Source organism: Mesocricetus auratus, unplaced genomic scaffold (genome assembly GCF_017639785.1).
Source record: "Mesocricetus auratus isolate SY011 unplaced genomic scaffold, BCM_Maur_2.0 contig_5326_pilon_obj, whole genome shotgun sequence".
NCBI lineage: Eukaryota > Metazoa > Chordata > Mammalia > Rodentia > Cricetidae > Mesocricetus > Mesocricetus auratus.
The window spans coordinates 1-72,089 of record NW_024433812.1 but is presented as its reverse complement, the minus strand read 5'-3'; the positions used below and the strand labels follow the sequence as shown (position 1 = coordinate 72,089).

Sequence of the window (72,089 nt, the reverse complement as noted above, 5' to 3'; positions counted from 1 at the left end):
AAATATAATCATTTCTTGTAATTTTTATTGACAGAGTATAAAATTGCTCTCCCTCCATTATGATCTGGGCCTTCTCTCAATTGGAAGATACAAGCAAAGATTAGCCTGTCACTTAATTGTTGATATGGGAACTGAGCAGAGGTTAGTCCTCTCTGAAACCTCCTTGAGGAGCTGTAAGACCTCTGAGTGACAGGGGATGCTGGCAGGAAGGAGAGGAATAAAAGGACCAGCTACAGCCATCTGCTTCCCAGTCACTCTGTGACACACACAGCTTTCAATAAGTTAGTTTCCCCTAATACAAGTGGTGTGATCAGTGGTTGGTGAGCACCTGCTAGGTGGGTATATTAGGTTCTTTTCCCGGTGCTGTGTTAAAATACTCTGAAAAAGGCCACTTAAGGTAGAAAGAGTTTATTAGGTTCCAATTCAAGTTTAGAGTTCACCATGACCAGGAAGTCACAGTCTCAGATGTCTGGGAGAACTGGTCACATAGCATGCACTCAGAAACAAAGAGAAATGAATTAATGCCTGCATGATACTGCTCAGCTTGTCCTGTCCCTTTTATACAGTCTTCACTCCCTAACCCTGCCCAGGAAATCATGACAATCCCTCAGACGATCCTAGAAGCTCTCTTTAATCTAGTCAACCCTTCACAGATGTGCTCTGAGTCTTGGCTCCTAGGTGTTGAGCTGACAATAGCAATTATTAGAGTTGGGCACTAAAATTTTTTAAAGGAGGTAGATTTCAAGTGCTATAATGAAAAGTCTCCAAATTGCTTTCATTCCAAACCTAGCTTTCATTGTGGCCAGATTAGCGAGAACCAGGGCTGGCTTTATGAGTGACGAATAAAGATTCATAAGCTGCTATCACACTGATCACACGCCAAAGACCAACCAATGGAAGGCTCAAAGCTGTCAAAAGTTTACGTTTACTCCATGACTACTGACTATAAAGGAAAATGACAAGCACAGCCATTTTCTTTCTTCTGTTCCAATGTTTTAGGCTGATTAGAGCAAGCACTACAAGGCTAAAATAAATGATATTGAGGTGAAACGTTTCCTCATTGGTTGTCCTGAAATGGTGGGGTGCTGCCCAAAGCTTGGGTCACTCTGGAAGAACAGCAGTTTTATCTTATTCACTAGAAGTTACAAGGAACAAAGGCCCTGGACAGTGAGTTCTGTTCCTTCCCTGGAGTGTCTCCTTATCTTCTAGGGTGAACTGTTTATCTCCTGCTCCACTTAAGGTGTTAGCTTTCTCTCACTTCCCTCCTTCCATCCCTCTCCTCCTGGAAGCAGTCAAGTGTTCTGGAACATCTTTCCGGGTTCCACAGCCACCTCGTCCAACATGAACACACAGACACTATATTAAATATGAAACTGTTGGCTGATGACTAGGTCTTCTTATTGGCTAGCTCTGTTCTAATTATTAACCCATTTCTATTAATCCATGTATTTCCACGTGGTCTTATCTTACTGGAGAATGTCTCACTCACGACTTCTCTTCCCTGGGATCACATGATGACTCCTCTCTGCCTACACTTCCCAGAATTCTCCTCATCTACTAGACCCACCCATCTTGCTGCCATATTGGCCGCAGTGTTTTATTCATCAACCAGTAAGAGAAACATATGTGCAGAAGACATCCCCATCAGTCAAGATGGCAGGCTTCCTTGACCTGGTCTCTCTGATTCCCAATGAATTGTCCATGAGTTCTCTTCTGAGTCTGTCTTCAAAATGAGTTCTCTTCTGAGTCTGTCTTCAAATTCTCTTTTAATAACAAAAAGAACGTGCAGAGAGGACTTTGTTTCCAAGTGATATAAAGAGAGTTATGGCTTACTGAAGTTCTTTAAACTTTCTAATGGGGGAATGTCCTTCTGTATGCTGTGAGTATACATTTCTCTTATTGGCTGATGAATAAGTCTGTTTTGGCCACTGGACAGACAGAATTTAGCCAAGTGGGAAATTGAAACAGGGATAGAGAAACGTAGTAGGTGTAGCCAGGCAGACACCATGTAGCTGCCGAGGAAGCAAGAGACCCGGGCATTGCAGGTCAGCCAAGATAATGTAGAGATACGTAGATTAATAGAAATGGGTTAATAATTAAGAGAGAGCTAGCCAATAAGAAGCCAGAGCTATATGCCCAACAGTTTATAATTAATATAAGCTTCTGTGTGTTTATTTGGGAGTAAACTGCTGCAGGACCAGGCAGGATAGAAAGTGCCATCTACATCTTTCTTTATAAATTCTACTCCCTAGACTTGGCTGCCTTCTGAGGAACTTGGGTAAAAAACTACATCCACAGGATGCTTCAGAGAGCCTACTAACATGGAGAGGCAGAATACAGAGGAAGCAGGCAGTTAGGAATATTGGCAGCTGCACGTCTGGCTTCCAGAGGATGTGTTTGTGGACTGTGCTAGCCCTTCCAGATTTGGTGGAAATAAGAACCCTGACAGGGCCCAGCATTATTGATGTCTGAAGTATCTATTTTACATTTAAGGTGATATAGAGACAGAACACTTATATGTGTATATAATATAATCTTCCATTTGCCTAATAAATGCCTCTTACCATGTATTTCATTTTATTGTACACAGGTAGCTTTAAAATTCTAAGCTTTGGAATGCTGTTTTGGGCTATTCTAGCTATTAGATATTTGCGAATGAACTTCTGGGATGCTATTCCTTGCACTAGAAATATGCTAGAAAGGGAACATACTGGTACGAGGAAGCCACCAATGAGGCAGGGACTGGGTGGCCAGAGAAAAGTTCCTGGTGGTGGAGACTCTGGAATAGAATTGTGAAGAACTAATCAGAATAACCATTGGAGCATGTTGGGTGAAAATAAGACAGCCTTGTAGGGAGAATTGCAAGCACCCAGAACAGGTTGAGCTGTACAAAGAGTAAAAATGTGTGTGTGGAAAAAAGAAGGCGGGAAAAGTCTACCTACCAAGGTGGCAAGAAAGGACAATGGGGAAGACGTAGAACGGAGTGAATTCAAACAAGAAAGTGCTTTGATTTTGTTCCTTTCCCCCTCTGCATTTCTAAGGTAAAGAGGTGGGAGAGGGATTGTGTGTGTACCTTTGCAAGTACTGGGGGATCAATGTAGAGTGAGGAGCAATGCATTTACTTCACACAGAAGCTTTTACTAATACCAAAATGAGGTGAGTGGACCCCTGTGGCTGCTTGAAGTCACAGTATCCTGCCTAGGCAATGCCTACACGTGCTCACACACACACACACACACACACACACACACACACACACACACACACAGGTACAGGCACACAAACGTACAAGCACACATACACCCACATTACAGCTGACCCAGAGTAGAGGTCTGTGCAACTCTTTTGGAATAAAATTTATTTTCAATCTTGTTTGTGTAAGGAGACAGAGAGAGAGGGAGAGAGGGAGAGAGGGAGAGAGGGAGAGAGGAGAGAGGGAGAGAGGGAGAGAGGGAGAGAGGGAGAGAGGGAGAGAGAGAGAGAGAGAGAGAGAGAGAGAGAGAGAGAGAGAGAGAGAGAGAGAGAGAGAGAGAGAGAGAGAGAGAGCAAGCACGGGAGCATGTGCACACAGGTATCAGTGGTGACCAGAAAGGCGTTAGATCCCCTCATGCTCAACTTAGGTTGTTGTGAGCCACCTGATGTTGGTGGTAGGAACTGAACTCAGGTCCTCTGCTAGAGCAGCATGTGCTCTAAACTGCTGAGCTCTCTCTCCAGCACTACTTTCAAATATTCTTCTCAGTTAAATGTCTGGTTTCATAGTGAAGAAATAATTCAGAAAAGTGATTTAATTTACACAGACTTTATTGACCATTTAGAGTATTACTCATATAAACCAACTGGAACATCTTCATATATATATATATATATATATATATATATATATATATATATGAAGGCATATTTAGGATATGGAATGATTGATGTTGTTGTGGGTCAAGCTGTGGAATGGACATATTTCCCATCCTATGAAGTAGAAAAAGAATCAAACCGTGTTTATAGTTGAGCCAATAATGTCAAGCAAATGCTATGGACTAGAAAGAGTGACTACAATAATAGAAGTAAATTATAATAGATGTAAACTAACACCTATGAACTAATGTGCCTTCTTAGATTACTTTTATGCCATATGCCAGAGGGCCCTCAATAGAAAATCCTAGGTAAAAGGTTACTCTCTCAATGTTCCTTCCCCTCCTAAGTGGACCCGAATACACTGAAGTCACTGGTATTTTTATCCTTGCCTCTGTTCCGTATTCTACAGAGATTAGCTTGCCTTCAGCCTGACCATCCAGTAGGCGCAGGAGGTCTTTGACTTCCCGTTTTTCCCACACTACTCCACTCTGCCAGAAGGAATTTGAATTTTGTATTTCACTGACATAGCGCTCGATTTCAGCCTTGTGGACAAGACTGTTAAGCCCTTTCTTCTGCCCCAGGTAGAACAGTGTGCTTGGCTGCTTGGACCTGCACATGTGCTTGTATTGTCTCCTGAACGATCGATTTAGAGACGAGACGTACTTTTCTATGTGTTTGGAGTCTTGATCTAGCTCTTTGTGTTCTGGCCAGAATAGAAGGCAGGCCAAAAAATAGGGATCAGGATATGGATGACCGAGGCCCACGAGCTGCAAGACTTCTCGGAGCTTTGTTTTCAGTGTGTTAAATGGCAGGATGTAACTTGAACTGGGCTTTAAACAACTGAGAATAATGTTGGCCAAAATGAAATTCTGTGTCTCCTTTATCAGCCCCTTTGCCACTTGTTTAGTTAGAGCATGCCGTAACAAGAAGGCATAGTCTTTCACTATGTTTTCCATGTTGTTAGCCTCTTTGTGGTTTGGATTAAGATATTCGAGGAGTCCTGAAAATGTATCTGCTCTCCATGCCACTATGCGTCTCCTACAATTCTCCTCTTGTAGTAAGATGTTCTCTTTGCCCTGTAACAAATTGGTATCCAATCGGCAGAAAAGCCCTGCGTATTTCTTGAAAGACCTGCTGACTTTCTTAATTAGTGAGAGTTCTGTCATTTCTTTTGGCGTGTTCCTTGGTTTCAGAAGACCCATATAATCCAAAAAAAAATCAAAGCATCGCTTCAAATCTGACTGTAAATTCTGTAGGTGGGACGCAAATTTGCTGAGAACAGCACAATACTCATCTTTTGGATCTGTAGGGATGGCCCCCTTTCCAGATAAAAACTGCACCATAGCGTCTATCAATGTTTCATTTTCTTTATGGAAAGGGGGTGTGAGCTGGAGAATCTGGATAGTGTCAAGACCTACTTCGATTTCACCAAAGAAGCCAGCTGTGTTGTATGTGTCATATCTTCTTTGGGACTTCTGTGGTGACCAGGCTTCCGTTTCATAGTCTTTACTATCAGTTTGCTGCTGAGACTCTTTGAATGCTTTGGCGGCCTTTTCAGCGATTTCTAGCAAATGTGTCAGATCATCCACACTAATAATTCTACAGTTCTCATTTTTGCCCAACCACTGTTTGATCTCACTTTTGTAAACTTGACCAAGTGTATCTGAAATGTAGGAATTCTTAGGAGCTTTTCTTTTGGCCAGATTTGCCCAGACCAGAGCAGTGCTAAAGTTCTTCTCTTTAATGTAGAAATGTCTTGCTAAAGCTTGACAAATGAATGCATTTTGTGGGAATCGAACACTTCCTGCAGTCAAGACGTTTACAGGGTCCTCATTGTGCAGTTCTTCAATTAACAGGGAAAACCGTGTATCTGTTTCTGCTCCATGTTCCTTGCGTTGTCTTATAAGCAGAAGAGTTTGCACGTCGTGCTTAAATTTGTCTTTTCCTATTCCAGAGTCATAGAATACATTCTCTTTTAGTATATTCAATGCGATTTGACACTTATCCATTCCGTAGCTCATTTCCAGTTCTTTTAAACAGTGGGTTGCAATTAGAGGGTGAATGATACGTATACCGTAATATCTCCCACATTCTAAAACTTCTGTTCTTATTACAAGTGTGGAATATGTTCCCATGTTGTCTTCTACACTTTCAGGTGTCTTCTTTTTACTTGTGTAAGTAAGTCCCAAAAATATTTCGCACTGTGAGACTGAAATGGTAGAATCTGTAACATAGGAGTTGAGCAAAGCCAGGTAGGAAATGAGCTGGGCTTTCCTGCTGTGAGTATCCAGGTCTTTCAGCGTATTTTTCACTACATTCTGTATGTAAGTTGGGTCAAAACTGCCTTTCAACATCATGAAGGAATAAAAATTTTCACAGTTCTTATGCTCCTTTTCAATTTCCTGTAGTTTGGCCTCAAAGGCTCTTTGTTCTTTGAGAGAAAGTTGGTATTTTAATGTAACACTATCTGCTAATTTTGCACTTGCATCTGGATTCTGAGACCTCATGCAGTTCAGGATTATTACTAATGTTTTCTCATATCTCAGACCCTGTTCTGTTATGAAGGAATTGATGTCATTCTTCAAAATTTGGGTGTTTTCTTGTTCTTCAAAATCATCCACAAGGAGAAGAACGGGGATGTAATCCTGGTGGCTGGTAGCCTTGTAGCTGATGAGCTTGCTTACTTGTTCTTTAATCTCTACAAAATCAGTTGCCTTGTTTTTCAATACAGCACATCGGAACTTCTTTTTTAGGTCCCAGAGAACATGCATAGCCAATGTAGTGCCTCCACAGCCTGGGTGATGGTACAGGTTGATGACTTTGGCAAATACTGGTTCAGGAGAGTCTGCACACTGTTGTATTAAAGTGGTAAGTTCTTCATAACCATCCCTTTTCACAAAAGCTGAAGAATAGTTCTCAGAAGAAAAGTAGAAGTTCCACCAGGATACTCTACCTCCTCGATAAAAGTGTTCTTCCCTCAATTTCTTAAATTTTAGGAATTCAGATTCATTTTTCTCTATGTCTGTGTCTTTACACTCATTTTCACAGAGGATTTCTAGTGCAGTCAGGGTATCTTCCTCCATTTTCTCCAGGATAACTGAGGAGGATCCACTGGAAGGCAAGAATCTTCTTGAAGACTGAATCACTGATTTCAGTTTAAGGATGGTATTGTTGACCTGTTGTATATTTAAAGTGGAAATGCTATGTTCTGCTAACTCCCCTTTGATTTCCAGTCTTACTTGTAGTATATCACTCCACCGCTGGTAGATTTGTGAGTTGACACAGATACACAGCATGTTGTCCATTCCATTGAAAACTTGATAGAAAGCACAGAAAGTCTCAATGAGTGGATCCTTTTGGTTTTCTACTGGAGAAAGTAAGAGAAACACCACCAAAACCTTTCCTTTTACCATGATATTTTTGTCTGTGAGAAATGAGATCAGTCCCCTAACCCCAGAAGCTCTATCTCTCTGCCATAAATGTGGCTCTAGAGGTTGACACGAGTCATTCTGCAAGTCTAATCTTCCATTGCAGAAGATCCAGCTAGGCTGCTCATAAAGTTTCAGAGTAGAAATTTTCTCTTCCATGGTAGTGTTTTCTTCATAGTGACTGGGTAGATGAAGGTTTGCTATTCGGCTTTCCCTGTAAGCTTTGGCCACTCCCTTGATCTGAGAGTAAGGATCAAAATCCAGCACAGCAAACAATTTAATTTCCTTTAGGAAATCTAAGTGCTCTGTTTGATTTGGTGCACAGTTATTTGTTACAAGAATGTACCAGTCATAGTAAGACTTATCCAGTGAGCTTTGGTGTCTGGTCAAAAGTTTAGCTAGCTTTAGTCCCTCACTCTCTTTCTTAGTTACCATCCTCTGTTCTTCAGCCTCTTTTCTAGATGCTATCCATGTCTTTAAGTTCTCTAGAAACTTTCTGAACTCTCTATCCCGTTGGTTGACATTGGCCAGGATATTCTTAGAGCTAGGCCCTTCTCTCACAAACAAAGAATTTTCTTGGCTTTTTTTCCATGTTTTATCTGTGTAACTTTGCATCATAACGTAGAAATACTTTTCTTTACATATAGAATGTTTGGGAATAACATCTACTTCGATGACAAATCTATCAGATTGTGTATTGTTCTGCAGTAGGACTTCCACAAACCGTGGTTCCCGAATACATGCCCTAGCTTCTTTGATGTCACTGTCTTCAAAATACTTTTTGATCATTTCATTGAAGTGGTTAATAAAGACATCTTTACTGGGTACTTTCACACCAACAATTTCTCCATGTGGTTTGTCCTTAATTCCAAAATGTATAGTGCCATTGGTGCGTGAGTTCATACAAGCCGATGCAAATCGGAAGGCCTCATTGCTAAATTTCATCTTAATGTCCTCTTCTGTGGCTGTTTTTGTGTTTGTGAGAGCTTTAAATTCATGTATTGGGTCTATAAGATTGAGTGGTCCTGTTTCAGCAACTTGTAGAATAGAATGTTCTATGTAACGTCTGTCATCATGGAAAGAATCAAAAAGATATGGCATGCAAGACATGTGTTGTGGTTTGGGTTTATTACCTTCCTTGTCTTTAGTTAATGCATCACTTAAGGCATTTTCTTTCAGAAGACTTGGTTCTTGTTCATTATTCTGTCCCATCTCTCTGAGATCATAACCATTGTTGGATGCAATTGATTTTTCTTCCTCATTTTGGGTCTTTTTTTGGTGTTCTTTTATCAAGAGTTTTTTATTTAATTGTCTGGAATCTTGATTGTCACCTTCAGGGGAATTATCCAACTTGTTATATGCACGTTTGATCAGAAGTGCTGGACCCCGTGGTAACCCCATTTCTCTAAGATCCTTTTCAGTTAATTCCTGAAGAACCATCCCTGTCACTTCTTCATTGAGTAGAATTTGAGCATACTTCTCATCAATGCTAAGATCTTCAGTGATCCATTTTTTTACATGTTCTTTGGTCCAGTCTTTGATCAATTTAGGTGGAGTTACTTGTTCATTCATGTCAAAGCTTCAAATTTGTTCCTTGAATAAAGTAATACAAGAATATTTTAGTATTATATTTTATTGTTGAAATCCCATAGCCAATTCCAACATTCTCCAAATTATTTATACATATATTATTATTTTTTAAGAATAGCTTAAAACTGCTTGGTAGTCATTTCTAATTATTGTGCAAGTCACAGGCCATTGCAACTTGAATCTGAAGTTAGCAGTACTGCTAGCTATGTAACATCCCTTTTTGTCTTTGTTCCCTTTCTGTTTTAGACTTATCTGTGTAGAATCTGAGATGTTGTAATTTAAAACTAGAGTCTACAGTAACAGAATCACTTTTCATAGAACATTTTAGTTAATATATAGATATATGAATAGTCACAAAAATATCAACTTCAAATTGATCAGCAAATGGGACAATGACCTGAATAGGTCAGGGTAACTTTAAACATAAAGAGCAATGTGGAGGTTTCATAGTGCCTGCTCTCAAATTATACTTCAGAGCCAAGTGACATAAGCAATATGGGCTTAGCATGAGAACAAATTCACAAACCTTTGGAATACACCAGAGGATCCATAAATAAGTCCTACAGCCACAGTAATCTAAATTTCCACACAATTGTCAAAAGGACTTGTTGGAAAAAGACAACCTCACCAATAAACGCCTCTGAGAAAACTGAATATTCACACAAAGAAGGTGAGTATTTCTAACTCACAATATGCAATGCAAAAAGAATCAAAAGCCTTAATGGAAGAACTGAAACTGACTGAGGAAAACATAGATAAGATATTGTAAGATTTAGGCATGTAGCAGATTTGACAGAAATGAAGGTGTTCTAAAGAGATACCCATGTCTCTCAATTTTACTATCAGACTATTGAAATACAGGACCCCAAAGAAATGGAGATTTCCCTTCAGGAATCTCATGCTGGGAGAAGGAAATGTCCTCAGCTTGAGAGACCTTGAAAGCAAGTTGCATAATTCAAAGAAATTGTCAGAGCACCTTACAGACTGAGACTCAAGCCCAGACAGTGATGGGTCAGTGGTGAGTGGGATCACACCTTGCCTGCTTACAGATGTAAATCCTTGGCCTTCTCTTGTAAATTTAACCTCACTTTAGGACCCTGATGCAAGATAATATGGCTACATTGAATGAATTTTATTTTTCTGCTTTTTACCTCTTTGTCTCTTCTAACTGGCTTATTAAGGACCTGACTTGGGGCACAGGCTGTGATACCCAAGTTTGATAAAGGGCATAAGCAAAAGTTTTCTCCGAAAGGACTCCAGTGGCACACAAAATAATCCTAATAATTTACAGATGGGATGATATGAAATTTAAAATCTCCTGCATAGTTAAGGAAACAAAAATCAGAGGAAAGGGACAGTTGTTAGCAACTATATATCAGACCTGGGATTGATATCCAGAATACATGAATACCTTTAAAAATACCAAAAGAAACAATCCAGTCAGTAAATGGGCCAATGAGCTGAATAGAGAATTTTCAAAAGAAGAAATTTGTGGCCAAAAAAAAAAAATGAAAAAGAATTGTCAACATCCTCAGGCACCAGGGGAATACAAATTGAAACTGCTTTGGTATTCAATCTCACCACATTTACACTGGCTATCACTGAGGAAACAAATGACTACAGATACTGGCCAGGGTGTGGGGAAAGAGGAACCCTTTTCTACTGCTGGGGGGGGGGGATGAAAACTGGTATAGCCAATGTGGAAATCAGTTTATGAAGAAAGTAAAGACAGTTTCCATTCTAGCCCCCTAGGTGATCAGAGGACTCATCACACAGGTATCTTCACATGTTGTTTATTGTTGCACTACGACAATGGCTAAGAAATGAGGCCAGCCTAGATATACGTCCATAGGTGAACAGATAAGAAATGCGGTGCACATCTACAAATGTATTTTATTTAGTGGTAAAGAAAAAAATCATTGCATTTACAGGAAAGTGGATGGAACTGTTAGTGATGTAACCTAGGCTCAGAAAGACAAATTCCACATTTTCTCTCATATGAGGAACTTAGATTTTAATTTCTATGAGGTGTGTCTGTGTGCATGAGATTGTGTGTGTATGTGTGTGTGTGTTTGTTTTTCTGTATATGTCTGTGAGTGTGCATTTGTATGAAACTGGAAAGGGGAAGATAAGAGGGAAATGAGAGGAGAGCTAGGTAGATAACAAAACAGGGATGTTATAGAATTCATGGGATATGAAAGTCTAGAGAGGGCTAGCAGGGGTGTTGGGGACTGCTAGAACCTTGAACAAAATGGAGTCTGTCAACCGTTTCTTGGCCTTCTGCCTACGTGACTACGAGCACACATGCCCTTGAGACAAAGGAAAAGGCTAACCATAAAAGTTAAATTTACACAGGGCAGCCCACCTGCCTAGCCAGGGGAAGTACCCTTACAGAGTAATTGTCTTTGTTAACAAAAGATTAAAGTGTTCTGTTGAATACTTCCTACCCCTCCCTATTTCCTGCACCTGACTTACGCTGACAAGCATTTGTGGAATGCGACTGATGACTGATGGAAAATTGCAACTTTGTCTTTACCCTATTTGGTGTATATTTGAGTTGAGACTTGATTGACATGCTTGTACCACCCCCTGAGGTCCTTCCTCTATAAGTTCCAGCGCGCCCCAAAAATAAAGGCTCTTGATCAGTGAACGTTGTCTTGAGCCTGATTACATTAACCTCTTGAAGTTCACTTTCCAGATCGGATCTGCTCGTGAAGGCCCACCAAATTAGTAGCGACCCTCATCACCTCACCCCCGCGGGTCGGGGGTCCCTTCCCGAGGGTTGCACAGGGGGTTGAAGAAGACTAGCAGCAGTGGGACAAGAATGGTCAGGGAGACTACTGGGGTGGGAAAATAAACAAAACAAAGAGTATGAAAAAAGCTAATTTAACAGAACTGATTTTAAAGATATTTAAGGAATGCCTGTTTAAATTATTAATGTATGAACTACTAGTTATAAAGACTAACAAAATATAAATTTAGACTAACTGTTTTTTGCATTTCTTGCAAAAGCTTTCTTGGAGCCTCTTCTCAAAGACTCACAGGGGAACTAGAGGAGAAAAACTGAGGCTTGAGAGTACAGGGCTGGATGGAACAAGGAAGGAAATACACTAATGATGGGCGGGACATTTATCAGAATGATGGCCATATGCCATAACCTTGCAGCTACCAGGGAGCTTCCACTGGCCTTGTTCAATTTTTCCTGATTGTCTTGATGTCTTTGAATGTTCTTATTTTCTTTTGGCTTCAATCTGAGGTCATGAACAGTCCCGAGCTAATCAAGGACTAAGAGTAATAGACACAATGAAACCTATAAATGTATTTAGATTATCAACTCTGTTATTTGGGAATGCAGTCAGGGGTGGTCTCAGAAGTTCTACCAAAAACAGTGTATGCGTTGTCCTCTGAGACCGGTGGTTGCCTCCTCTTATTTATCAAATATGAAATTGATGAGTATCTATTATGTATGAGGCATGATGTTCAAGAAAATTAGTGGTAACACAAACCAATGTGAAGTTCTTTCATGATACTCATACTCCATTTAATAAAATTAAAAATATTAATCACACAAGTTACCCAAGCACACTAAAAAATGTTTATGGCAATAGTTGTGATAGGTATGACACAGGAAGGGACATTGGACTCAGAAGTGTGAGGAGGGTGCACAATATTAGGAGACAAATGTGAGCCAGGCTTACATATAAGGTTAAAGGGACGGAGAATGGGAAAGATGTCTTGGCAGGAAAAGTATGAGAACCAGAAGGGAAGGAAGACACCAAAGAAACAATGAACCTCTTAACACAGCAGGACCGATGCACATACAAACTCACAGAAACTGTGGCTCAGATGAAAAATTATTTCTCTCTAATGAAGTCTCACTAAGTATACAAATCACTGTCAGTGGCAGGTCCCATGCCTATCAATAGATAGCAGCACAAAATGAACTCAATGGTGTCTTTGCCTCATAATATCTTGTCAGGGCATTATTACTTTTTTTTAACCTTAGAGGCTCTTTGTATCTATATATGCTTCTTATGCTTTTCCTTTGGCAAATTTCCTTCTCTTTGTTTGTTTCATCCTATTGCAGTTTGTTTTTGTATTATCTTATTTTATTATCTTTCTGTAGAAAGAGTGTGACTAGGATGGAGCTAATGAGTGGAGGATCTTGGAGCAGTTGTGGGAGGGGAAACAATAATCAGAATATAGCATATGAAAGAAAATTTCAATACAAGAAACTTTGAGAAAAAAAGAGATAAAGTGGGTCACAGCATGTTAATAAAAGGAACAATTCTTTGAGAGGATATAATATTGTAAACATTTATGCACTGAATATTGAGATTTATAATCACATGAGATAAATATTAAAATGTAAAAAAGTCTCTTAAATCCTGACACAGTTGTAGCAAGCAGCTGGTGTGCTCACAGCTACAGTGCTTCCATACTTCACAATGATCCGAGGCTAAGGGCTAAGGATGAAAATAAAGACAAAGACAGCAGCTCATTCTTACAAGGAGAATGGCATTTATTTTTTTTACAAGAGTGGAGCCTTATATACCAAAGGCAGGCATGGGAGAAAAACACCAAGGTCAGAAGCCAACCTTCCCAGGGCCCTCCAGCAAAGGGTGGGCCAAAAACAGGAATTAGCTTTTAGACAATAAACAGGAACTTGCATGCAGGCCTTACTGGGAGGAGGGGATGAGAAGTGTTTTGCTAAGAGCCCCTAGTAACAAGCAGTCAACAGACCCCCATGGGAGAATGGTGCAACACACAGTAATGATTAGGATGATAATTTGAATGTAATTGCCCTCATAAACTTACAGGGAGTGGCATTATTAGGTTTGTGACTTTGTTGGAGTAGGTATACCCTTGTTGGAGGAAGTATGTTACTGTGGGGGCAGGCTTTGAGATTTCCTATGCTCACAATGCCACTCAGTGTCTCAATCAACTTCCTGTTGCCTGCAAGATGTAAGACTCTCAGCTACTTCTCTAGCACCATGTCTGCCTATATGACACCACGCTCCACACCATGATAATAATGGACTGAAACTCTGAAACTGTAAGCTGCATCCTCAAATGTTTTTCTTTGTAAGAGTTTCCATGGTTATATTTTCTCTTCAAAGCAATAGAAAGTCTTATGAAGACAGAAGTTGGTACCAGGAATTGGGTATTGCTGTGATAGGTCTGGCCATGCTTTTGTTCGGGGGAATTTGGTCTTTGGTACTTTGGGTTAGGAAAGCAGTGGGATGCTTTAAGCACTCCTTAATGGGTCATTCTAGTAGGAGCATGGAAGGCAGAGGTGCTAAGAGTTATTTGAACTGTTGGAGGCTAACTCTAGAGGTTTCAGAGAAGAATTTTAGTGTGTTGGGGTACCCCGAATTGAGGAGGGGTCCCCAAGCTGGATTCGTCACCCCAAGAATCAAGAGTCCATGCGCCAATTGATGCAACACGCAAGAGGCTTTAATTAGGCATCTGCAGATGGGCCTCTCGGTCAGCTTTTAGACCGATTGGCCCCGAGGTTCAGTTACAATCAGCTTTTAAAGACAAAAACCACAAGCTTTTGGGAGGGGTCCCTATCTCGTGACGGGGGTAGGGGGTACGTAACTCCCGACCCAGGGAAGTAGATGTCTTCCTGACCTACATGTTGTAAATTCCTCAAACCTTGGCATGAGTTAATTATCTCTCCCTAAGTAAATAGTGTTATCTCCTTGTTTCCCACTAGTCTTGTTTGCCCATCTCTGACGCCCTGGTCAGTTCTTCACAGATGGTTGGCAGCCCGGAATTGGCCTTTTGTGGATTTACAGCCCTTCTGCAATTAAGGTTGCTAAACCATACATTCCATTCTGTGGTATGGCCGGTTCCTGGGATGGGGTCCTTTGTTCACTTCCCAAGTTCTCTAGTGGGGTGCCCTCCCTGTTTAAGCTTATATTTTATTTCTATAAATTCGGGGTCTTTCAAGTGTGTGGTCTGGAGATCATTCTTGTGATAGTTTGGTGAAGAAAAAAGCTGCCTTTTACCCTTTTCCAAAGAGTCTTCCTGAGGCTACAGTGAAGAGTTTTTAGATTAATTCCATGGACAGGGGAAATCTTAAAACAGCCTAGTATGACTTCATCTACTAGTTACTGGTATTCATGCTTTGTAGGAGGAAGTCTGTATGCCGCCATTAAACATGTGACTTACTAGAGGCGCATACAGATGAGGTAATAAAAGGGCGGTTTACCACACCGCTAACCACACCCACTTTAGGCAGGACTAAAGACGTATACGGCTGGACGTAAAGACGTATACGTACGTAGGCGGTGAACTACGTCACTAGCCAGGCCCACTTTTGGGCATGGCTAGGGGGCCTTACGGGGGAAGGCATAAAAGACAGCACACAGGAAGTCTCGGTCTCTTTTCCCGGAGTTCGGCTTCCGGTTCGGCAGCGAGAAATCTACTTGGCTCATCTGGGTTACTTGTTTGGTATCTTGTGAGTAATTTCTATAATAAATACTTAGTTTTACTTTCAGTAATTGTGTCGATTATCGTTACAGTGTCCTTTGGAGCCACAATGCTTATAAATATTTATAATGAAAAGTTGCAATATGAGCAGAGTAAAATACAAAGTGTAAGTTTAGAGGAGAAAAGGAGCACCAGAAAGTGGAATGGAGGCGAGCCCAGGGTTCAAGGAGATAAATACATTGAATAATGAAATATATGGAGTGGAGACCTCAGGGCAAGATCCCACCCAGCTAAATTTCCAACTTGTAAAAAGGAACTAAAGAAAAGTTTAGGGCTGGGTGCAGTGAGACACACCTTTCATTCCAGCACTGGGAAAGCAGAGGCTGACAGATCTATGAGTTTGAGGCCAGCCTGGTCTACAGAGCAAGTTTTTGGATAACCAAGCTTGGGCAGTGAAGGAAAGAAAGTTGGTGAAAATGTAATTGAATGAGGGACCATGTTTTAGCCTCAGTAAGCAGCAGAACTTGGCAGATTCAGTCACATGGTTATGGCTTTAGAGTAGGATAGAAGGCACAGGTTATGAATTTGCCTCTGTGCCTAAGTGAGTCACCAAGACCTGGCATATGTCAGGGTGTCCCTGAATGGAGGCCTAGTAGAGAGGCCACTGTGGGAAGCTGTGCAGTTGAAGCCTTGATTGCCTTGGAGAACCCAAGATGTCAGAGATGCCACAGCCATGGGATACCTTTGAAGGAGAGCTGCTGACAGGGAATAGAATAAACCCAAGAGAAAGAAATGTGTTTCAGTCAACAAAACTGAATTAAGTTGGAGATCTGAAGAGTTTTATGACATCAGATACAAAGATGCAGCTTTTGGAGTTTCTCCAGAGGGTTTTTGCTTTCAATGTTACTTATGCTCCCTTTCCTATGATTTGGAATGGTATTGTATATCCTGTGCCATTACATGTTGGAAGTATGTGATCTGCTTTTTGACTTTGATTTTTACAGGTGATTACAGTTTTGATTTAATTTTTATAGGTGATTACAGTTCAGAGACTACAGAATTCTCAGATGAGATTTCAAACTTTAAAAAATTATTGAGACTGTGATAGACTATGGGGACTTTTTAAGTTGGACTAAACGAATTTTGCATTAAGATACTATTACAAGCTTATGGGAACAGGGAGTGGAATGTGGTGGTTTGCAAATAATTGGTTGGGGAGTGGCAATGTTAAGGAGGTGTGTCTTTTTTGGAGTGGGTATGGCCTTGTTGGAGGAAGTGTATCACTGTGGGAGTGGGCTTTGAGGTTTGTTAAGCTCGGGATACCAATATCTCAGTCAACTTCCTGTTGCCTGAAAGAAGTAGACTAAGAGCTACTCCTCTAGTACTACATATGCATTCATGCCACCATGCTCCCTGCCATGATGATAATGGACTGAAGCTCTGAAACTGCAGGCCACCACCTCAACTAAAAGTTTTCCTTTATAAGAGTTGCTGTGGTCATGGTGTCTCTTCAGAGAAATAGAAACCCCAAGACAGTAAGTGCTGGTTAATTTTTTTTGTCAACTTGACACAAGTTAGGGTCATGCGAGAAGAAGGAACCGCAACTGAAAAACTGTTTCCATCAGACTGGCCTATAGGCAAGTGTGTCGGGTGTTTTTGTGATTAGTGATTGATGTGGGAAGGCCCAGCCCACTGTGGGTGGTACCACCCTTGGATGGATGGCCTAAGTTGTACAAAATAGGCTGCCTAAGTTGCGGGGAGTAAGCCGGAAAGCAATGCTCTTCCGTGGCGTTTGCATCACTTGATGGCTCCAGGTTCCTCTCTTGCTTAAGTTCCTGCCTTGGTGTCCCCAAATGATGGTCTGTGACTTTGATTCTAGGCTTCCCTCAGTGAGGGGTTATATGATTGGGATGTATAAGACAAAGAAGCCCATTCTTCCCCAATTTATTTTTGTCATGGTCTATTTTAGGAGAACAAAAAGCAAAACCAAACATGACCCATCGGCCCACTTTTACATTTAGATAGCTCTTCTAAAATGATAAACTTCAGAGCTAAATTACACTTTAGATCAACTGTGTTCAACTGGTGTCTACAGAAAGTTCTACCCACAGACAGAGAAAACACATTCTTCTCAGCAGTATATAAAACCTTCTCTACAACCATTTTGCACCCTCAGCTACAAACCATCCTTATTCTTTTCTTGATATGCTCCCATTCCTCTTTATGAGCTGGGAATATTTATTCTGTCCTATTGTATGTTGAAGAATATAACTCCCTGACCCTATTTGATAGCACTCACAGCTAAATTATTGCCTAGAGTCTTAGATCCTTTGAAATTTTTGGAAGTATAAAGTTCTGAGGACTTCTGAGATTTGCACACATTTGCATTATGAGATGACTATGAGCATATGGGGGTCAGGGATGGGATGTTATGATTTGAATCTGAAATGTCTCCTACAGTTCTATGTGTTTGCATATGAGCCCTAGCTTGTGGCACTGTTTTGGGAGGTTGTAGACTGTTCTGGGCATGGGGCCTAGCTGGCAGGTATATGGCCATAGTTGGGGAGCTAGAGGTTATAGACAGCCTCCCCAAGGTCCTCTTATCCTGGTCTGCTGACATGTGAGCGGGTCATACAGAAAATTCTCATCATCATGCTTTCTCTGCTATGAAACTGTGAACTAAGGTTAAATACCCTCCAACCCCTCCCTTGTCAGGTTGGTTGCAGTGGTGATAAAAGTAACCATGCAAACTGCAGACCTATGGGGAACAAGAAAACAAAACAAGACAAGGCTGTCTACTCTCCTCACTCTTATTCTGTTACGATAATGTCTTATTGATTCTTTGGGAATTTCACCCCATTGCCACTCATCTCCCAGTCCTTCCATGTCTGCCCTTTAGCCTCTTAGCATCCCCCGAAGGGATAACTTAAAAAGAAATAATAGAACCCAAACTAAAAAGCACAAATAAGATATTAATTAAGCAGACAAATTGTAAAAGAAAAACAAAAAACCCCAAACCAAACAAATTAAAAAAACAAAAATACAAACATGAGCAGCAAAAACCCCTTTGTTCCTTCTTCTTTCCTGACTTTCCATGGCCTCTTCATTCCTCACAGTGGCCTTGGAAGCTGCTGAATACCATGCAGTCTACACTTTTGTCCAAAAGGCTTCGCTGCAAATTTTCATTGTGTAATGTGTTATTGGTCTCATTAAAGGCTTCTGGTTTCTCATCCTGAGTGAGGTTACCCAGATCCAGAAAGACAAATATGATATGTACTCATTCATAAGTGATTATTAGACATAAAGCAAAGGACAACCATCCTACTGGTCACAACCTAGATAACAAAGAGGACCCTAAGGAAGACAGACATGGATCTGCCTAGGAAGGGGAATGAAAACAAGACCTCTTGAGTAAACTGGGAGTGTGGCTTGTTGGGGGTAGGGTGGAAAGAGAGAGAGGGGAGAAAGGAGGGCAGTGTGGAAAAATGTATAGCTCAATATAAAAACAAAAGTCTTCTGGCTTCTTGTACACCATCAATCCTAGACCTTCACTGAAGCTCCTTCCAGATAGCCTGCTGTTGCCCTGAGTCATTGAGTTTCTGTGCTATGGTTCTACAGGACCAGTGACTTCACAAGCTCTAGTGGGCCACAGATGGTATAGATATTGGGGAGTGCCAACTCAAAGCCCTGAATGTGTGCCTGGTTGGTAGCCAAACTGGTCAGTGCAGGCCTCTGGTACCACTCCTCTCATGTGAGGGCTGAGCCAGTTCTCCCACACCCATGGTCAGGAGTGGGATCAGCTCTCTACTGAGGGGGGGAGGCTCTCCCTGGGACAGTGAGGGGTGGGGCCAGCTCAGCATGGCCATTGTACCTCAACACAAGGTCTAACACATGGTTAGGGCCCTGTGGTAACATGGGCGGTGCACATCAAGACTGAGACCAGCTGCAACAGGACCACAGACAGACAGGGCTATCGATAGCTGATTGGCCTGGATGCTTCCCAGGTAGCAGCATCTTAGATCCTAAGCAGCCACTTGGTCTTCAATGGTAAGAGAAGCCACATACATCAGCACAGACCCTGCCTGCAGTCGGTCCAAGATGGGCTTTGGCAGTAACCCAGGCACAGTTTACAGTATGGTTTCAGGTGGCAGCACAGGCCACACAGATTGGCATAATCCTGGCAACAGCATGTCTTTTGGACCCAAACATGGCCACAGGTGGCAGTCTAAAACCCAGGCGTCCATGTGGCCTCTGGTGGCAGCACAGGGGTAATGTAGGCCATGAATATCTACACAGATTCTGGCTGTGGTAGGACCATGGGCCCCAACATTGCCCTTGGCAGCAGCCCAGACATGGATGTCACTATGGCCTTGGGTGGCACCACAGGCTACTCAGATTGGCATCACTGGTTAGTAGGGTGGCCCTCAGACACCAACATGGGCTCAGGTGGTGGCCCACACCCTTGGAATCTGTATTGCCTTTGGTGGTTAACAGGAGCCATGAACATCAACATGGGCTACAGATGGGGCAGGGCCATGGACCCAGACATGGCCCCGGGAAGCAGCACAGGTCCAGAAAGTCATCACCATGGCCCAGAGTGGCAAACTGGCTGCCCATATCCGCTTCTTCTTCATGATGACTTTCTCCTCTTCAGATCTGCTCTCTCCACAGGACTCTCTCTCTCTCTGTGTCTGTCTGTCTCTGTCTCTGTCTCTCTCTGTCTCCCTCTGTCTCTATCTTTCTCTCTCTGTCTCTGTATCTCCTTCTCTGTCTCTGTCTCTCTCTGTTTTTCCTCTGTCTCCCTCTGTCTGTCTCTCTGTCTCTCGCACTCCACTATATATTTTCTTACCATACTAGTGTCCAGCTACTCGGGTGCTGGGCAGACCCATGGTGTTTCCTGATCACCCAAGGCAGGTGGCCTCAGGAGGGTGCGTTCACTCTCCTCACTCCTATTCACTATAGAGGACCTATCTAAACGTGAAAACATTTGATTTAGATATTCTATGTCTGTCACATAATAAAGAAGAATGAATGGGACCAGGAGCTGTTCGTGATTCATGAAGTGGCTCTTTGGTGCCTATTCCCTATGATGGAATGCCTTGTTCAGTCTTGATGCAAGTATGGGTGGGTGGGGGATCTCTGTCCTTCCTCAGTTTGATGTGCTATGCTTTGTTGATTCCCATCTGACTGGATATGGAGGAGAAGTGGAGGAAAAGAGGGTAGGGAAATGGAAAAAGATGAGGGGAGGGAGGAGAAACTGTGGTTGGTATATAAAATAAATTTTGAAAATTTATGAAAAAAAATATAACAACAAAGTTGTGGTTTTTCCCCAATTTGTAAAGACTTGCATTTCTGAAAATTTTAATGTGTAATAAAACCATGGGGGAAATAAATAAATAAAAAGGATAAAAGTTAAATACACAATACACATTTCTATATACACACATTTTTTTTTGGTTTTACGAGACAGGGTTTCTCTGTATTGTTTTGGAGGCTGTCGGTCCAGCCTGGCCTCGAACTCACAGAGATCTGCCTGCCTCTGCCTCCCGAGTGCTGGGATTAAAGGCGTGCGCCACCACCGCCCGGCTTATATACACACATTTAATGTGGCAGTAATCATAACAGAAAGGTTAACAGATAAGCTGAGATATCCAATGTCTCACAAATGGATAAAAAATACTGTCTTAATAAGGGTGTCTTTTAATGTGAAGAGACCCATGACCATGGCAATTCTTATAAAGGAAAATATTCAGTTTTCCAATTCGGGGGTTTACTCCATTATTGCCATGGCATGACATGGTGGCATGCAGGCAGACACAGTGCTGGAGAAGGAGCTGAGGGTTCTTCATGTTCACCCACAGGCAACAGGAAGTGAACTAAAACACTGGATGTAGTTTGAGCATAAGAACCATCAAAGCCTGCCCCCAGAGAGACAGACACAGAGACACACTTCTTCCAACAAGGCCATACTTACCAATAATGCCACTTCCTATGAGCTTATGGAGGCCACATATTTTCAAACTACCACAAATATTTTATATATATATTGATATTATATATGATAGTAAAATATGCAGTCACAAGCAAAATTATGTCATTCTCAAAAATGAATGGAATTGGAGATGGTCAAGTTAAGCATAGTTGAGTCAGAAATACCAAGGAGGAAAGGCACAGTGGGGAAAAGCTGCTCACCTCACGTCAGCCAGGAAGCAGACAGGGAGAGGGAAGCAGAGGGGAGAGTCTGGTAGATTAAACAAACTCTTCAGGGTATGCCTCTACTAACAGTCTTCCTGTAACTAGGCCACTTCCTTTAGTTTCTACCACCTGCCAATAAAACTATCAAACCACAAATCTATCAGTGGATTAATCCATGTGTGAGGTAAGAGTCTGAATGATCCACTCCCTTTTCAATATGCAGCATTTCTGTACATTACCGGGACCAAGCACATGAGCCTTCAGGGGATATTTTACATCCAAACCACAACACACAACAACCATCATAAATCCCAAGAGAGTTTTGCTGAGGGAAAAAGCCAACTTCTAAATGTCACAATCTGTACACTTCTACTTACAGGTATTCTTGAAATGGCAAGGCCATAATAATGGACAGCAGATTAGGAGCTACTGGAGTTAGGGAGAGATGGAGTATGAGGAGTGAGCACAGCTAGAAAGACCCACAAGAGGGATGTCTGTGTGTCAGTGCTTGTGTTTTGAATGTACAAATGTCAATGCAATGTTGTACTGTACTGTTGAAAGACTTTACCAGTAGGAACCTTGATAAAAAAGTATATAGACTATATGACTATTTCTTAAAACTACATGCAGATAGATGCTGGTGATTGCAAATGAAGTTGAATTTAAAAACAATGTAAAATTAGAAAGGCATGCATTAGAGAGAAAACATTTATAATTAAACAGTAATGAAGATATTAAGTACATAAACTTGAAAGAAACAGTAGCAACAATGTCTGTGGAGTTACAAGCTTAAATGCTTTCATAAAAGTAAAAGAATCACTGATAACTTGGTGAGTTTAAAGTGCAACACAGTAAACTTAAACAGGGAAGAAGGAGGGGGGAGAAAATAGACTCAAAAGAATAAATTTAAAGAGAAAAGAGGAAAACACAATCACAATGGAGGTACCTAGCAAAGCCCCAAAGTGGTACTCAAGAATAAAAGGTGATAAAATTGACAGGCATGTGGAAAATTGAAGAACTCACCGGATACTACAACAAAAATTAAGTGACTCAGAGGATATTACAACCAACTTTATGTGGATAAACTTTGAAAAGTGAGATGAAATATGTAACTTACCAACACTGGAGAATCAGGGAAAGGAGTCCCACTGCCCAGTGTGGGTCCTAAATCACAGAGGTCACTGATGCTCCCACTGTAGAGACAAGAAACAAGACTAAAGAACTAAGAAAGTATAACACCATTTCTAACAGGTCTTAATAATAAAACCCCAGAGTCAGATATTAGGGAATGAAAGTGGAAAGATCAGAGAAGCAGAGCAGAGCAATCACTAGAGCTCTTACCTCTATGAAATCCTCAGATTGAAAAGAGAGCAAGCTCCTGTCTCCTCCTGCCTATAGTCCTCTCTCCGCCTAGTCATCTCCCTTCCTGTCTGTACAGACCTCCAGACCTCTATGGTTAACTCGTGGCTAGCTCTGCCCTCTGATCTTCAGGAAAGCTTTATTTGTTGTACAAACAAGATATCACCACAGGAAAGCGTATACTTTTGAAGTTATGTAGCCGATGACAGCTGGCATGACGGCAGCAAGCTAAAATTCTGGGAATAGAGAGGTGAACTAGGGAAATTTCCTGATTCTGGTTTGGAGTAGGACAAGATAGGACTAGTTGGAGGATGACTAACCAGTGGGCTTTTGACAGCTGCCTGAATGCAATAGATCAGAATATACAGCAGTTCTAAAATCTTAACCCTTTGCAGACATTCAAAATTAAATTGCATGGATGTAATAACACATGTCAAACAGAATAGCTGACATTAAAAACCCATAAGCCCAATTATTGGTGAAAGCTGAGAGTGAATGGAGCTTTTGAGAGGTGCTGGTGGGGATGCAAATTATTTCAGTTAGTCTGAAAAATGATTTGAATGCTTTTATCAACAGAGATAACTCTTACACATACCAGAGGGAGGCAACTAAGGCACTGACACAGAGAACACATTGTATGGATGCCTTTCCATGAAGTTCAAGGACAGACAGAGTTAATTTATGGCAGTCATTTCTGCTTAAGGGTGTGCTTCCTTAAATGGGAACAAGTACTCTGAATGTGGGGAGTTGCATAAATGAAGGTATAGAGAAACATCAGAACTGTGTCATGGAGAGAAGCTCTTGTCATATAAATCACACTGCAATTAAAAAGCCACCAATCCTCTAAAATACACAATGGAGTAAACAGATGACTAAAATAAAGTGAAGGCTGCAGAGAAACAAGACAGTCATGTGCTCTAAAATCGAGGATGATGACTAGTTCAAGTCTAGGTATTCAAGTCTTGAAATTATATCTAATGCTTTAGTATTTCTACATCAGCTTTCAGGACTAGCTTTGACATGCTATTCCACTCACAATTCATTCTGAGTATTGTTTTCCTTAACTTCTCTGAAACTTCATATCAACGTTATCTACTCTGTGGATGTAGCTCATTGGTAGACCTGGGGTTAGCGTTCTAGCACATGAAACAAACACCAACTGAAGAAAGGTGTCTACCCTCACCATTAATAAGACTCAGCAGACAAAAGTGCAAACACCTGCTTGGTGCCAGCTTCCAATCTGAATACTACATTTCATCCACGTTTGTGTGTTTTTTCAGACAGCAGACTTGCTTTTAGCATATTTTCTAAGCTATCTCACATGGTATGTTTGTTCTTTCTCTCCACCCTGTAGCGTGTGCGTGCCTGTGTGTGTGTGTGCGTGTGTGTGTTTTCTTTTCTCTCCTTTTTTTGGAAATTGGTATGATGCTTTCTCAGAAAATAGGTAATCCATCTACCTCATGACCAAGCTGTACCACCCTTGGGCATATACCCAAAGGATACACACTCATACCACAAAGACATTTGCTCAACCATGTTTGTAGCAGCATTATTTGTAATAGCTAAAACCTGGAAACAACCTAGATGCCCAGCAACTGAAGAAAGGGTAAAGAAAATGTGGTACATTTACATAATGGGTCCATTGAGTGTAAAAAACCACGACTTCTCGAAATTTGCAGGCAAAAGGATGGAACTAAATAAAATCACCTTGAGCGAGGAAACCCAGACACAGAAAGACAAACATGTCTCATACATGTGCTTTCTTTTGGGGATGGAAGTGAATAGAAAGATTAATGTCCCACTTGAAGACTTTGAAGTGGAATAAGCCTTCTAAATAATCAAACTGATTTCAGTGAAGATGACTCTTATGCCATGAATTTAAATTTCTAGTTTATAAATGGAGTCTACACCACCAGCATATAATTGTTTCACTAACAATTTTAGTCAGCTTAAAAAATAATGGATTTTTATTATGGCATTTAAATTTTTTTTACTTATTTGCTTTAAATTTGTGTGCGAGCATCCCTGTGTGTGTGTGTGTGTGTGTGTGTGTGTGTGTGTGTGTATGTGTGTGTGTATGCATGCACTTGTATGATTTAAGACAATGGGAGTCCTGTGTGGGAACACCAGACCTTGAGCAGAGACCCACTTCCCCTTCTGCCTGGGAGTAGGCAGCTGTAAGACAATGTTTACTAAAAACAATACAATGCCTGGGGGCATTAAGTTCCTGGAAAAGGCCTGCCCGCAGAAACCACCCTGAGCTCGACCTTGTCCAAAGACTAACCGCCTCTTCTGCCACGGCCAGATCAGTTTCTGGGGTCAGAGCAGAACCAGCCAGGGTAGAGGAGAGAGCAGAAGCTTCTCTGGTGGGAGCCTTTCTTGGGAAGTTTTCTTGAACCTTTTTGGGGCCTGCTTAAAGTTTCTTTACACTGTTGAACAAGTCTCTGTGTTGTCAATCCCCGACACCCTCCGCACGTTCTCGGACACAGGCCGCGCAGCAGACGCGACAATTGGAGGTCCCATCGAGATCATGAGAGCGAGGTAAGTGGACGGGGTCGTCCCTTTTGCCAGCCAGGGACAGATGGAGGAAAATAGGAAAAGAAACAATGGGAAATAGTCCCTGGAAGTTTAAATTACAGTATCAGGTAAAAAAGTTGCTTGAAGAACAGGGGACTACAACCATGGCAGGCTTTTTAAAATGGATTGAACGAGGGAGCCCATGGTTCATTACTGGGGAAGGCTTAAATGTCCCAGATTGGGAGGATGTTTGCTATGATATTCAGAGAGCCGGGTGTTGGTGGCATACGCCTTTAATCCCAACACTGGGAGGCAGAGATAGGAAGGAATGAGGCCATCCTGGTCTATAGAGCAAGTTCCAGGACAGCCTCCAAAAGGATAGAGAGAAACCCAGTCTGAAAAAAGAAAAAAAAAAAAGAAAAGAAAAAAAAAAAGAAAAAAAGAAATGAAAAAAAAAGGGTAAAATAAGAAATAAAATAAAAATTCTCCAGTCTTTCGCCTGATCCACTGAGGTCAGGAAAGTAAAGGGGAACTGAGAGATCTAAAAGGCTAGCCAGTAAGGCTATGTGGATGTGTTAAAAAGGGGTACCAAGCTAGGGGTACCGGATTAAATCTCCAGGCCTTCGCCTGACAAAGGTCAGGAAAGTAAGGGGACCCTGAGAGATGGCCCTCAATTGGAGGGTGGATTGTGTAAATCTTAAGGCTTTTTGCATGAGGGAACATCCTGGGTTGAAAGTTGGATTGAAAATGGGTGAATAGCCGGGCGTTGGCAGCACACGCCTTTAATCCCAGTACTCGGGAGACACAGGCAGGCAGATCTCTTGAGTTCAAGGCCAGCCTGATTTACAGAGCAAGTTCCAAGACAGCCTCCAAATAATACAGAAAAAAAAATGGTAACAAGCTGGGCGGTGGTGGCACACGCCTTTAATCCCAGCACTTGGGAGGCAGAGGCAGGCAGATCTCTGTGAATTCGAGGCCAGGCTGGACTGATAGCCTCAAACAATACAGAGAAACCCTGACTTAAAAAAAAATGGGTGAAAAGAAAATTTTTAACAGTAAAGAGGTACTGGTATTAAGTAAAGAAAAAGACAAAGGTATATAGAATGGAAATTTTTGTTTACATTTAAGTTCTATTTTGTGAGTCATCTCTAAAAACTTTTGGCCAAAAGCTTGGCCTCTCCACCTTGCATCTACAGTTACAAGGAGTAGGTACGGCTGTACCCCATGACTGTAGCTCAAATGGAGGAATGATAAAGAACATACAAGACTTTTTAACCCTTTTAGTTCAAGGATTGGCTAGAGTTGTTCCTTTATATAGATTTCAATTAAGGAAGCTTCATTGCAACAGACTAATCATGACCTAGGGAAAAAGGATGACTGAAAGATGCATGTATGTTCTGAATGTATGGTGTGGCCACACCGGTATGTATGAAATGTGATTGTGAATGCGTGAGTGTGAACTGCTTATATGATTAAAAGGATACTTAAATCCCTTCAAAAATAGTTAAGAAGCTACCTAGATTGCTTTAAATATAGTCAAAAGGAACATCTAGCCAGTCTGTTAATGTTTTAACAGAAAAATTTAAGATGCAAACGAGGCCTTGTCAGCTAGTGAGAGCTCTACAGGTTAGATTGGGAAAGACTGCTCACAGACTTCAAATAATTTTCAAAAGTTATTTGGACACAGTATAGTTTACAATCTTTGAGTGATTTTCAGAAGTTTTTGGGAAATATTTAATGGATATGTCCTTTTTAATGGGCATCTACAAATAATCTAAGTAGTAATCCCAATTTACCTAGATAGTTAACCAAGGAGGGTAGACAAATCCTTCTACTGTTATGGTCCAGCTTCAACAGTTCAAAAAAGAAAATTTTTTTTAGAAAATAAAAAAGGGGGAATAATGTCCCCAGCCCCCACATGACTCATCAAATAATACACTCCTCATTTAAAAATTTTATAATGTGAATGCCAGTGAGCTTCAGACAGATTCTGGCATGATGAAACTTGAACAACCATTGCTCAGGTCAAATGGAGACATCCATGCACTAAACAGTGGAGAAGACCCTAATTTGGGGTCGAGGGCATGTTTGTGTTCTCTTGTAGGAAAAGAATAAAAGCTTCGGCATGGAGCAGAGAAAAACTGGACCTGAGACCATGGGAGTCTACTTAAGCCAGTTTGAGTGAGATCTCCTAAATCAGTGTTCCTGACCCTTGCTGTCATCGAATCTAGAGCCCAAGAAAGAAAGAAAACAGTCGGTTCGAGATTTCCAGTTTCTCAACAGACCTGCTGCATCAACCTTCCAGACCCATGAGTTTTCATTGTGAAGCCAACAGAAAAAAAAGGACCCATTTAAAACACTTGGACATTGGTATGGACTGTGATGAGGGGCAAAAGCCTCTTTTAAGTAATTGAACAGGACATGGTCACTTGAAATATCAGACTTGATGGTTCCTGTTTCTGGAATCACGACTAGGCCAGTGTATTTTTCTAGAGAGATGCAACTTGTCCTAATGCGACAAAAAGGAGACTTTGACTCAAGTCGCATAATCAGCTGACGTTAAATCAACAAACTGCATCACCACAGGAACAAATTGGTGCTCTGTGGATAGTGCAACAAGCCTATTGTTCATATTTTTCATAATGCTACATGTGTAACATCAATGATTGTACCTAATGTATCTGTGCAAGTGCACTTTCTAAATGCTTTCCTGAGCAGATCTTGGAACAATTGTAAACTTTATCAAATTGTAAATGTAAATCACATGCGGGTTACCCTTGTAACAGAATGTAAATCACGTGTGGGTTACCCTTGTAACAGACGAAGGCTGGTAGAATGTTATGGCCCAGATCTGGTGATGGGTACGGTGATGGAGAGGCGCTATGTCAATGGGGGTCCTGGAAATGGTGGCAGTGGCGGTAGGCATTCTGGCTTTATGCCGAGCTCAAACGTGCCTTGTTCCAGAGGCAAGAGATCTGTAACCAAGTATTGCTTAGCCTAGCCCATGGCAATCCCGATAGCCATGAAGGTTGGTTACAGATGATTTAAAGTTGGGGTGCTCTGATGACGGGCCACCTGTGGGGAAGACCCCTCCCGCCTAAGACAGGGGTTCAAGGTCCCCCAAGGACGGGAAAGGGAGGGTGACCCTACTTGACCTAAGCCAGGAGTGCCTCATTTAAAAATAAAAAGGGGTGAATTGTGGGAACACCAGACCTTGAGCAGAGACCCACTTCCCCTTCTGCCTGGGAGTAGGTAGCTGTAAGACAATATTTACTAAAAACAATACAATGCCTGGGGGCATTAAGTTCCTGGAAAAGGCCTGCCCGCAGAAACCACCCTGAGCTCGACCTTGTCCAAAGACTAACCGCCTCTTCTGCCATGGCCAGATCAGTTTCTGGGGTCAGAGCAGAACCAGCCAGGGTAGAGGAGAGAGCAGAAGCTTCTCTGGTGGGAGCCTTTCTTGGGAAGTTTTCTTGAACCTTTTTGGGGCCTGCTTAAAGTTTCTTTACACTGTTGAACAAGTCTCTGTGTTGTCAATCCCCGACACCCTCCGCACGTTCTCGGACACAGGCCGCGCAGCAGACGCGACAGTCCTGCTCTATTACAATCTACTTTTTCCCTCAAAGTGAGGTTTTCTTATTCAGACTTTCGCTAGAAACCTTCTACAACCAACAGTCTCCCGGTCTCCCCTCACGGCGTACTTGGGTTATAGGCAGGTGACTACTCCTGGACTTTTGAAAATCAAGTTTAGGATTCTGACTCAATTTCTCATACTTGCACACACAGCAAATGCTGTCCTTCCCTGCTGAGTCATATTAGGACACTTTTATGTATTCTGTTGCACTTTAAATTTCTAAAAACGGACAGAAAAATGTTGTATTTATGTCTTGTAGGCTTATTTAACCCATAGCTCTCTGGCTGCACAAAGACAGTTATAAATATCATCCAAACCATAGTTATAAACTTACTTAAAACATTATGCACATGCACGTGGGTGTATGCCTCGGTGTGTGTGTGTATGTGTGTGTGTGTGTGTGTGTGTGTGTGTGTGTGCTTTATTTTGTAGGTGGAGGGCATGGTTTTCAAATATGAACTTTGTGTATGGCAACCTGTCACAATTTCCAAAAGTTGGATTCTCCTGCATCATGCAAGGGACTGCAGCAAAAAACTTGCTGATACACCCCCAATAACATCTCAATGCTAGTGCACATCATCCATAAGAACAGCTCAGTAGCAAAGTTCCTAAAGTTATACTGCAAATGACCATGCTTTCTCTGCCAGAGGCCTGCTCAATGCCATCACCTTCCGTGTTAGAGGGCCTTGTAATAATGTATCACTTGACTGGCCTTGTTTTAAGGCAACATTCTTTCTGCCTTTTCTTTCCTGACAGACATGCACAATTCATTATGTATCCTGTTTCAAAGGTAAACTTCCTAAGTACAAATGAATCCAGTAAACGAATAGTACAACAGATAGGTACACTATTGTCTATTCCTTCATAACATTTCAGTACTAAAGGACACCAGGCATCGGATATACGACCCTCTCTGTGCACAGTAGCCCAACTTGGCCTGGTCTAACTTGCCAGCACTTGTACCATCATAGTTTTCTAATACTGCTCGATTAACAAATTATAAAGCAAAAAGATCTTAAGAGCATCAATTTCCACATCTTTTGTCTACATCATCGTGGATGACAATCTTCTGGACGCAATAGAAATGACCCAGGCGTGGTACAAGGGCTGTGTCAATGACAAAGAGCTGCCATCTCCAGTTTGTCACTGCTGCCTCCTGTCCAAGGGATCTGACTCGTGGACGCGGAGAAAGGGGCAGGAAATGACAGTGTGGTTACTGGTTTTGCAACTGTCTAACACCAGCTCTCACTGACCACTAGTTACTCCCATACATAAGCACAGCCTCATACACTCCCGTGTAACTGTCCAGCTCTGAGCCTTAGCTATTACCTGCTTTTGCTCCCCCGTCCAGCCCACCTCTGCTGCCTACTCACTACCGAGACACAGAGTGAGCACATGACGGTCATTCAGCTGCCTGGTATGCCAGGCTCCTCGGTACAAGTCCAGGGTTCTTGTGCCACATCTTATCAGGACAACTGGAGTCTCCCTAACTTTATCAGTGAAAACCTTCCACACACATGTGGTCCCCACCCCTCTGGGTGTAATAGTGTAAAAATACATGGGGGAGTCGTGAGTTAGGTGACTTATGTGCACCTGCCCTGCATGCCATAAACATATTAGAATATAAGGCTGAGCCCTCCTATCAGGGTTGGAGGTATGGAGAGCTGGGCTGAAGTATTCGGTTGAGGAAGTAAGCAGATAAATTGTAAAGGGCGAATTGTCAGTGTTCTCACTCCTAGTGTATGCAACTGAACACACTTCATTTTCTACAGTCCAGAGCAGTGGTTCTCCACCACGCTGATGCTATGATCCTTTAACACAGTTCCTCATGCTATGGTGACCCACAACCATAAAATTATTGTCATTGCCACTTCACAACTGTAATTGTTCTACTGTTATGAATAGTGATGTAAATATCTGTGTTTTCTGATGATCTTAGACAACCTCTGTGAAAAGGTCATTTGAGCCCTGCAAAGGGGTGAGAATGACCGTTCTAAATTCTACATAGAGTCTTGATAGTTCTTCCTTCAGTCAATCCTTTAAATCTGCTGAAGAGGCCCCTTGCAGAATGTACTGGAGGGGATAAAACTTTTCTGTACTTCACCGTTTTAATGATTTTTTTAGACTGTCCTGTGTTTCTAAAAGGATTGCAGGAACCCTTAAAGGTACTGCAGGATCACACATACATAAAATCCCTTAGGAAAAAAGAGCAGGAGGAAGGCTACTTTAGACGTTAAAAAATGATGTGTCTGTCCCCCAGGGTTGCTTCTGAGCCCACCCAATAAAATTAAGGAACAGAATTTATATGACTGAACATGCAAACACACTTATGAATTATAGGGCTGATTGTGTGTTTGTCAGCCTTTCTGAAGGAGGTCTTCACTCAGCAACACATTCCCCTTGAATGACATCATCAGTTACTTGGGGGAATCAGACCTGAGCCTCTGATTCTCAGTGGGAAAATAAACAGCCATGATTCCAAACTTACTAGAGGAAGCTCTAGCAGGCAGTCAGTCCCTTTCTGCCTCTCCCAGACGGACCTGACTTCCCATTAATATCCCAGAGGCTGTCAAGGACTCTGCTTCTAACCTGACTGTTCCTCAGAGTGATGGGTGGGCTGTGCCTTTGAATGGCGCAAACATTAAAATGTTTAGTTTTTACTTCCTGAAGATGCTGCTTTCCTTCAGGGGATATTAACAGAGGTGTCCCTACCTGTCAACTGCATCTTGAATAGGATGCTATGGCTAGTATAAAGCAGATCCTTTCACAACACCACAGAGTCCAGAAGACCTAGGCTCAGGATAGTATTGCTTTTGTGTTGAAGTATATTCAGACTTTCTAACCATAAAGTACATTTCTGCATGTTCAATAAATGGTTTCTATAGACACTAGCAATAACAACAATAATAGGAGAGATTTTGTACTCACCCAGCTTTCAAATTGCTTCCATGTTTGAAAAAAAAAGAAAAAACTATCCGTTTTTGTGAAAAAAAAATGTCTGGTATCTGTATTTTCTCCGTCCTGAGATGTCAGAGAAAAACAACTTCATTTAGTCTTGATGAAAGCTTAACTAGCCACTCCTGTACCTTGATACCAGCTCAAACCGACTGAGAAACACCAGGGTGTGTCTGATGCTGGCAGGGAATAAGGAAGTGAAAAAAAAAAACTGTCTCCATTGCACTTTCGATTCTCAGCTGTGAGAAGACTTTTTCCTGGAATGCCTTTTTTTTTTTTTTTTTTGTATTTGGCTTCTCTCTAGTGGCAACTGTGCCACCTTCTGGTTTATTTGGGTAAAGTCCGGAGACTTGAGATTTTTGAGGACTGGCAGAGAGCCCTGATGTCTACAGGCAAACTATGGGTGATTCTGTTCAACCGATTGCCTGGGAACATTAGCTTTGTTTATTCCTGATATTTAGTATTGTTTTATCATTTCTTCTGTTGCTGTAACTGAAAACAGCTGACTAGTGACGCATAAACTAAGGAATTGTATTCCTTATGGGTTTTGGAGGCTAGGAAGACCCAGGTGAAGGAGCTGCACCTGGGGAGAAACTTCTTGCTGCCTGGGATCCCTATGTCCCCAGGTAGACAGGACAGCACAGGCTGAGGTGGAGCAGGCTTGCTCACTTGGATCCTTCTTCCTCACCCAGTGAAGGGTTAAGTGCCCTCGTGATGACATATAATCCTAATTTAATTACCTCCAAAGTTTCCACTGCAATATACCATTAATGTAAGTCGTCAGGAATCAAGTTTAAACACAAGTGTTCAGAAGTTACAGATGGATTATAGCACTTAATGTGTGTTAATTTCAAGTAAACTATTTTTATAGCAATATCAATTCTTCACTAGATCACTTTGCTTTTGCCATTAGTGTTTATAAATCTTTATACTAAATAAGCTATTCAAAAAGCAGTGTACAAGAAAAGTTTGTGATATATGTATATGTGTGTTTATTGTGTATAGGCATATATACATATATATGATTGAAAGATGTTAAATGATTGTTTTGATATCTTGAATCATCTAAAAGTATCACTTGGAGAATTCAAAGGACCTTGTTAATGAAGAAATGTTTGTTATTTCTGAGAAAAGACAACATAAGCTCTGCACTGGCATACACAGAGTCTCTAGATCAGTTCCAGTTCCATTTTTTTATATTTATTTTTATTTAAATTTTTATACATGTTACTTTCAGTTCCCTGTCCCTCAAACTCCTCCCCCAACCCCTCATTCCTCCCAATCCCCCATCCCACTTCATCTCCCTTCTGCTCCCTAGGGAGGGTAAGGCCTTCCAAGAGGAATTTTCAGAGTCTGTCATATAATCCTTGGCAGGGCCTGGGTCCTCCCCCATGTGTCCAGGCTGAAAGAGCATCCCTCCATGTGGAATGGCCTCCCAGGGTCCATTTCTATGCCAGGAATGAATACTGATGTACTCTCCAAGGTCTCATAAATTGCCGAGGCCTCTTCTCTGACAATCAGGTTTTTTTGGGGGGGAGTGCGGTGTCTAGATCAGTCCCATGCTGGTCTCTCAGCCATCAGTCTGGGGTCCATGAGATCCCCCTTGTTTAGGTCAGCTACCTCTGTGGGTTTTGCCATCCTGGTCTTGATTCCTTTGCTCATCACTCCTCCTTGCAACTGGGTTCCATGAGTTCAGCTCCGCTTTTAGCTGTAGGTGTCTGTCCCTGCTTCTGTCAGTCACTGGATGAGGTTTCTAGGATGGCATATAAGGTAGTCATCAATCTCATTATCAGGGGAGGGCATTTAAAGTAGCCTTAATGCCAGTTGGTGACATTCTTGTAGATCTGCAATGATCTCAGTAGTTCCAGATCTCTCCTCCAACTTACAATGGCTCCCCGCGTTATAATCCTTCTCTCCACTAATCTTGCCTTGGCTCAGACTTCCTGCTCTCCCATGTCCTATGGTTCTATGACCTGTAGTGCTATTACTTTTATGACAGCAGTGTGTGCTGTATTCAACAGTAGGGTCTTAGCAAGCAGACTCCCATCTAGTTTCATCATGGGTCTCATGAGCAACCAGGATCCAAGGCAATAGCCTGGGTTGTGTTTGGGGCTTCTGAGACCTCTCTGACTCTAGAGGGGCGTCCCAGACCTCGCACTGGGATTTTCTATGGCTTCTGGGGTCAACGTTATCCACCCCCTGCAGGTTTCTCTACTCATACTCTTACCCCTCCATTATATTATTTTTATTATCTTATAAAGTGATGCGTTTCCATATGGCTTTTTCATCATCACTAGTTTTGAATAACCCTTCCTCTCAATTCTTTTTTTGTAATTTTTTTTTTACTTTTTAAATTTAAATTAGGAACAAGCTTGTTTTACATATCAATACCAGTTCAGTCTCCCTCCTTTCCTCCCCTGCCTCCAACCAACCCTCTATCCCATCCCCTTTCAGCTCCCCAGGGAGGGTGAGGCCTTCTATGGGAGATCTTCAAAGTCTGTTATATCATTTGCATTAGGGCCTAGGCCCTCCCCCTTGTATCTAGGCTGAGAGAGATTACCTCTATGTGGAATGGACTCCCAAGATCCATTCAACACTAGACATAAATACTGATCCACTGCCAGAGGTCCTGTAGATTGTTCAGGCCTCCCAGATGACACCCACGTTCAGGGGGTCTGGGTCGGTCCTGTGCTGGTTTCCCAGATAGCAGTCTGGGGTCTATGAGTGGGACCTTGTTCAGGTCAGCTGCCTCTATGGGTTTCTCCAGCCAGGTCTTGACCCCTTTGCTCATCACTCCTCCCTCTTCACAACTGGACTTCAGGAGTTCAGCTCAGTAACCAGCTGTGGATCTGTTTCTGCTTCTTTCAGTTATTGGATAAAGGCTCTAGGATGGCAAATAAGGCAGTCATTAATCTCATTATCAGAGTATGGCATTTAAGGCGGCCTCTCCACTATTGCTTAGATTGTTAGCTGGTGTCAGCCCAGCAGGAAGTTTGAGTCTTGGGAAGAATAGAGGAGAGCAAGAAAAGAGATACCATAATAGAGGGAGCTATTATATGTTTAGAGAGAAAACTGGCATTAAGGAAATTTCCTATCAACTCTTTTCTCTACCCCCTATCTCCCCAACTCCAACCCCAGTGTATCCTCATTTCAATCTTTATACTCCTGTATATTTTACCTGTCTACTTACATACAATATGCATTTACTAGCTCTTCCCCACACACTCTAAATCCTTCCATCTCCCTAAATGGTATGTTTCTTGATTGTATTTCTAGATAATCTAACTTAAACTCAGAAATCTAAATATTCAAAATTAGAATCTCATATGACAGAGAACATACAGTGTTTGTTTTTCTGTGTTTGAGTTACTTCATTCAATATAATATTTCCAATTCCACTAATTTTCCTGTAAGTTTCAGATTCTTTAAAGTTGAGTACAATTATATTGTGTATATGTACCACATTTTCATAGTTCATTACTGTGCTCTGGGAAATCTTATATTAAGATATTTGTTAAGAAGAAAAAAAGATTAATGGAAAAAGCCACCATGCTATGATGAGAAGATGCAATATGGAAATAATAAAACAATAATGATTTCCAAACCATATGTATGACCTAGGAGTTCCCTGTCCTGGCTAATTTGAGCAATGTATCCTTTCTTGCCAATCAAAGGGTCCCTTTCAGAGAAAAGCCTTGTTTCTTGAAATTCCATTTCCAATTACCTATTACATACCTGACATTCTAATATCTTCTACTTTATCTCATTCATTTTCATTTGTTTTCTTATTCTTTGCACTTGGTTTAGTTGTTTTGTATTAGCTTTTATTTTTTCTGAATATGTGTGGTCTTAACTGCCTTTCCTTTTTCAGCATTTACTCTATAACATTTTCTTTATAATGTCTCAGAATTCTAGCTCTTATACTTTCTCTTCTTACTGCATAGTTTTTAATACCCTTCTCTAAAAATACTATGTAGTATCTTCAGTCAGTACCCTAGAGTCGTTCTCTCTTACCCTTATTGGGGAAGCATCCACAGTGCCTTCTACTGTAAGCTAAACCCTGATCTCCATATTTTTTGAAGCAGTCTGCACATCCCTCTAGACAGTAATGAGTCACAAATGTCCAAGTGACAACTCACCAGTGAATGAAAATGAGGACATGATGGCTCCAAGGTTTGGCTGAGCAGAATGTTTTTATTGTATATACAAGGGAGGGTACAGCCAGAGATGTCTAGAGGAGTTCAGAGCAGTGAGAGAAAGCAGTAGACTGAACTAGGACATGAGAGGAAAGAAGAGAGTGGGTGGCTGAAATTGCTGTTTTATATGGGAATCACGAAGCAAAGCTCAGAGGCTGGAGGGGGTTAAGGAAGGTGGTGGGGATGAGAAAATCTGAGAACTTGTGATGCTGAGAGACCCAGGTGGCCAGAGTCTGCTTTGGTATGTTGACAGGTTACCTCAGTCATTTGTCCTGAGATTCTTTGGGACATAACTCTTAAGTCTCAAACTCAAAATGGCTAACTGAGGTGCCTATCTAATGTATCCAAATGGATTCTGGAAGCCAGTCTCCCTCAGTCCCTACTCACAAGTACCAGGTACAGAGTTATCCTGGCTGGCGTACCCCACCCTCTACCCTAAACCCCCAGTCTCAAACTCCCGACAAAAGGATTACTCTAACAACCAGAAAGACTTACAAAAAATAGTCTAGAAAAAGTAGAGAAGACATAAATATAAATGCTGGAAGACACATATATCTCAAAGATGTGCATAACATGATAAAGAAGCATAACACACACACACACACAGTAGGAAGATACACATTGTCATGATTCCTCCCTAATTTCACAGTTTCCTTATACTATAATCTAGAGATAATGAAATGCCAGAAAAATAACTAAAAATCCTATTTAAAAAGGATAAGTGATCAAATAGACAACTCAACTAAATAGATAAATGAATGATACCAATTTAGACTCTATAAGAAACTTATCAATGTGGATGAACCAATGGAAAGTTTAGAAGATATATTAAAATGCACGAGGGAAACATTTAGCAAGAGAGATGCCTCAGAGGTTAAGAACACTGGCTGCTCTTTGGGAGGTCCTGAGTTCAATTCCCAGAAACCACATGGTGGCTCACAACCATCTGTAATGAGATCTGGTGCCCTCTTCTGGCCTGCAGAAAATGCATGGAGGCAGAGTGCTGTATACATAATAAATAAATAAATAATTAAATAAATAATTAAATAAATAAAATCTTTAAAAAAAAGAAACTTATCAATGTGGATGAACCAATGGAAAGTTTAGAAGATATATTAAAACGCATGAGGGAAACATTTAGCAAGGAAATTGAGATGTTAAAGACAGCAACAACTAAAATGGTAAACAATGAAGAGTCAGGTAATCAAAGAAAACAAGCAAGGCACAACAACAAAACCAAACAGTGGAGCGCATCACCCACAGCTGAGAACAAAAGAAAAGAAACAAAAGGAAGATGGTCAGGGAATGAAGATAAAAATCAAGATACACATGTACAAAGAAAAGAAATGAATATGTCCAAAACTTTCAGTAACTATGGGACACATTCAGACATCAAACCTAAGAGTCTACAAGGCAAAGAAGTGAAAAGTTTCTGTACCCCCATAAGCCTCTCTGCTGATGCAGCAATCCAAATCAGACCAAATCAAACCGAATTAGGAAAAGCCAATGCTTAATGGAAACAACACTCCCGGATATCATTCCAGTCCCCCAGAGAGGAGATGGGAGAGAGAGACCTGGAAACCATGCATCTGCTTTCTGGGGGACAGTTTAAATACCTTATGGGAGTGGTCCTGAGCATCTCTGAGGGAGGGGTTATCATTTGGCAGGCTTTCTGAGATGTAGCAGGGTTTGGAGGAAGATAGGGTAAAGGGGATTGGTTGGAAATTCCATCATAACATTCCAGACTCGTTGGGTATATGGATGCCAGTGACTGGGATGAAGCTTTTACCATAACAATAAGGAGCTGAAATAAAGAATAATATCATATTATCATGAAATCATCACAGAACATTTGCCAAACCAACAAAGGAAACTACAGAAGACAACACCAGAGAAAACTTTTCTATGACATATCATACTCAAGTTTTCAAAAATACAAATAAATTAAACAACATTAATGATAGAAAGAAAATACCAATTCCCATACAAAGGCAGAAGTATCAGAATAAGTCGCATCTGTGATAATCAAGCCTAAAATGCAAGAAGGCATGGGATGTGTACTTCAAGATTGAAAAGAAAATAGTTAACCAAGTTGCTATTTCCAGCAAAGTTGTCTTTTAAAATGGATGAAAGAACAAGAATTTCAAGAAAAAACACGGATTAAAACAATTAATGACAACCAAGTCAGCACTGCAGGAAGTATTTAAAGGAATATTATACACAGAGGAATAATAAAACCAATACAATCCTTAATATGGCAGAAAAGAATGTATTTCACAAGAAGGTAAACGAACAAACCACTGACAATAACAGGGAAAGATAAAAATAACTAGTAATTCAACCAAATAGTAGGAAACCATGGGAAAGAACTAAGACCTCTCAACTATAATTTTAAATGAAAATGATGTAAACACAGCAATTAAAAGATGTAGACTAACTGAATGGATAAAAAACTAAACAAAAGAAAAAAACAACAATTGAGGAAAAGAAGACCAAATACTTCTTGTCTCTAAGAAATGCTGCAGAAACACCCAAAACGCGAGGGTCAAAGGACAGAAATGAACCTACCAAGCAGATGGAAGCTGTAAATATGCTGACATTTAGAGTCCTAAAAAACTAGAAATTGAAAGAGCGTGACTGTATACAATAAAACTATGTGCAGTAAACTTACAGCTGGTATTATACCTGATGTGCAAGTATTGAAAGTATTTCTTTTAAATCTGAAGCAGAAGATTGCTTACTTCCTCCACTTTTATTTGACATGATGCTTCCAATTTTAGTCAGATCAAGAAGACAAAAGAAATAGGAGGGAAGCCGGGCGGTGGTGGCGCACACCTTTAATCCTAGCACTAGGGAGGCAGAGGCAGGTGGATCTCTGTGAGTTCGAGGCCGGCCTGGACTGATAGCCTCCAAAACAATACAGAGAAACCCTGTCTCGTAAAAACAAAAAACAAAACAAAACAAAAAAAGAAATAGGAGGGATAGAGGTAGGAAAGGAAGAAGCAAATTTATCACTTTTAGTGTGGACCTATTTAACCATCCTAAAAATTCTCCCAGAATGTTCTTAGAGCTGATAAAATCTTTCAGCAAAGTAGAAAGGTACAAAGCCATACAAAACTCAATGACTTTATGAATAGTAGTTCAAATTTTCTAATTAAAAAAAAAAACACGTACCCAAAGACGTCTAAATAATGTACAGGAATAAACTTAATCAAGGAAATGAATGGTCTTTACAATGAATACTTTAAGAAGTCAAAGAAAGAAATTGAAATAGACACTAGATGATGGACAAACATCCTGTGTTTTGAATTGGCAGAATCAATATTGTAAAAATGTCTGTGTTATCACACACAGTCTTGCTGAGTTGACACAGGTTCCATCCATCTTCCAAGAGCTTCTTCACAGAAGTAGAAAAACAATCTTAAAACTCATATAGAAGCAAAAAATGTTCCAGAATAGGTGAAGGCAGGATTTGAACCTTATCTTCAGTTAAGCAGCCCTAATTTGAAAGAAGAGTATGGAAGCATCACAATTATACATTACAATACATCATCCTGAATTGTACTGCAGAGCTTTGGTGATGAAAACCAGCACACAAACAGGTGGTAGACCAAGATACAGAAGACCAGAAAATAAATCAAGATACAGACAAGTCAGTGTTGATCAAGATGTCAAAAAATACACACTGAACAAAAAAGTCTCTTCAACAAACACTTCTAGGTGAACTAGATATCCATACTTTGTAGGAGGAAACAGTCTCCTCCATTAACCATGTGACTTAGTAGAGGTGCATAAAGATGAGGTAATAAAAGGGCAGTTTACCGCATCGCTAACCACACCCACTTTAGGCATGACCAAAGACATATACGGACATAGGCGGTGAACTATGTCACTAGCCAGGCCCACTTTTGGGCATGGTTAGGGGTGTTACGGAGGAAGGTATAAAAGACTGAACAGCGGAAGTCTCGTTCTCTTTCCCGGCTTTCTGGCTTCCAGTTCAGCGATGGAAAACTAGTCAGCTTATCTGGGTTACTTGTTTGTTTCTTGTGGGTAATTTCTACAATAAATACTTACTTTTACTTTCAGTAAGTGTGTCGTTTATCATTGCAGCATCATTTTGGTGTCAGAAGTTCCAGAACCTGGATCCAGGCACCTAGAAAGCGGCTGCTCCTCGGCCCAACCACCGCCGGCCCCAGGCACACATGGGCTCTCCTTTCGCTAAGTTACCCACCACTTCGTTCAGCAAGGCACAATTCCCACCACCGGGAACCAGTACCTTCAACCTGCTGGTAAGGTTAAGTTGTATTCCGAGATTTCTCTTGCAGCCACTTGCTCTTTCACTGGTGGCCTGCTGACTTTGGCCTGAATAAAACTCCACTGGTAACAAACTTAACTGCTTTTACAATGTCAACTAACATTACGATGCAGGATGTTAAGAATTTTCTTGTTTTTTGTATGGATGGGATTTTTGAAAGGGTTGAGGACCTACCTGGAAGATACTTCCTACCCACGATGGTGATTATTAGTTTCATAATCCATATAATTTTGCTAAAGAAATGGTTCAAAAATAGGGCAAAATATGACAAACTTATACAGGTCATACAGTCATTGCAAGATGGTTATGAAATCCTAGAACAAAAAATTCAGGAAATGGAAAATTCCTTGCAGGATAGTAAGGAAGATTTGGTAGAAAATATTCAGGATATTAAAAATGATAATGTAGGTCTGACAAACAGGTTTAAAGAGACAGAACATACAATTGAATTTCTTTCAGGAAAAATGTGTTCCATACCTATCGATTCAACACACAGAATAGAAAAAGTGGAATATAATGTTGAAACATTTAACCAACAAAACTGTTCCATGTTTGATGATTTCACTAGCAAACTACAAAGACTGGAATATAAGATTGAAAAGCTAACAGAAAAGATTTGTTCCATGTCTGAGAGCAATGACAAACTAGCTGATAGAACGTTATTTTTGGAAGGCAGTTTACATGCCATTGAGATACTTTCTAAGGATGAGGAATATTTGGAATCACGTGTAAATGATGACTGCAAAAGAAAATGAACGATTCCATGACGTCCTTAGAAAATTATTTGACCCAAGAACTTCAAGAGATCAGAGAAACAATGATGAATAGATTGCAGGTCTTAGAAGACCTCCAATCTGATACTTCAGAATCAGACATACAGGCAGCAAAGTCAGGACAGGGGTTTCCCCACACCTCTCAATGCCGGAAAGATCTCCCTAAGGTTGCTATGCCTTCACCTATGGTTTACCCAGTATCTGTATTTGAAAAACCATTAACAAAAAAGCACCCAAATGGTCCCATTGTTTATCAGTGGGAACCTGTACAGATGAAGGACCTAAAGGGAATCAAGGAGGCCATTGTTTAGTATGGTCTTCATTCTCCCTATATCAGAGAGTTCCTAACCTCATGGGCCATTGCAAATACAGTAACCCCAAGAGACTGGGCCCAATTAGCCTCGGCAGTGCTTGAGAATTCATGTCAAATTCAATGGAGAGCTTTATGGAGGCAAGAGGCGAAAGCCCTAGAGATTCATGAATTAAAGAATGGCTATGAAGCACCCCAAGACAAGATTCATGGGGAGGGTGCTTACGCTGACCTGCAGGTTCAGTCTGCATATGATGAGCACATGTTTTCTTTATGCTGTAGAGCTGCTTTGAATGCTTTGGATAAGGTTTGTGAAACAGGAGACATAATGCAACCCTATACCAAGGTAGTACAGGGTCCAAGGGAAAGGTTCACTGAATTTTTAGAGAGATTGTCCAGAGCAATAGAAGTACAAGTAACAAATCCAGAATCTAGGTGACTCCTTATAGAATCTTTGGCATATGAGAACGCAAATCCACAATGCAAGCAGGTACTTTGGCCATTAAAAATAAGATCAGTGGCATTGGAGGAATTGGTCCTATATGCAGCTAACCTTGAATGTAAAAGTCAGGGTACGGGAGCTTGGGTAGGTGAAGCGATTTCTACAGGCTTGAGGAGACACCAGGATGCCAAATACCCTACCTGTGACGATATAGACGCCTGGGTAGGGGAGGCAATCTCCAAAAATTTTAACAGATATAAAGATGACACTTGCTTTAACTGTGGTAAAATAGGACATCTGAGTAGGAACTGTAGACAACGCATTTCTAGAAATAATGCTTCTATCAGGAATGATTCGGACAGAAGGCCTCAGCCTTCCGGTCTCTGCAGGAGGTGTGGAAAGGAAGAACATTGGACCAAGGAATGTTGGTCGACTACAGATAGACAAGGTAGACCTTTACAGCTGGGAAACATAAACAGGGGCCTCAGAAGGCCCCGAAAATAAAGATTATCTGGTCATTCCCAGTAACAGTGGAGGACAGCCTCTCCCAGGAAATTAAAAGATCCACTGCCCATTGTAAATAATACGGCACTGGATAATACATTAGCTCCAAAGGATGAATCAATTATATCAAGAGGAAACACAAAACGTATATTTTGGCAAACTTCTATACAATATCATAGACCCAAGTTACCAGTTAAAGTAAATAATATGGTGATAATAGGCACGTCCCTGAATGAAATGACAGACTCTGAAAATCCCTCATGGAAGGCCTTACCCTCCCTGGGGAGCAGAAGGGGGATGGATTGGGATGGGGGATTCAGATGAATGGAGGGCTGGGGGAAGAGGGGAGGGAAAGGGAACTGAGAGTGACATATATAAAAAGTTAAATAAAATATATATTAAAAAACCAAAAACTAACCATCTCAGCTGGAGATCTACTGCAGTCAAGAGAACTTGTTCCTGTCTTGGGGGGAATTCCTGCCTTCTTTGAGTGTCCCTACCCCTGATGTGTTCAGTCTTTTTGGCAAAGTGTTTTCCATAGGTTTGCTCTCAGAGGCCCACTCTTGATGGACACTCACTTGCCGATCTAGATGTCAGAGCTGTCACACATTCTGGTAACCTCTCGCCTGATATCCCTAGGCTTGAAGAAAGTGTAGAGTTGCAACAGTAACTGGCAATTGCTCTCAGTTGGGTTCCTCTCACTACTGAGAATTCAGAACCTCTATTTTCACGTGCAAGTTGTCACTCTTGTGTAAATAAAAATCCACCATCTGGGTCTGTATACTCCATTCTCCGAGGTGGTGAGATAGAAGCCCGACTGAAGGATCCGCTGCCTTGTTGACAACAACCAAAAAATATACTAACACACAGCCATCAGGAAAATACTTGTTTCCTAGAATCATAAAATAAAATACCTAAGTTGATGGAGAACTACATTCAGCTATATTTTTCAATCAATTTGGACATAAATAGTAAATCTAAAATAGTTATAGGCTTATTTTTGTTTCATTGTTAATTATTTGTTTATTTTGAGGATTATGGATGGCTATTTGCTTTTCAGGTGTTCATCATGGGGTAAACAAAAGCTACAAGTGTTATTAAACACTGGGTCTTCAATTTAGCCCATGGGATATCTTCTTTTCTGTTTCGTTTATGGATGCAGAATGGCGAGGAAACAAGAATATCCCTTTTCCTGCCATATGCATTAACACTGTAGGTTATTGTCTGTAATTTTTTTAAAAGACCTCATGCTCAATATTTCTGTTCCTATTTGTAGTCTGTTGTCTCTTGATATTTCCAGCTTGCCTCTCCATGTTTGTCACCTCTTTTTAAAAGAATGTTTTTAATTCAAAGAGAATTAATCACTTCCCCTCCCTTTCCTCCCTCTAGCTTCTCCTAGCTATCCTACATTGAACCCTTCACATGCACCTTACTTTCAAGTTGGTAGCTCCTTTTGTCTTTGATAGTTTGTTACATCCATGTGTGTGTGTATGCACACATCACACACACACACACACACACACACACACACACACACACACACACACACTCTCACATACACAACCAGACAGGCTGAGTCCATTTCTTGTTTGGGGGTACATGGATCCAAAGCTGACTAGTCTGTATTAGACAACCAAATCACAGATGAAATCTTTTCTCCCAGACTCATGGGGATGCAGAAGTGTGCAGCTTGTCCTCATTACATCCTTTTAAGTTCATGATGTTTTCTTCTTTTCTTTCTCCCCTCTCAGTATTAGGCTTTGCTTCATGCCACACAAGCTGAATTTCTTTCTAGTCCTCTTTTGTTAACCCTTTTCTTTCATGAAATTTATTCTTTCTAAACTGTCATTCAGACTTTTTTCCTTTCATAATTTTTCTTTTTAATAACTTTTTTTTGTTTTCAGTACATTCTAAATGCATTTTTCCAGTCTTTCCCAGTCCCTCCTCCCACTCCTCCCAATCACATTTCCCTCTCTCCCCCAGATCCATTCTTTCTCTGTTTCCCTTCAGAAAAGGGCAGGCCTCCCAGGGGATACCAACCACATGAGGTGTATCATGGTGCCATAAGACTAGGCATAAATCCTCATATCAAGGCTGGATGGGGCAACCCAGCAATGAGAAAAGGGTCCCAAGAGCAGGCAGGAGAGTCAGAGTCAACCCCACTCCCACTGTTGGAGGTCCCATAAAGAAACACCAATTGAAACAACAATAACGTATATTCACAGGAACTACCACAGATCCACACAGGCTCTGCGATTGCCACTTCAGTCTCTGTTAATCCCTATGAGGCCTGCTTAGTTAATATCTATGGCCCATATTTTCCTGGTATCCTTGACTCATCTGCCTCCTACAATTCTTCATCCCCCTATTTTGAGGGGTTCCCTGAGATCCAAGATGAGGGACCAGGTAGAGATGTCCAATATGCACTCTCTCTACCTAATGTTCTATTGTGAGTCTCTGCAGCTGCTCCTACAAGCTGCCTTTGGAAACCTCTCTGATGATGATTGGACTAGGCACTGATCTGTGAGCAGATAAGAATGTCATCACAAGGAATCCTCCCTAGGGTCACCCTGTGGAATTTGGATGTTCTTGCTACACTAGGTTTTCCCATCATTCCCACATATGTCCTCCAATCCCTGGCATCTCTCCCCATATACTCTCCCTCCATTCCTCTCCATCACCTGATCCCTCCTGTTCATAATCCCACACACTCAAGTTCTCTGTTTCTGTTCAGAAAGGGTCAGGCTTCCCATGGGTGTGAACAAAGCATGGCATAGCAAGTTGTAATGGGATTAAGCACTCCTTGTATTGAGGATGGGCAAGACAACCCAGTATGAGGAATAGCTTCCCCAAAGCTAGTCAAAGCATTAGGGACAGCCCTTGCTCCCTCTGTTAGGAGTCCCACAGGTAGACCAGCATACATAACTATCACATATCTGTGGAGGGCCTAGGTTAGTCTTATGCAGGCTCCCTGCTTGTCTGGTTAGAACCTGTGAGTTCCTATGAACCCAGAGTAGCTGATTCTGTAGGTTTCTTCCAATGTCCTTGACCTTTCTGGCTCTTAAAATCCTTTCTCGCTCTCTTCAGTGGGATTCCCTGAGATTGGTATAATGTTTGGCTGTGTGTCTCTGCATCTGTTTCTACCAGTTACTCATGAGGGTTCCCTGATGACAGTAGTGGCATTCATCAATCTACGAGTACAGCATAATATTGTAAGGCCATCATATTTATAGTTCCCCCTCCAGTTGTGTTTGGTTCTATCCTAGGTCTCTGGGCCATCCAGCCTCTGGGTCCTGGTCACTCCAGGCAGTGTCAAGGGTGGACTCACTCTTATGGTGTGAGTCTTAGACTGGACCACTCATTTGTTGGCCACTGCCATAATCTGTGTGGCACTGTTAACTCAGCACATCCCATAGGAAGGATAGACTGTGGGTCAAAGATCATATGTCTGGGTTGGTTTCCAATCACTTCACTGGAAGTCTTTCCTGGTCACAGGAGATGGCCAGTGCCAGTATCGCTAGGAGTCTTAGTTGGGGTCATCCTTGTAGATTCCTAGGAGTATCTTTTGCACCAGGTTTCCACCAGGCCCAGAAATGTCCCTGTTTCCAGTCACTTCTGTCATTAATCCCTTCACCCACAATCCCCAAACTGATACCTCATTTTCCTGCCCCCAGTTCTCTCACAGGATTTATTCTATTTACCAATCAAAGGGAGATCCATGTTTCCACCATTGACCCCTCTTTGTCACCTGTCCTCTCTGTGGACTGCAGCGTGGTCATTCTTTACTACTAATATCCACTTACAAGTAAGTACATACCATGTTTGTAGCTGTCTTTCTTGGTCTGGGTTGCCTCACTCAGGATGTTTTTTTTAGTTCTATCTATTTGCTTTCAAATTTCATGATGTTATTTTTTAACAGCTGTGTAATTAATATTCAATTGTGTAAATGCACTACGTTTTCTTTATCCATTCTTCAGTTGAGGGACATTCAGGTTGTTCCCAAGTTCTAGCTATTAAAAATAAAGCTGCCTTGAACATAGTTGAGCAAGTGTTTTTGTGGTACGACTGAGCATTCCTTAGTATATGCCCAAGAGTGGTATATGTGGGTCTTGAGGTATATTGATTTTCCACTTTCTGAAAAAGTACCATATTGATTTCCAAAGTGGCTGTAAAATTTACACTCCCACCAGCAATGGAGGAGTATTTTCCTTGCTCTATATCCTCTCCAGCATAAGCTGTCAATTGTGCTTTTGGTCTTAGCCTTTCAGACAGGTGTAAAATGGACTCTCAGACTGGTTTTGAATGCATTTCCCTGGTGGCTAGGTTGTTGAACATTTATTTGAGTGTTTCTTGGGTATTCGATATACCTCTGTTGAGTATTCTGTGTGTATATCTGTAACCCATTTTAAATTGGATTATTTGTTTTTTTCATGTCTAGTTTCTTGAGTTCTTTGTATATTTTGGAAATCAGCCCTCTGTCAGATATGGAGTTGGTGAAGATTTTTTTCCCATTTTATTGGCTGCCATTTTGTCCTGTTGACAGTATCCTTTGCCTTACAGAAACTTTTCAGTTTCATCAGGTCCTATTTATTATTGATCTTCCTGTCTGAGCTACTGGTGTTCTATTCAGGAAGTTGTATCCTGTACCAATGCATTCAAGGCTATTTCCTTGGATCAGCCTAACCAATTTATTCTGAGTTCGTTGATCTACTTGTCTTCTTCTGCATTCAGATATCTAGTTATGCCAGCACTATTTGTTGAAGATGTTTTTTTTCTTTCATTGTATCATTTTGGCTTCTTTATAAAAAAATCAGGTGTTTATAGGTATGGATTTATGTCTGGGTCTTTGATTTGATTCTATTGATCCACGTGTCTGATTTTATGGCAACACTGTGCTATTTTTATTACTATAGTAGAGCTTGAAATCAGGTATGGTGATACCTCTGCAAGTTCTTTTATTGTAGAGGATTGTTTCAGCTATTCTGCTTTTTTCCATATGAAGCTGAGTATTGTTCTTTCAAGCTAAAGAATTGTGCTGGAATTTTGATGGGTATTGCACCAAATCTGTGGATTGATTTGGTAGGATAACCATTTTTATTCTGTCAATCCTACGTATCAAAGAGTATGGGAGATGTTTTTGTCTTGTGATATCTTCTTCAATTTATTTCTTCAAAAACTTGAAGTTGTATCATACAAGTCTTTCATTTGCTTGGTTAGAGTCACCTCAATATATTTTATATTGTTTGTGGTAATTGTGAAGCAAAGCATGTAGTTTCCATGATTTCTTTCTCAGCCTGTTTATTTTTGTCTAGTAGAGGGCTACTGAATGTTTTGAGATAAACTTGTATCTTGCCACTTCACTAAAGGTGGTTATCAGCTGTAGAAATTCCTTGGTAGAATTTTGGGGGTCACTTTTGAATACTATCATATCATGTATAAGTAATAATGCTTTCATCTCCTCCTTTCCAGTTTGTGCCCCATTAGTCTCCTTCAGTTGTCTTATTGCTCTAGCTACAACATTAAGTACTGTTTTGAATAAACATAGAGAGAGTGTCCAGCCTCGTCTTGTTCCTGGTTTTAGTGGTATTGTGTTGAGTTTTTCTCCATTCCATTGGTTATTGGCTGTGGGCTTGCTCTATGTTGCTTTTATTATGGCTAGATATGTTCCTTGTATCCCTGCTTTGATTATCATGTGTTTAGGGAACTTTTTTATGGTCCAGTTTATTTGGTATTCTACATGCTTCTTGTACATTTATAGGCATCTTCTCTTTAGGAAAATTTTCTTCTATGATTTTGTTGAAAATATTTTCTGGGCCTTTAAGCAAGAATACATTTCTGTCTTCTATTTCTATTTTTCTTATACGTTTGGTCTACTCATAGTGTTTCAGATTTCATGACTGTTTTGTATCAGAATTTTCTTAGATTTAAATTTTTCTTTGAGCTATTAACCTATTTCTTCTATCATGTCTTCAGCACCTGATATTGTCTCTTCCATCTCTATTATTCTGTTGGTGGTGGTTTTGTCTGTAGACCCTGTTCATTTACTTAGATTTTTATGGTCAGAATTTCCTCAATGTGTGTTTTTATTATTTCTATTTCCTTTCCAGGTCTTTGACAGTTTATTAATTTCTTATAGCTGTTTGGATTTTTCTTCATTTTCTTTAAGGGATTCATTAATTCTCTCCAATTTTCTTCCTTTTTTTAGATTTTTAAAAATTTAAGTTAGAACCAATCTTGTTTCACAGGTCAATCCTAGCTCCCTCTCCCTCCCCTACTCCCCCTCCCTCCCCAGCAGGTCCCCCAGTCCCCCACCCTATTTCTAGTCTGATCCCCAAGGAGGGTGAGGCACTCCATGGTGGATATCCAGTAACTGTCATTTCAACTAGGTCAGGGCCTAGGTCCTCCCTCCAAGAGTTCTGGCTGAGAAAGCCTCCCATATTGTGGCATGGGCACTCAACTTCTATTTGTACTCCAGGAATAAATACTACCCAAGGCCTCATAGATTACCTAGGCCTCCTAACTGACACCCACATTCAGGGGGTCTGGGTCAGCCCCATGCTTTCCACACAGCCATCAATCTGGAGTTCAAGAGCTCCCCTTGTTCAGGTCAGCTGTGTCTGTGGGCTAAACCAGCCCACTCTTAACTCCTTTGTCCATCAGTTCTCTTTCTGACACTGCATTCCAGGAGTTCAGTTCAGTGTTTGTCTGTGGGTATCTGCCTACGCTTTTATCAGTCGCTGTATGAAGCTTCTGTTTCAGAGACTCTCTGGCAGTGGGATTGTATGCTGGCACTCCCCTGATTCATGTCTAAAATCCATAAATGAGTGAGTACATACCACATTTTTCTTTTTGTGACTGGGTTACCTCACTCAGTATGGTTTCTTCTAGTGCTTTCAATTTGCCTGCAAATTTCAAGATTCCATTGTTTATTCCCGCTGAATAGTACTCCATTGTGTAAATTTACCACATTTTCTCTATTCACTCTTCAGTTGAGGGACATCTAGGTTGCTTCCAGGTTCTGGCTATGAACGTAGTGGAATAGACATCCTTGTTGTATGAATGTGCATCTTTTGGGTATATGCCTAAGAGTGGAATTGTTGGTAGACTGATTCCCATTTTCCTGAGGAATTTCCATACTGATTTCCAAAGTGGCAGTACAAGTCAGCACTCCCACCACCAGTGTAGGAGTGTTCCCCTTTCTCCATATCCTCTCTAGCATAAACTGTCATTGGAGGTTTTGATTTTAGCCATTCTGACAGGAGTAAGATGGTATCTCAGAGTTGTTTTGATTTGCATTTCCTGGGTGGCTAAGGATGTTGAGCACTTTCTCACATGTCTCTCAGCCATTTTAGACTCCCCTTATGAGAATTCTCGATTTAGTTCTGTACCCCGTTTTTTGATTGGATCCTTTGGTGTTTTGGAGACGTGCTTCTTGAGTTCTTTGTAAATTTTGGAGATCAGCCTTCTGTCAGATGTGGGGCTAGTGAATATCTTTTCCCATTCTGTGGGCTGCCTTTTTGTCTTGCTGACTGTGTCCTTTGCTTTACAGAAGCTTCTCAGTTTCAGGAGGTCCCATGTATTAATTGTCGATCTTAGCGTCTATATTACTGGAGTTATGTTCAGGAAGTGGTCTCCTGTACCAATTCTTTAAGGGATTCATTAATTCTCTCCAATTTTCTGTCTTCTTTTTCCTCAATTTCTTTTAGAAATTTATTTATTTCCTCTTTGAGGGTCACTATCACCTTCTAAGGTCTTTTTCTTGTATTTCAGATGCACTTGAATATTCAGAGCTTGTTTTAGTAGGATAGCTGGGCTCTGGTAGTAATGACATATTATCCTGGATGTTGTAGATTATATTCTCATGCTGGCCTCTGGGAATTTGGCTTTGGGGTCTAAGTGCCATCTTTTGAGCTTGTCTTAGTTAGATGGAGGTTTTCCCCCTTGGTTTCTGTTTCCTTTCTGGTTTTCTGACCAGAGTGTCCTCTGATTGAGCAAGAGGCCTCCATTTGAGTTGGGGGCTGGACTTCTTGTGTTCAGGCAGGGGTCTCCACTTATCTTGGGAGCTGGGATATGGTGACACAGAGAGGGTTGCGATTGAGAGTTAGGTGGGGAGGTCACTGAGAGAGCAGGGAAGTTCTACTGCTTGGTGGCCTAGCTAGACTACTGTTGGCTGGAGTGGTCTCTGGTAGAGCATGGTGTCAATTAATAGTTTATTGTTTCAAAACTTTAGGGAGTTACTGTGTTTTATTTAAAATCATGTAACATATCTACATGTGAGATTGAGTATACAAAAAGAATAAACCAAACAGTGTGTGAAAATATAGTATTTGTGAATACATGTCCTTAGACAATGTCTGAAAGGAGTGACGAAGGCTTCATGTCAGGATAAACATCAGTCTTACTCAGTTGTGAACCACACAAGCTACAATAATGACTGGCCTATATAGACATGCACACTCGGAGGAACAACCACTTTTGATTGGGTGTAAGTGCTGCTCCATAAGGTGAAACCCAATTCTGGTACCATTATTAGGCTAAAAACCTGTGGCTAGACACATCATAGGCTCTAGGTAAGACCTACTGCTAAATGGACATAGTATTAAATGCATTATCAATGACTTATCTTTATACCTATAGATTAAACAATATCTCAACTATTATTGGAAGAGCATCTATTTGCAGTATCTGGTGATTAACACAGATATCCGCAGTTGGTCAGCCTGCAGAGACTATAGTAAGACTGTGGAAGATTCAACCCTAAATGGGACATCCATGTGTAAAAGGGAACTAGTTTCTCATGCTCACAGATAGCACTAGAGAAATCAGTAATGTCATACTTTTCTCTTCGGTGGATGGTATTTAGATCTGTTTTTTACCCAGAAGGCTGGGAGTGGATATTATTAATAGTCTAGTGATCCTTTGCTGTAAGGACAGGCTTCACTGAATCCCCAGACTACTGTGTGTATCCCAGACTCCTGAGTATTGTTTATCCGTCAATAGAACAGTTCTTATAGAAGAGGTCCCATGTATCTTGCAAAAAGTCTATTCTTCAGCTTTTTACAGACCCTTTCTCCCCAGACCATTATCCTGAGCATTGCTCCTTGGTCAACAGAACCCACTCTTAAGGAAGAGGTCAGAGGTTCTCGGAAAAGGACATCTGCATTGCAACCGAGTTTCTATGTAGTCATGTTTTCAGCTTTGTTGTGATAGAAGTCACGAGGAAACTTTTCCCAAAGTTGTACTGTGCTTAACTATGTGAAAAATAAACTGCCCAGTATCAGACTCTTGGAGTAAGCTGTGTTAACTCAGCTTTCTTCTGGTCTCACATGGGTCATTCCTCTGCAGGAAAGCCCACGTCTGTGTCACACTTCTTCTCTGAGAGGCTCAGGATCAGTGTGGAAGAGAAGGAAGAAAGAGTGTAAGAACTAGAGGTGTTGGATAGCTACAAACAAACACGGTCTTCTGGACATGGGAGGGCAGTGGTTATGACGGAATTCACGAGAGCTGTGCAAGCTTCAGCCAGGTCAGATCCTAGGGTGGAGAGGAGGTGTGGACACCAAGCTCCACCTTTAGCCAAAGAGCTGCTGGCAATTGATAGCTGCTGGGACAGGAGAATCTGTTTTCTTTAAGAGTATAGCCCCGTTTGGTCAAACATACTCCACTGGAAGGTTATATATCCAAGAGTATATGGGATTTGATAGGGTAAAAATGAAAGCGACCACAAAGTTAAGTGAGTTGGGAAAGGGGCTTGTATCTGGGAGGAATTAGAAGAGGGGGTGAATAGGAGCAAAACATACTGTAAAAATTTCACAGAACTAGTCAAAATGTACATGCATGGAGTGAAAAAGTTTGCCATATAAAAAGGAAGAAAATGCTGGTGTGTGTGGTATAAGAGACTGAAACACATAGGGGCTGTGGGATAATGCTCGTGTATACTGTAAAGATGTGTCACTCATATTGATTTAATAAAATGCTGATTGCCGGTAGCCAGACAGGAAGTATAGGTAGAGCAACCAGACTAGGAAAATTCTGGGAAGAGGAAAGGAGAGATACAGTCACCAGCTAGACACAGAGAATGCCTTACTGAGAAAACCTACCAAGCCATTTGGCTAAACATAGGCAAGAATTATGAGTTAATACAAGTTATAAGAGCTAGATAGTAATAAGCCTGAGTAACAGACCAAACAGTTTATAATTAATATAAGTCTCTGTGTGATTATTTGGGACTAAATAGCTGTGGGACCAGGTAGGACAGAAGCTTCTGTCTACAAATGGTGCCCAGTGTTGGGCAACTACATCCGCATAAATCCAGAGAGAGCTTGGGAAGGGATTCTAAACATTAAGAAATAGAGGAAAGCATGGCTTCTTGGTAGCAGCATTTTTTCAGGTGGGCTCTGTTTGCTAGAGTCAAGCAAAGGCACAGCTCCTTTAAGAGATGGTTACTGACTCAGTATTAGTAGCCAAAACTGCACAACTCTTTTAAGAGGTCCTGCTACCAAACACTTAAATGGAGTTTATGAGCATCTTGTGCATATTTCTTGGTGGTGTCATGCACGAGAAACTCTGCAGAGTTGGGACAATAAAGATGGTTCCTTCCAGTACTTCTACCATGAAGCTAGACTCCCAGGAAGCCAAGGAATGGGGCAGTGCCAGCCTCCAAAGCTGCAGTGTTAATCCTAGCCATGCAGCTTAGCAGAATAAAGACTCGTGTGGTCACAAAATGATAGAGGTATACATAAAGAAAGATTAAGATTAAAGAAAAAAACAAAAAGAAAAAGAAAAAATCAACAGCAGCAAGAAAACCACTCTAAAATGTTTACAGTGTGTCTGAAAATACAAGTAGGCTTGGGATAGAAAAGAAAAAGGAGAGACAACATCCTTAGAAAACAAATAGAGTAGCTGCCCATGGTGGCATAAGCCTCTATTCCCAGCACTCAGGAGGCAGAGGCAGGCAGATCTCTGTGATTTGAAAGCCAGTCTGGGCAACAGAGTGAGTTCTGGGACAACCAAAGATACACAGAGAAACCCTGTGTACCTTAAAAAATAAAAATTAAAATAAGAGAAATAAAATAATAAAAAATGTTACGTAAAGATGGAAAATACACAGATAGTCTAGATACTGTATGTTGTTGTGTTTCTTTAAATTGTTTGACTGCTGAGAAAGGAGAAACAGCTGCTAAAAGATATTTGATTATAAATGCTGCTGGATTAATCTAACCTATATGTTTTGAAAATGCCTTGACTTTAAAATTTAAGTCAAAGGTATTTTACTTTGGATAAGATGTTTTGCTTTTGTTTCCACAGGAAATAAGATACTGTGGATTCATTCTGTGTTAAGAAAATTAAAGTTTTATTGAGGAAGACTCCTTGAAATATCTCCAAAGGGAACAGATGACCCAGATGGTCCAACATTTCAGAGTACCTCTGTTTCAGTTTCTCCTGAATTCTGCATCCAAAACAACTTCAAGGCTGCTGGTTGAGATGATCCAGCCTCACAGAATACTTCCCAGTTAATACTTGGCCATAATCCTAAATTTTCTTTGGCTCCCCAAAGGATTACCCGCACCCTCAATTTGCAGAATGTAACCTAGAAAACTACACCCACATTCCCAAAAATGGATTATGGATATTTGTCTTTGTTTATTGTGTTTGTTACAAGTTGTTATAGATAATGGTCAGGAACAAAAGCTAAACAAAGGAGATTAGATCTGGGGTTCATGTTTTGAAAAGAAAGAAAAATAATGCTCTTTTTCACTGTAAAGATTTGTCACCTGTATATATTTAATAAATCACTGATTGTCCATCACCCAGGCAGGAAGCATAAGTGGGGGCAACCAGACTAGGAGAATTCTGGGAAGAGGAAAGGAGAGACAAGCCACCCTGCTAGACACAGAGGAAGTAAGATGAGAATTCCTTACTGAGAAAAGTTACCAAGCTTGTGGCTAAACATACATAAGTATGGGTTAAAATGATTTGTAAGAGCCAGATAATAATAAACTTGAGCAATAGACCAAACAGTTCATAATTATTATAAACATCTGTGTGATTATTTGGGACTAAAAGGCTGCAGGACCAGGTGGGATAGAAACTGTACTACATTTCCTGTGAAAACAAACTCAGAAGCCAGATATACTGGCACACCCCTTTAATCTCAGCTGTTGGGAGACTGAGGTAGACAGAAATCTGCATGGGCTGCATTGTATCTGACCAATCAGGGTACATGACAAGACCCTGTCTCGCTAAACCAACCACAACAACTAAAGCCAATTCAATACCCAACATTACAAAGTCAGCGAATGACTGGCAGAGTGAATCTCCTACTGCAAACCTGTCTCATTTTTCCTTGCTGACTTTAGTCACTAGCTGTCTTGGTTGACTTCGTTTCCAGATGGTAGGACATGTTGGGGGTTGTGCTGTTAAATTGTTTTAAGCTGCCACTTGCTTGGAGAGCACTGAGTCCATAAGAAGATCATGTTGAAAAAAGGAGAAATTAGGATTAACAAGTAGAATCACAAAGTGGAAAATACTTACTCTAATAATTTATTTCTTTCATGTATCCCTATTGACACAGCATGAAATAGAATAGGCTGGAATTTAAGCCTACTTGTAAGTATATAGGTGGAACCTGAATTTGCCTTCCAAGCAAGAGTCTGCATTTGTTTTAGAAAAAACGTTTAATGAGATGCCAGATGTTATAGACAAAAGCAAAGAGTTCTGTAAAAGGAGATGGTGAACTTCCCCGTAATATATCATTAAACTTCCTTCTTATTGGTGTGGAGTGATATATCTGCTTACTTCTTTCAGGGAAAAAATATAATCATTTCTTGTAATTTTTATTGACAGAGTATAAAATTGCTCTCCCTCCATTATGATCTGGGCCTTCTCTCAATTGGAAGATACAAGCAAAGATTAGCCTGTCACTTAATTGTTGATATGGGAACTGAGCAGAGGTTAGTCCTCTCTGAAACCTCCTTGAGGAGCTGTAAGACCTCTGAGTGACAGGGGATGCTGGCAGGAAGGAGAGGAATAAAAGGACCAGCTACAGCCATCTGCTTCCCAGTCACTCTGTGACACACACAGCTTTCAATAAGTTAGTTTCCCCTAATACAAGTGGTGTGATCAGTGGTTGGTGAGCACCTGCTAGGTGGGTATATTAGGTTCTTTTCCCGGTGCTGTGTTAAAATACTCTGAAAAAGGCCACTTAAGGTAGAAAGAGTTTATTAGGTTCCAATTCAAGTTTAGAGTTCACCATGACCAGGAAGTCACAGTCTCAGATGTCTGGGAGAACTGGTCACATAGCATGCACTCAGAAACAAAGAGAAATGAATTAATGCCTGCATGATACTGCTCAGCTTGTCCTGTCCCTTTTATACAGTCTTCACTCCCTAACCCTGCCCAGGAAATCATGACAATCCCTCAGACGATCCTAGAAGCTCTCTTTAATCTAGTCAACCCTTCACAGATGTGCTCTGAGTCTTGGCTCCTAGGTGTTGAGCTGACAATAGCAATTATTAGAGTTGGGCACTAAAATTTTTTAAAGGAGGTAGATTTCAAGTGCTATAATGAAAAGTCTCCAAATTGCTTTCATTCCAAACCTAGCTTTCATTGTGGCCAGATTAGCGAGAACCAGGGCTGGCTTTATGAGTGACGAATAAAGATTCATAAGCTGCTATCACACTGATCACACGCCAAAGACCAACCAATGGAAGGCTCAAAGCTGTCAAAAGTTTACGTTTACTCCATGACTACTGACTATAAAGGAAAATGACAAGCACAGCCATTTTCTTTCTTCTGTTCCAATGTTTTAGGCTGATTAGAGCAAGCACTACAAGGCTAAAATAAATGATATTGAGGTGAAACGTTTCCTCATTGGTTGTCCTGAAATGGTGGGGTGCTGCCCAAAGCTTGGGTCACTCTGGAAGAACAGCAGTTTTATCTTATTCACTAGAAGTTACAAGGAACAAAGGCCCTGGACAGTGAGTTCTGTTCCTTCCCTGGAGTGTCTCCTTATCTTCTAGGGTGAACTGTTTATCTCCTGCTCCACTTAAGGTGTTAGCTTTCTCTCACTTCCCTCCTTCCATCCCTCTCCTCCTGGAAGCAGTCAAGTGTTCTGGAACATCTTTCCGGGTTCCACAGCCACCTCGTCCAACATGAACACACAGACACTATATTAAATATGAAACTGTTGGCTGATGACTAGGTCTTCTTATTGGCTAGCTCTGTTCTAATTATTAACCCATTTCTATTAATCCATGTATTTCCACGTGGTCTTATCTTACTGGAGAATGTCTCACTCACGACTTCTCTTCCCTGGGATCACATGATGACTCCTCTCTGCCTACACTTCCCAGAATTCTCCTCATCTACTAGACCCACCCATCTTGCTGCCATATTGGCCGCAGTGTTTTATTCATCAACCAGTAAGAGAAACATATGTGCAGAAGACATCCCCATCAGTCAAGATGGCAGGCTTCCTTGACCTGGTCTCTCTGATTCCCAATGAATTGTCCATGAGTTCTCTTCTGAGTCTGTCTTCAAAATGAGTTCTCTTCTGAGTCTGTCTTCAAATTCTCTTTTAATAACAAAAAGAACGTGCAGAGAGGACTTTGTTTCCAAGTGATATAAAGAGAGTTATGGCTTACTGAAGTTCTTTAAACTTTCTAATGGGGGAATGTCCTTCTGTATGCTGTGAGTATACATTTCTCTTATTGGCTGATGAATAAGTCTGTTTTGGCCACTGGACAGACAGAATTTAGCCAAGTGGGAAATTGAAACAGGGATAGAGAAACGTAGTAGGTGTAGCCAGGCAGACACCATGTAGCTGCCGAGGAAGCAAGAGACCCGGGCATTGCAGGTCAGCCAAGATAATGTAGAGATACGTAGATTAATAGAAATGGGTTAATAATTAAGAGAGAGCTAGCCAATAAGAAGCCAGAGCTATATGCCCAACAGTTTATAATTAATATAAGCTTCTGTGTGTTTATTTGGGAGTAAACTGCTGCAGGACCAGGCAGGATAGAAAGTGCCATCTACATCTTTCTTTATAAATTCTACTCCCTAGACTTGGCTGCCTTCTGAGGAACTTGGGTAAAAAACTACATCCACAGGATGCTTCAGAGAGCCTACTAACATGGAGAGGCAGAATACAGAGGAAGCAGGCAGTTAGGAATATTGGCAGCTGCACATCTGGCTTCCAGAGGATGTGTTTGTGGACTGTGCTAGCCCTTCCAGATTTGGTGGAAATAAGAACCCTGACAGGGCCCAGCATTATTGATGTCTGAAGTATCTATTTTACATTTAAGGTGATATAGAGACAGAACACTTATATGTGTATATAATATAATCTTCCATTTGCCTAATAAATGCCTCTTACCATGTATTTCATTTTATTGTACACAGGTAGCTTTAAAATTCTAAGCTTTGGAATGCTGTTTTGGGCTATTCTAGCTATTAGATATTTGCGAATGAACTTCTGGGATGCTATTCCTTGCACTAGAAATATGCTAGAAAGGGAACATACTGGTACGAGGAAGCCACCAATGAGGCAGGGACTGGGTGGCCAGAGAAAAGTTCCTGGTGGTGGAGACTCTGGAATAGAATTGTGAAGAACTAATCAGAATAACCATTGGAGCATGTTGGGTGAAAATAAGACAGCCTTGTAGGGAGAATTGCAAGCACCCAGAACAGGTTGAGCTGTACAAAGAGTAAAAATGTGTGTGTGGAAAAAAGAAGGCGGGAAAAGTCTACCTACCAAGGTGGCAAGAAAGGACAATGGGGAAGACGTAGAACGGAGTGAATTCAAACAAGAAAGTGCTTTGATTTTGTTCCTTTCCCCCTCTGCATTTCTAAGGTAAAGAGGTGGGAGAGGGATTGTGTGTGTACCTTTGCAAGTACTGGGGGATCAATGTAGAGTGAGGAGCAATGCATTTACTTCACACAGAAGCTTTTACTAATACCAAAATGAGGTGAGTGGACCCCTGTGGCTGCTTGAAGTCACAGTATCCTGCCTAGGCAATGCCTACACGTGCTCACACACACACACACACACACACACACACACACACACACACACACAGGTACAGGCACACAAACGTACAAGCACACATACACCCACATTACAGCTGACCCAGAGTAGAGGTCTGTGCAACTCTTTTGGAATAAAATTTATTTTCAATCTTGTTTGTGTAAGGAGACAGAGAGAGAGGGGGAGAGGGAGAGAGGGAGAGGAGAGAGGGAGAGAGGGAGAGAGGGAGAGAGGGAGAGAGGGAGAGAGGGAGAGAGGGAGAGAGAGGAGAGAGAGAGAGAGAGAGAGAGAGAGAGAGAGAGAGAGAGAGAGAGAGAGAGAGAGAGCAAGCACGGGAGCATGTGCACACAGGTATCAGTGGTGACCAGAAAGGCGTTAGATCCCCTCATGCTCAACTTAGGTTGTTGTGAGCCACCTGATGTTGGTGGTAGGAACTGAACTCAGGTCCTCTGCTAGAGCAGCATGTGCTCTAAACTGCTGAGCTCTCTCTCCAGCACTACTTTCAAATATTCTTCTCAGTTAAATGTCTGGTTTCATAGTGAAGAAATAATTCAGAAAAGTGATTTAATTTACACAGACTTTATTGACCATTTAGAGTATTACTCATATAAACCAACTGGAACATCTTCATATATATATATATATATATATATATATATATATATATATATGAAGGCATATTTAGGATATGGAATGATTGATGTTGTTGTGGGTCAAGCTGTGGAATGGACATATTTCCCATCCTATGAAGTAGAAAAAGAATCAAACCGTGTTTATAGTTGAGCCAATAATGTCAAGCAAATGCTATGGACTAGAAAGAGTGACTACAATAATAGAAGTAAATTATAATAGATGTAAACTAACACCTATGAACTAATGTGCCTTCTTAGATTACTTTTATGCCATATGCCAGAGGGCCCTCAATAGAAAATCCTAGGTAAAAGGTTACTCTCTCAATGTTCCTTCCCCTCCTAAGTGGACCCGAATACACTGAAGTCACTGGTATTTTTATCCTTGCCTCTGTTCCGTATTCTACAGAGATTAGCTTGCCTTCAGCCTGACCATCCAGTAGGCGCAGGAGGTCTTTGACTTCCCGTTTTTCCCACACTACTCCACTCTGCCAGAAGGAATTTGAATTTTGTATTTCACTGACATAGCGCTCGATTTCAGCCTTGTGGACAAGACTGTTAAGCCCTTTCTTCTGCCCCAGGTAGAACAGTGTGCTTGGCTGCTTGGACCTGCACATGTGCTTGTATTGTCTCCTGAACGATCGATTTAGAGACGAGACGTACTTTTCTATGTGTTTGGAGTCTTGATCTAGCTCTTTGTGTTCTGGCCAGAATAGAAGGCAGGCCAAAAAATAGGGATCAGGATATGGATGACCGAGGCCCACGAGCTGCAAGACTTCTCGGAGCTTTGTTTTCAGTGTGTTAAATGGCAGGATGTAACTTGAACTGGGCTTTAAACAACTGAGAATAATGTTGGCCAAAATGAAATTCTGTGTCTCCTTTATCAGCCCCTTTGCCACTTGTTTAGTTAGAGCATGCCGTAACAAGAAGGCATAGTCTTTCACTATGTTTTCCATGTTGTTAGCCTCTTTGTGGTTTGGATTAAGATATTCGAGGAGTCCTGAAAATGTATCTGCTCTCCATGCCACTATGCGTCTCCTACAATTCTCCTCTTGTAGTAAGATGTTCTCTTTGCCCTGTAACAAATTGGTATCCAATCGGCAGAAAAGCCCTGCGTATTTCTTGAAAGACCTGCTGACTTTCTTAATTAGTGAGAGTTCTGTCATTTCTTTTGGCGTGTTCCTTGGTTTCAGAAGACCCATATAATCCAAAAAAAAATCAAAGCATCGCTTCAAATCTGACTGTAAATTCTGTAGGTGGGACGCAAATTTGCTGAGAACAGCACAATACTCATCTTTTGGATCTGTAGGGATGGCCCCCTTTCCAGATAAAAACTGCACCATAGCGTCTATCAATGTTTCATTTTCTTTATGGAAAGGGGTGTGAGCTGGAGAATCTGGATAGTGTCAAGACCTACTTCGATTTCACCAAAGAAGCCAGCTGTGTTGTATGTGTCATATCTTCTTTGGGACTTCTGTGGTGACCAGGCTTCCGTTTCATAGTCTTTACTATCAGTTTGCTGCTGAGACTCTTTGAATGCTTTGGCGGCCTTTTCAGCGATTTCTAGCAAATGTGTCAGATCATCCACACTAATAATTCTACAGTTCTCATTTTTGCCCAACCACTGTTTGATCTCACTTTTGTAAACTTGACCAAGTGTATCTGAAATGTAGGAATTCTTAGGAGCTTTTCTTTTGGCCAGATTTGCCCAGACCAGAGCAGTGCTAAAGTTCTTCTCTTTAATGTAGAAATGTCTTGCTAAAGCTTGACAAATGAATGCATTTTGTGGGAATCGAACACTTCCTGCAGTCAAGACGTTTACAGGGTCCTCATTGTGCAGTTCTTCAATTAACAGGGAAAACCGTGTATCTGTTTCTGCTCCATGTTCCTTGCGTTGTCTTATAAGCAGAAGAGTTTGCACGTCGTGCTTAAATTTGTCTTTTCCTATTCCAGAGTCATAGAATACATTCTCTTTTAGTATATTCAATGCGATTTGACACTTATCCATTCCGTAGCTCATTTCCAGTTCTTTTAAACAGTGGGTTGCAATTAGAGGGTGAATGATACGTATACCGTAATATCTCCCACATTCTAAAACTTCTGTTCTTATTACAAGTGTGGAATATGTTCCCATGTTGTCTTCTACACTTTCAGGTGTCTTCTTTTTACTTGTGTAAGTAAGTCCCAAAAATATTTCGCACTGTGAGACTGAAATGGTAGAATCTGTAACATAGGAGTTGAGCAAAGCCAGGTAGGAAATGAGCTGGGCTTTCCTGCTGTGAGTATCCAGGTCTTTCAGCGTATTTTTCACTACATTCTGTATGTAAGTTGGGTCAAAACTGCCTTTCAACATCATGAAGGAATAAAAATTTTCACAGTTCTTATGCTCCTTTTCAATTTCCTGTAGTTTGGCCTCAAAGGCTCTTTGTTCTTTGAGAGAAAGTTGGTATTTTAATGTAACACTATCTGCTAATTTTGCACTTGCATCTGGATTCTGAGACCTCATGCAGTTCAGGATTATTACTAATGTTTTCTCATATCTCAGACCCTGTTCTGTTATGAAGGAATTGATGTCATTCTTCAAAATTTGGGTGTTTTCTTGTTCTTCAAAATCATCCACAAGGAGAAGAACGGGGATGTAATCCTGGTGGCTGGTAGCCTTGTAGCTGATGAGCTTGCTTACTTGTTCTTTAATCTCTACAAAATCAGTTGCCTTGTTTTTCAATACAGCACATCGGAACTTCTTTTTTAGGTCCCAGAGAACATGCATAGCCAATGTAGTGCCTCCACAGCCTGGGTGATGGTACAGGTTGATGACTTTGGCAAATACTGGTTCAGGAGAGTCTGCACACTGTTGTATTAAAGTGGTAAGTTCTTCATAACCATCCCTTTTCACAAAAGCTGAAGAATAGTTCTCAGAAGAAAAGTAGAAGTTCCACCAGGATACTCTACCTCCTCGATAAAAGTGTTCTTCCCTCAATTTCTTAAATTTTAGGAATTCAGATTCATTTTTCTCTATGTCTGTGTCTTTACACTCATTTTCACAGAGGATTTCTAGTGCAGTCAGGGTATCTTCCTCCATTTTCTCCAGGATAACTGAGGAGGATCCACTGGAAGGCAAGAATCTTCTTGAAGACTGAATCACTGATTTCAGTTTAAGGATGGTATTGTTGACCTGTTGTATATTTAAAGTGGAAATGCTATGTTCTGCTAACTCCCCTTTGATTTCCAGTCTTACTTGTAGTATATCACTCCACCGCTGGTAGATTTGTGAGTTGACACAGATACACAGCATGTTGTCCATTCCATTGAAAACTTGATAGAAAGCACAGAAAGTCTCAATGAGTGGATCCTTTTGGTTTTCTACTGGAGAAAGTAAGAGAAACACCACCAAAACCTTTCCTTTTACCATGATATTTTTGTCTGTGAGAAATGAGATCAGTCCCCTAACCCCAGAAGCTCTATCTCTCTGCCATAAATGTGGCTCTAGAGGTTGACACGAGTCATTCTGCAAGTCTAATCTTCCATTGCAGAAGATCCAGCTAGGCTGCTCATAAAGTTTCAGAGTAGAAATTTTCTCTTCCATGGTAGTGTTTTCTTCATAGTGACTGGGTAGATGAAGGTTTGCTATTCGGCTTTCCCTGTAAGCTTTGGCCACTCCCTTGATCTGAGAGTAAGGATCAAAATCCAGCACAGCAAACAATTTAATTTCCTTTAGGAAATCTAAGTGCTCTGTTTGATTTGGTGCACAGTTATTTGTTACAAGAATGTACCAGTCATAGTAAGACTTATCCAGTGAGCTTTGGTGTCTGGTCAAAAGTTTAGCTAGCTTTAGTCCCTCACTCTCTTTCTTAGTTACCATCCTCTGTTCTTCAGCCTCTTTTCTAGATGCTATCCATGTCTTTAAGTTCTCTAGAAACTTTCTGAACTCTCTATCCCGTTGGTTGACATTGGCCAGGATATTCTTAGAGCTAGGCCCTTCTCTCACAAACAAAGAATTTTCTTGGCTTTTTTTCCATGTTTTATCTGTGTAACTTTGCATCATAACGTAGAAATACTTTTCTTTACATATAGAATGTTTGGGAATAACATCTACTTCGATGACAAATCTATCAGATTGTGTATTGTTCTGCAGTAGGACTTCCACAAACCGTGGTTCCCGAATACATGCCCTAGCTTCTTTGATGTCACTGTCTTCAAAATACTTTTTGATCATTTCATTGAAGTGGTTAATAAAGACATCTTTACTGGGTACTTTCACACCAACAATTTCTCCATGTGGTTTGTCCTTAATTCCAAAATGTATAGTGCCATTGGTGCGTGAGTTCATACAAGCCGATGCAAATCGGAAGGCCTCATTGCTAAATTTCATCTTAATGTCCTCTTCTGTGGCTGTTTTTGTGTTTGTGAGAGCTTTAAATTCATGTATTGGGTCTATAAGATTGAGTGGTCCTGTTTCAGCAACTTGTAGAATAGAATGTTCTATGTAACGTCTGTCATCATGGAAAGAATCAAAAAGATATGGCATGCAAGACATGTGTTGTGGTTTGGGTTTATTACCTTCCTTGTCTTTAGTTAATGCATCACTTAAGGCATTTTCTTTCAGAAGACTTGGTTCTTGTTCATTATTCTGTCCCATCTCTCTGAGATCATAACCATTGTTGGATGCAATTGATTTTTCTTCCTCATTTTGGGTCTTTTTTTGGTGTTCTTTTATCAAGAGTTTTTTATTTAATTGTCTGGAATCTTGATTGTCACCTTCAGGGGAATTATCCAACTTGTTATATGCATGTTTGATCAGAAGTGCTGGACCCCGTGGTAACCCCATTTCTCTAAGATCCTTTTCAGTTAATTCCTGAAGAACCATCCCTGTCACTTCTTCATTGAGTAGAATTTGAGCATACTTCTCATCAATGCTAAGATCTTCAGTGATCCATTTTTTTACATGTTCTTTGGTCCAGTCTTTGATCAATTTAGGTGGAGTTACTTGTTCATTCATGTCAAAGCTTCAAATTTGTTCCTTGAATAAAGTAATACAAGAATATTTTAGTATTATATTTTATTGTTGAAATCCCATAGCCAATTCCAACATTCTCCAAATTATTTATACATATATTATTATTTTTTTAAGAATAGCTTAAAACTGCTTGGTAGTCATTTCTAATTATTGTGCAAGTCACAGGCCATTGCAACTTGAATCTGAAGTTAGCAGTACTGCTAGCTATGTAACATCCCTTTTTGTCTTTGTTCCCTTTCTGTTTTAGACTTATCTGTGTAGAATCTGAGATGTTGTAATTTAAAACTAGAGTCTACAGTAACAGAATCACTTTTCATAGAACATTTTAGTTAATATATAGATATATGAATAGTCACAAAAATATCAACTTCAAATTGATCAGCAAATGGGACAATGACCTGAATAGGTCAGGGTAACTTTAAACATAAAGAGCAATGTGGAGGTTTCATAGTGCCTGCTCTCAAATTATACTTCAGAGCCAAGTGACATAAGCAATATGGGCTTAGCATGAGAACAAATTCACAAACCTTTGGAATACACCAGAGGATCCATAAATAAGTCCTACAGCCACAGTAATCTAAATTTCCACACAATTGTCAAAAGGACTTGTTGGAAAAAGACAACCTCACCAATAAACGCCTCTGAGAAAACTGAATATTCACACAAAGAAGGTGAGTATTTCTAACTCACAATATGCAATGCAAAAAGAATCAAAAACCTTAATGGAAGAACTGAAACTGACTGAGGAAAACATAGATAAGATATTGTAAGATTTAGGCATGTAGCAGATTTGACAGAAATGAAGGTGTTCTAAAGAGATACCCATGTCTCTCAATTTTACTATCAGACTATTGAAATACAGGACCCCAAAGAAATGGAGATTTCCCTTCAGGAATCTCATGCTGGGAGAAGGAAATGTCCTCAGCTTGAGAGACCTTGAAAGCAAGTTGCATAATTCAAAGAAATTGTCAGAGCACCTTACAGACTGAGACTCAAGCCCAGACAGTGATGGGTCAGTGGTGAGTGGGATCACACCTTGCCTGCTTACAGATGTAAATCCTTGGCCTTCTCTTGTAAATTTAACCTCACTTTAGGACCCTGATGCAAGATAATATGGCTACATTGAATGAATTTTATTTTTCTGCTTTTTACCTCTTTGTCTCTTCTAACTGGCTTATTAAGGACCTGACTTGGGGCACAGGCTGTGATACCCAAGTTTGATAAAGGGCATAAGCAAAAGTTTTCTCCGAAAGGACTCCAGTGGCACACAAAATAATCCTAATAATTTACAGATGGGATGATATGAAATTTAAAATCTCCTGCATAGTTAAGGAAACAAAAATCAGAGGAAAGGGACAGTTGTTAGCAACTATATATCAGACCTGGGATTGATATCCAGAATACATGAATACCTTTAAAAATACCAAAAGAAACAATCCAGTCAGTAAATGGGCCAATGAGCTGAATAGAGAATTTTCAAAAGAAGAAATTTGTGGCCAAAAAAAAAAAATGAAAAAGAATTGTCAACATCCTCAGGCACCAGGGGAATACAAATTGAAACTGCTTTGGTATTCAATCTCAACACATTTACACTGGCTATCACTGAGGAAACAAATGACTACAGATACTGGCCAGGGTGTGGGGAAAGAGGAACCCTTTTCTACTGCTGGGGGGGGGGATGAAAACTGGTATAGCCAATGTGGAAATCAGTTTATGAAGAAAGTAAAGACAGTTTCCATTCTAGCCCCCTAGGTGATCAGAGGACTCATCACACAGGTATCTTCACATGTTGTTTATTGTTGCACTATGACAATGGCTAAGAAATGAGGCCAGCCTAGATATACGTCCATAGGTGAACAGATAAGAAATGCGGTGCACATCTACAAATGTATTTTATTTAGTGGTAAAGAAAAAAATCATTGCATTTACAGGAAAGTGGATGGAACTGTTAGTGATGTAACCTAGGCTCAGAAAGACAAATTCCACATTTTCTCTCATATGAGGAACTTAGATTTTAATTTCTATGAGGTGTGTCTGTGTGCATGAGATTGTGTGTGTATGTGTGTGTGTGTTTGTTTTTCTGTATATGTCTGTGAGTGTGCATTTGTATGAAACTGGAAAGGGGAAGATAAGAGGGAAATGAGAGGAGAGCTAGGTAGATAACAAAACAGGGATGTTATAGAATTCATGGGATATGAAAGTCTAGAGAGGGCTAGCAGGGGTGTTGGGGACTGCTAGAACCTTGAACAAAATGGAGTCTGTCAACCGTTTCTTGGCCTTCTGCCTACGTGACTACGAGCACACATGCCCTTGAGACAAAGGAAAAGGCTAACCATAAAAGTTAAATTTACACAGGGCAGCCCACCTGCCTAGCCAGGGGATAGTACCCTTACAGAGTAATTGTCTTTGTTAACAAAAGATTAAAGTGTTCTGTTGAATACTTCCTACCCCTCCCTAATTCCTGCACCTGACTTACGCTGACAAGCATTTGTGGAATGCGACTGATGACTGATGGAAAATTGCAACTTTGTCTTTACCGTATTTGGTGTATATTTGAGTTGAGACTTGATTGACATGCTTGTACCACCCCCTGAGGTCCTTCCTCTATAAGTTCCAGCGCGCCCCAAAAAATAAAGGCTCTTGATCAGTGAACGTTGTCTTGAGCCTGATTACATTAACCTCTTGAAGTTCACTTTCCAGATCGGATCTGCTCGTGAAGGCCCACCAAATTAGTAGCGACCCTCATCACCTCACCCCCGCGGGTCGGGGGTCTGTCGCGTCTGCTGCGCGGCCTGTGTCCGAGAACGTGCGGAGGGTGTATAGAACAGCTGTATAGAACAAGCCCACCTTCGGCGTATAGATTATGGGCAGCCCCTTGTTCTGGTTGTACTTTCATCTAGCTTTTCGCCCACTGCCGTGTTTTGGCAGACTGGTCCTATTTATTGGGTACATTTGTCAGCCTCCCCTAAGAAGGTAGTGACCCCTTACTATGATCTCATTTTACAATTGTTGTGGAAGGCGCACAAGTTTAGCATTCAAATCTTTGGAAAGAGTCCTGATAAAATTATCCTTCCTTATGGTAAGGAGGAGGTGGAACATCTACAGATCTTCCATGATGGGTGGACCCTGTTTATTACATCTACAGGCGCTCAGTTTGATAACCAATATCCCAACAGCCCCTTGATGTCTTTTTTCAAAAAACACCCTGTGATCTTTCCCAAGATTTTAAAGGAGAACCCTCTAGTTGGAGCTCGCTCAGTCTTTACAGACGGCTCCTCCAAGGGTTTCGCGGTGGTGGTTTCTTCTCAAGTGCAGAAGAGGGTACCCATAGGGCAGATGTCAGCACAAGCCGCCGAGTTGTTTGCTTGCTTGATGGCTTTCCAAATGTTTGAGGGAGAGCCCTTTAATTTATATACTGATAGTGTTTATGTTGCCAACATTGTTAGACCTTTAGAAACTTCTCCATATGTTCTTCCAACCTCCCAGGTTCGTTCCTTATTAGTTCAGCTCCAACATCTTATTTGGCAGCGCATCCACCCTGCTTATGTGGGATTTATTCGTGCACATACTAACCTTCCAGGGCCCCTTGCCCAGGGCAATCAAATTGCTGACTCCTTGACCCGCCCTAGGGTCTTATTTACTCAGGAGCAGCTTGCCCACCAGCTCCATGAGCGGTATCATCTAAATGCCCGCTCCATTAAATTTCACACTGGATGCCCCTTATCCATAGCGACACAGATTACCTCTCAGTGCCCTGATTGTGCTCCTTATCATAATTCTCCCAATGAGGGGGTAAATCCCCGGGGCCTCAGGGCCAACCATCTCTGGCAAATGGATGTCACTCACCTGCCGCAGGCAGGGAAATTAAAATACATGCATGTTTCGGTGGATACATATTCTAAACTGATTTTTGCCTCTCTCCACTCAGGAGAGAAAATTAAAGATGTTATTTCTCATTGCCTGCAGGCCTTTGCCTACATGGGCGTACCCGATGCCCTAAAAACGGACAATGGCCCTGCCTATGCCAGCAATCGCTTTGCTGCCTTTTGCAGGGAACATCACATTGTCCATTCTTTTGGTATTCCTCACAACCCCACGGGACAGGCTATTGTGGAGCGCACCCATGCCACTCTCAAACAGTATTTTAAGAAAATAAAAAAGGGGGAGTATGTTACCTCCCCCAATATTCAGTTATCCACCATACTTTACATTTTAAATTTTTTGACCATAGACCATAATAATTTGTCTGCTATGGAGAGACATTGGAACAAACCCTCCCAGTCCTTGGGATGGGTCAGATGGAAGGACTTAATTACAGGAAAATGGCAGCCACCCACCCCCCTATTAGCTAGGGTCCGAGGGGCTGTTTGTGTTTTCCCTCCAGGAAGTGAGAAGCCTATTTGGGTCCCCGAACGGTGCATCAGGCATGTCGACCCCAATACTACTCCGGATACTAGGAATGCTCACCATGATAAAGATGATCCAACCATTGTTGAACACTCAGGTAAGGGAAATATGGGCGTTGGTGAGGATTCCCCCCATGTTGATGCCAGTTAGTCATTCCAGCTCCCTGTTCATCAAATTTTATAACACCAATAATACATTGGGAGCGGCTGCCGCCAATGAGATTAAAAAGTCAGAAACTAGACATTCTGAGTTTCCCCTCCTAAGCCTGATACCAGGGTCAGAAAGTAGGGGAATCCAAGAGATTGCCAGCGGCATACGCCTTTAATACCAGCGGCATACGCCTTTAATCCCAACACGCCTTTATGAGGGAACATCCTGGGTTGAAAGTTGGATTGAAAATGGGTGAATAGCCGGGCGTTGGCAGCACACGCCTTTAATCCCAGTACTCGGGAGACACAGGCAGGCAGATCTCTTGAGTTCAAGGCCAGCCTGGTTTATAGAGCAAGTTCCAAGACAGCCTCCAAATAATACAGAAAAAAAAATTGGTAACAAGCTGGGCGGTGGTGGCACACGCCTTTAATCCCAGCACTTGGGGAGGCAGAGGCAGGCGTATCTCTGTGAGTTCGAGGCCAGGCTGGACTGACAGCCTCAAACAATACAGAGAAACCCTGATTTAAAAAAAAATGGGTGAAACAAAAAATTTGTAACAGTAAAAAGGTACTGGTATTAAGTAAAGAAAAAGAAAAAGACAAAGGTATATAGAATGGAAAATTTTGTTTACATTTAAGTTCTATTTTGTGAGTCATCTCTAAAAACTTTTGGCCAAAAGCTTGGCCTCTCTACCTTGCATCTACAGTTACAAGGAGTAGGTACAGCTGTACCCCATGACTGTAGCTCAAATGGAGGAATGATAAAGAACATACAGGACTTTTTAACCTTTTAGTTCAAGGATTGGCTGGAGTTGTTCTTTTACATAGATTTCAATTAAGGTAGCTTCATTGCAACAGACTAATCATGACCTAGGGAAAAAGGATGACTGAAAGATGCATGTATGTTCTGAATGTATGGTGTGGCCACACCGGTATGTATGAAATGTGATTGTGAATGCGTGAGTGTGAACTGCTTATATGATTAAAAGGATACTTAAATCCCTTCAAAAATAGTTAAGAAGCTACCTAGATTGCTTGAAATATAGACAAAAGGAACATCCAGCCAGTCTGTTAATGTTTTAACAGAAAAATTTAAGATACAAATAAGGCCTTGTCAGCTAGTGAGAGCTCTATAGGTTAGATTGGGAAAGACTGCTCACAGACTTCAAATAATTTTCAAAAGTTATTTGGACACAGTATAGTTTACAATCTTTGAGTGATTTTCAGAAGTTTTTGGGAAATATTTAATGGATATGTCCTTTTTAATGGGCATCTACAAATAATCTAAGTAGTAATCCCAATTTACCTAGATAGTTAACCAAGGAGGGTAGACAAATCCTTCTACTGTTATGGTTCAGCTTCAACAGTTCAAAAAAGAAAATTTTTTAGAAAATAAAAAGGGGGGAATAATGTCCCCAGTCCCCACATGACTCATCAAATAATACACTCCTCATTTAAAAATTTTATAATGTGAATGCCAGTGAGCTTCAGACAGATTCTGGCATGATGGAACTTGAGCAACCATTGCTCAGGTCAAATGGAGACATCCATGCACTAAACAGTGGAGAAGACCCTAATTTGGGGTCGAGGGCATGTTTGTGTTTTCTTGTAGGAAAAGAATAAAAGCTTCGACATGGAGCAGAGAAAAACTGGACCTGAGTCCATGGGAGCCTACCTAAGCCAGTTTGAGTGAGATCTCCTAAATCAGTGTTCCTGAACCTTGCTGTCATCGAATCTAGAGCCCAAGAAAGAAAGAAAACAGTCGGTTCGAGATTTCCAGTTTCTCAACAGACCTGCTGCATCAACCTTCCGGACCCATGAGTTTTCATCATGAAGCCAATAGAGAAAAAAGGACCCATTTAAAACCTTTGGACATTCGTATGGACTGTGATGAGGGGCAAAAGCCTCTTTTAAGTAATTGAACAGGACATGGTCACTTGAAATATCAGACTTGATGGTTCCTGTTTCTGGAATCACGACTAGGCCAGTGTATTTTTCTAGAGAGGTGCAACTTGTCCTAATGCGACAAAAAGGAGACTTTGACTCAAGTCGCATAATCAGCTGACGTTAAATCAACAAACTGCATCACCACAGGAACAAATTGGTGCTCTGTGGATAGTGCAACAAGCCTATTGTTCATATTTTTCATAATGCTACATGTGTAACATCAATGATTGTACCTAATGTATCTGTGCAAGTGCACTTTCTAAATGCTTTCCTGAGCAGATCTTGGAACAATTGTAAACTTCATCAAATTGTAAATGTAAATCACGTGTGGGTTACCCTTGTAACAGACGAAGGCTGGTAGAATGTTATGGCCCAGATCTGGTGATGGGTACGGTGATGGAGAGGCGCTATGTCAATGGGGGTCCTGGAAATGGTGGCAGTGGCGGTAGGCATTCTGGCTTTATGCCGGGCTCAAACGTGCCTTGTCCCAGAGGCAAGAGATCCGTAACCAAGTATTGCTTAGCCTAGCCCATGGCAATCCCGATAGCCATGAAGGTTGGTTACAGATGATTTAAAGTTGGGGTGCTCTGATGACGGGCCACCTGTGGGGAAGACCCCTCCCGCCTAAGACAGGGGTTCAAGGTCCCCCAATGATGGGAAAGGGAGGGTGACCCTACTTGACCTAAGCCAGGAGTGCCTCATTTAAAAATAAAAAGGGGTGAATTGTGGGAACACCAGACCTTGAGCAGAGACCCACTTCCCCTTCTGCCTGGGAGTTGGCAGCTGTAAGACAATCTAAAGACATGTTTGCTAAAAACAATACAATGCCTGGGGGCATTAAGTTCCTGGAAAAGGCCTGCCTACAGAAACCACCCTGACCTCGACCTTGTCCAAAGACTAACCGCCCCTTCTGCCACGCCCAGATCAGTTTCTGGGGTCAGAGCAGAACCAGCCAGGGTAGAGGAGAGAGCAGAAGCTTCTCTGGTGGGAGCCTTTCTTAGGAAGTTTTCTTGAACCTTTTTGGAGCCTGCTTAAAGTTTTCTTTACATCGTTGAACGAGTCTCTGTGTTGTCAATCCCCGACATCCTCCGCACGTTCTCGGACACAGGCCGTGCAGCAGACGCGACAGGGGTCCCTTCCCGAGGGTTGCACAGGGGGTTGAAGAAGACTAGCAGCAGTGGGACAAGAATGGTCAGGGAGACTACTGGGGTGGGAAAATAAACAAAACAAAGAGTATGAAAAAAGCTAATTTAACAGAACTGATTTTAAAGATATTTAAGGAATGCCTGTTTAAATTATTAATGTATGAACTACTAGTTATAAAGACTAACAAAATATAAATTTAGACTAACTGTTTTTTGCATTTCTTGCAAAAGCTTTCTTGGAGCCTCTTCTCAAAGACTCACAGGGG

General features: G+C 41.1%; 1 protein-coding gene, 1 long non-coding RNA gene and 1 pseudogene across 4 annotated transcripts; 1 reads left to right on the top strand and 2 right to left on the bottom strand.

Annotated features, from left to right (window-relative positions):
- Window positions 1–3,783: 3,783 nt before the first annotated feature.
- On the bottom strand, window positions 3,784–32,157 carry LOC121138515 (sterile alpha motif domain-containing protein 9-like). The gene is made up of 3 exons (XM_040741203.1): window positions 31,939–32,157; window positions 22,618–22,693; window positions 3,784–8,870 (listed from the first exon to the last, which is right to left on the bottom strand). The coding sequence occupies exon 3, from the start codon at window positions 8,847–8,849 to the stop codon at window positions 4,107–4,109; it is 4,743 nt and encodes a 1,580-aa protein (XP_040597137.1). The 5' UTR covers window positions 8,850–8,870; window positions 22,618–22,693; window positions 31,939–32,157; the 3' UTR covers window positions 3,784–4,106.
- Window positions 32,158–40,062: 7,905 nt separating this feature from the next.
- Window positions 40,063–54,137, top strand: LOC121138516. Of its 3 annotated transcripts, XR_005875479.1 has the most exons (5): window positions 40,139–40,175; window positions 40,272–40,450; window positions 46,180–46,310; window positions 51,851–52,028; window positions 53,810–54,137. It is a non-coding gene; the product is annotated as an uncharacterized LOC121138516 (long non-coding RNA). The 3 variants fall into 3 exon arrangements; XR_005875478.1 differs by lacking the exons at window positions 40,139–40,175; window positions 46,180–46,310 and adding an exon at window positions 40,063–40,100; XR_005875477.1 differs by lacking the exon at window positions 46,180–46,310.
- Window positions 54,138–59,092: 4,955 nt separating this feature from the next.
- LOC101838199 lies at window positions 59,093–64,173 on the bottom strand (annotated as a pseudogene).
- Between the last annotated feature and the right edge of the window lie 7,916 nt (window positions 64,174–72,089).

Bases quoted from the DNA above. Each gene is read 5' to 3' on its own strand.
- LOC121138515 (XM_040741203.1), bottom strand. From the start codon at position 8,849: ATGAATGAACAAGTAACTCCACCTAAATTGATCAAAGACTGGACCAAA.